Source organism: Corvus kubaryi, unplaced genomic scaffold, assembly GCF_017639235.1.
Source record: "Corvus kubaryi isolate FWS band 111438036 unplaced genomic scaffold, C.kubaryi_AGA036_p1.0 74, whole genome shotgun sequence".
In the NCBI taxonomy this organism is placed as follows: Eukaryota; Metazoa; Chordata; class Aves; order Passeriformes; family Corvidae; genus Corvus; species Corvus kubaryi.
In genome coordinates, this window is record NW_024582061.1 from 281,955 (window position 1) to 354,043 (window position 72,089).

The window sequence follows — 72,089 nt, forward strand, 5'->3', positions numbered from 1 at the left end:
GGAAAGGCCTGAGGTAAATAGGTACTTCAGAAGGAAGGTAAAGCCCCATTTCCTTTTAAGAGATTTTGGAAATACTTGGTCGGGATGAAGTCCATGAAGCTCAGATATAGTGAACATTGGCTTTGTTTGCTCTGAAAGTATGAATTCACAGGTCCTTGAAAACTTCTTCAAGTCCTTACATTCCTACAAAATGTAAACCTTTTGTTTAGGAACAAATGTGAGAAAATATTCAGATAAGATAGAAGAAGTCAGCTTTCCTTATTTTATCCTCATTTCCTTTTTTTGCAGCTTGGCTTCATAAACACATTTAAATTTTGTTCATTCACAGTAGTTATTTATGCATCGTTTATTCCTGACCATCACAGGTGCAGATAAGCAGATAATATACCAAGTACTTATGAGCAAGCCATCTCACTAAATAATCTACCATACCTGGTACAGATTAATTGCTAAAAAAAATACATTATCACATCAGTTACTAACTGTGAATCTTAGAAATATCTGAATATCAATATCTATCAATAATAAAGTACTAATTGGACTATCAATCACTATGCATTTTTAATAGTAATACAAATCTGACCCAGAAGTGCTCTTTTTTAAAAGAATATCAGTGCTCAGTGAGAAATGGGATAATGTTCTTTTTTGAACTTAATGGGACTTTCCCCTGTGTGTATGGACTTAATTAAATTGAGTTTCCTGTAAGTGGACCTAATTATTTTCAACAAGGAACAAGTAAGATTGTTACAAAATACCTGGTAAGTTTATGAAAATATTCTAAGTGGTAGAACCTGCAGCAAGCAGGCAAACTGTCTGGACTTTTTTTGGTCCAAAATAATTTCCCAGTTTGAGTGATTTGAAGGAGCAATACAAAATCTAATGTCTTGGCAGACATGCTTGTGTATGCCTTTTTTCAACCACCAGGCCATGAATTTGCCCATTTTGTTTTTATTTAACATGTTCAGATCATACCAAACTGATGTAAACCAAGGGGGTAAAAGAAATTCAAAGGAGAGGCCTAAAAGCTCAATTTCTTTCTCACCCCCACACCTGACTCTGGGTTTTTAATGTAAGGGAAGTACTAATTTGGAAGTACTCATTTTGCTTTTTGGAGCAGCTGCTTGGGGAAACAGATCCTCTAAATCCTGTTTTTTGGTCCTGATGATAATTTTGAGTGTGTTCCTTAGTATTCTGTTTGCTAAGCACAGATCTTTGACAAAAAGCAGTGATTACACACAGGAACTGTGGGGGTTTTTTATATGTTAGCGCTCTCTTGAAATTTTCATGAGCTCTTTCATGTGAAGTATGAGGTATATAAAACTTAGAATTGCTATAGAAAAGTGACCTGGTGTGAGGGTACGGAGTGTATATATCAACATCTACATCAAGAAAAAAAAAGTTTTAAGTTCTTTTCAGGAGTGAATTAGTCAGAAATTCTGATATTTGTCATTAATGTTGTGTAATACTTAAATACTTTGAGGAACAACCCCCCTGAAATAAAAAAAGGTCTGTTTGTTCGAACTCTTTGTTATTAATTCATAGCTTTTCTTTTTTTTAGATTGCAGTTTTACAATACTTTTATAACACTCTTGTAAGAAAATGGTAGCCAAATGTCAACAAGGTTTTTCCTGTACAACAACTGGGCAGTAGGATTTCTAGGGTGGGTTTTTTGTTTCTTTTGCTATTTGTGTAGCACATAAAATGTGCCACATTGTGATGATAGCTTCCTTTGTTTATTTTTGTAGGGCTACATGGCAGGGGGGATGAACCCCAACACTTTGGAACATCTCAAAGTCAGATTGGTTGTTTCTTTTGTATTTTTGAGCATACTCTCCACTTTTAATAACACAGCTCCCACTTCACATACTCACAGATGAGCATCTACTATTTCCTTTTCTCTTTTCCCTTTGGAACTTTCTTGCCTTAGGTGGTTACGGTGCCCAGATATGAACAGAAAAAAAAAAAAGCAAAACCCCTAATAAACAAAATAGTGCTTTACTTGTTCTGAGCTTTAACATGACTTAAATATTTTTACAAAGAAAAAATTGTGGAATTTACCTACTGCATTATGTTTGCATTATTATTCTTCCCAGCTTTTGGGGAAAAACCATTCAGTAAAGTCAAAGAATACTTTCTCAGTTAAGGTTAGTGTAGCTTTTTATGTATGATAAGCTTTTAAAAGGTAGAAAAATACACGTTTTGGAGATAATAGGAGTTTAAACATTTTTGTGTATATGAAGAGGACTCTAATGCTGTCTGTCTAAAGGCAGATTTTTTTTCCTGATTTATTTTCTGAGAAGGCTTTTATGTGAATTCAGACATAAAGAAATGTAAAAGTGGTACACATGTTGCTGAATCCTTTGTGTTTTGGAGAAGCCCAGCCACCAGTGGCATGTTTCATCCTTGTGAAATGCTTTTTTGGTACAAATAATGTTAAAAATGAGACAATAAAGCCTTCATGTGGCTGGTTGCAGGATAGAAAGATACTGAGAAACTGTGAGTGGAAAACATTCCAAAATATTTAATATGAGTTTTTCTCTAAAACTTACTAGCTGCTGGCACATAAATCTGTCTGAAATCATTATTTATTTTCTCTGCCCTAGTGTGCCCTGCATGTTGGTCAAGGAACATGAACTATGCAGATGATGAGAAGACAAAATGTTCTAGTACTTTTTAATGTGACACTAGTAATGTTATAGATCATACAATAATGGAATGCCAGGTTGGAAGGGGACCTTAGGAGTAATGTGGTCCAACTTCTCTTAGCAAAGGCACAGTTCAGACAAAATGGCTCAGCACCATGTCCAGCAGACTCTTCCAAGTGTCCAAATTGATAGATAAAAATGTTAGTTCTACCTTATTAAAACCTGCAAGATAAAAAGAGGTGGATGATGTACTGCAGGTGGTGCACCATAAACCGTTAGTTTTTCTCTTTATCTGTGTCTTCTCTTAAGCCACCAAGACACTTGTGTATTAGTTATTACTAATTACCCCAGATTCTGTTCATTTGGATATGTACTTAGTATGAGCTTTTTTTTTAATCTTACAACAGTTTGGAAAAAACTTGGGTGTGAAACAAAACCCCCAACAAACCCAGAAAGTCCTGGAACAAGATTAACACAGTGTTGCTCTTTTCAGTATTGAGTATATATTACTTCTAGTATCTAGTCCAGAATCTACTGAAGTTGGGAGAAGGCTGCCCATTTTACTGAGATTTTACTGGGCTTTTGAGCAGTAATTTACACCCTTACTTGGCCTCTAGCTGGAGTATATGCTGGATGGACACTTGGCTGCCTTGCTCATTCCAGGTTCAGATGGACACTTGGCTGCCTTGCCCATTCCAGGTTCAGAAGGTTAAAGCATTTCAAGGGTACAGTGGGTTTTGGGGAAGGTGAGATGGAGATTTGTTTGCAATTTGCTACCCTTATGTAAGCTGTGAATCTGCTCTGGAGAGTGTTCACATGAGGTGTTAATGTGGAGTAGCTGTCAATGGATATGGCAGCAGCTGCAAGTTCGGCTTCTCTGTTTGGGCAACCTTGAAATAAAATGCAGAAAGTTGTAGATGGATCCAGGCAGATTAAGGAAGTGTAAAAAATTATGAGACAACAACAGCAGTCATGAATAGCAAGGTCTCAGCATGCCAGCTGTCCAGTCATAGAGATTTTTGTGAGCATCACAGGAGATATTAATCTTAAGGAGTGTGTGAAGATAGATCTGGGGTATTGAAGAGTTTCTTTTCCCACACAAGAGAAAGTGTAAAGAACAAGAAGCTGACTTGTAACTGCAATGGATAGTGATAAAGACCTGTGGTTTTGTCAAACTGAGCTAAAATTCAACCCTTCAATGGTGTATCAGAGACAGAAGTTTTTCGCTGTTCATGAACACTTCTGTGTTCTCGCTTGCTCCTTTAGAACTGCAGAAAGATGAAATGGATGATACAGACTCAGAACAGGAAGAAACATTTCTGCCTTCACCACTTGAGAATCCTGAGCTAAATATCAATCACCCCTACTATGATGTTGCAAGACATGGCATCATCCAGTTGGCAGGTATGTTTGGAAAATCCTATGGTTTTACCTTACTACACACATTATCACATTTTCTTTACTGTACTCAAGGTCATACATAGGAATCATGTTGATGCTTTCAGCCTTCATCCTCAAGTGCACTCATCTGTAGATGAATTATGAGCCAAATATTTGAAATTAATCTTGCTTTAAAATATAACTACAGCAATATCTTATGATCTAAGGCCTAACTGTGACTGTGACACCTCTGTACTTCACTTGTGATAGGCTTTGTTTCCTAAATCACCTGAAGTGTTGTCATTTTTCTTGTTTGCCCTGGAAAGGCTGTGCAACAAAGAGATATCAGTTAGGTATATAAAAACTAACAAAAGGCAGAAAGGAAACAGTTGACATGAATTTTAACTGCATTTATTACCTAGATTTCTCTTGTGGCTTAGAGAGAAATTATGGATACATAGCATATTTCAATATCGGATCCTTTAATGTTTGCAGTTACTTATTTTTAAAATATTCTGGCAACATATAAGACATGCAGCCGTATTTATGATATAAAAGCACCTCTTTAAAGTGTGCATTGCCTATATTTTTTTTCTTTTGGCTTATTTTTGGTATAAATGTACTTGATAAAATAGCATTAATAATCACAATCCTAAACTAAAGAAATTAGTATAATAAGAAACTAATTGTGATATTTAATCTTCATCCTAATGACATCTAAGGTTGTGTTACATTGTATACACTTTTTGTATTTTATACTTTAGGTATATAAGCCTAGGAAAATGATGAACTCAGATTATAATACATAGATACCTTCCTGAATTTGAGCCATAAACAAGTAAACATCAAGTTTAGCAAAACCAGTGCTCTAGGGCAGTGAAATCTATGGTAATTTGACTTCTGACTGAAAATGGGAAGAGGAATTTACTCATAATAACTTCTCTCCTTGAAGCTAGTTATACACGTGGTAATAATCACCTTTTACCTTGTTTGAAACGAAGCCCCCAATGTAAGACTCAAAACCATAAGCAGGGGAATAACATATTTACATTCTTGTGATTCAAAATCTTGATAACTCATGAGGATGTTTCTCAAGTATGGGGAAAATACCAAGATATTTAAGTTGTTAATGAAATCAGTGAAATCAAACTGAGAAAGTGTGATAGGTGTGTTAACGCATGCTGGATGCACCAGAGCCACTGTAACTGTCCACCTAAGAACCTCTTCCTGCTCTATTAGGCAGTGCTACATGGTGACATATCAAAAGAGATCTTCAAGCCTTTTTTTATCCTGATAATATACTCAGCATCAAATTATGTTGGGCTATGCTACTGCTACTGCTACTGCTGCAACTTCAATTATGCGCAGCTATTTAGTAAATGTTTGTTGTTGCTCCTCATCCTTCATTTGCGTAAAGCTGGCCTGGAAGTTGTAAGCACTGGGTATCTGTCTGGTTTAGCTGGTGTTAATTCTAAAAGGTCCTTGTGGGAATCATTGTGACTACTGGTGATGAGCTGAACTCCCTGAGCCTCTGCTTAGACAAAGCTCCTTTTCTCCATCCCTCCAGACCAGGGGAAAGGGGAGAACTTGGCAGTCTTCCAACCTCGACTGACAAAGGAGACATTCCCTGCCTTTTCCTGAGCAGCCCTGCCTGGCTTCATTCTAAGCATGTGCCTTATTAAAGAATGGGAATATGCTCCAGTATAGTGTGGTGAAAGTGTTTTTTAAAGAGACCTACCTGTAGCTTCCATAGTTTCATTGTAGAACTTGCTTTGTATCAGTGTTTACTTGGAATAAAGTCCAAACCTTTGGTGTACTCCTGGTTTAATTTCACTGGTGCAAATTTTGCCTGAAATGTTGGATTACCTCTGATGGTTTTGTCCTTAGCACTGCAATCTTTTGTAGAGGGAAAAAATTCCCTGGCCATGTTTAAGCCCAGAAAAGAGTGACCTTACCTACAATTTCAGCCAGAAATACTTGGTGGGGGTTTGCAAGTCTGCTGGACAATTTAAATGCGAAGCACAAGCCAGTGCTGTGCTTCAGACTCCTATGCCTGCAGCCTCCAAAATAGCTCCAAGGTAGGATGCAAGAGGAGAAGGCAGAGGTGTGCAATGAGTGCAGAACACAGGAAAGGTGAGATCATACCCAAGGACATGCTTCACCTTCACAAAACAAGACCTCCCTATCCCAATGTTAATGGTATGGAGTCAGGTCTGAATATTTTCAGGATTAACATTCAAACAAGGAAAAGATTCCTTCCCTTCTTGGAAGATGCCAGTCCCTTTGGAAACAAATAGTTTTTAAACAATTTGTACCTAGTTTGTAATAGCTTTCATATTTTTGAGTAAGACAAAGTATGAGTTCAGTGTTTGAAATCATTGCTGTGTTTAAGCAATTCAGAAAGCTGTTAATTTTTTATTTGGTGATTGAAAGATGAGATGTATTGCTTGAAATGACTGAAGAAAAAGAAATATTTTAGGTGAAAATATTTGCAGTAATTTATCCATCTATTACAGTCATCTAGTTTCCAACAGTTATTTAAAAAATGACCAAACCCACACTAGAATTCCTTCTTGCTTTTCATAAACTAAAATTACTTATACCTGATTTCCATAACAAGAGTTTTGACTATATGCAAAGGAGATTTTTCGAGTTGTATTCATACAGTGTAAAAATATAATTTAAGAAAAAAAAGAACATTTTAAAAACATGTGAACTTAGTTAATTGTTTATTAATTACAGACTTAGTTATGTCACAAATCCCAATGTGCAGCTGACAATTCTAAGCATATGTAAATGGAACAATGCTGTTGTGCTGGTTCTTTTTATTTCTGTTTTGAAGGAGAAGTTTCAATCTGTTTGCCTGAAAGCAAACTCAGGATTATTTTTCTTTATGGCAAAAAGGAGGGGACATATAAGCATATCAGATTCATCAAACTTCCTTATTTTCTGTGGTTGGCTGCTATAATATGATTGGTGACAACTTTTTGCAGTACCTTGTTTTGAATATGTGCTTATTTTGTTGGACTCTGTTTCTGCTGCTTGTGCTTTTATAAACTGCCAGTTACATTCTTCTATGTATTAAACAGAAATTTTAATGGAATCCAAGTCCACCATTGTTTTAATCTTTATTTTCCTCCTGAGCCTTTTGTTGCTTTTCTATTTAAAGACTTCAGGTATCCAGGTCTTTGTAGAGACTGTCCATATTTTTTTTCAAGATCTAATTGATTTCATGCCCCTTGATTTTGAAACAGTGCATTAGAAACTGATTAGAATAGGATGTGGATCAGACTGTCAAAGGTAAAGTTGTAATTTAGTTTTTTCAACATGTAAGGAAAAATTGTAGTGAATTATCTAATAAGCCTAATGTAGCTGTAGAGATGGGTCACGACAAATATATACACTGACAACTCCAGGCAATGGCAAATGTGCCCTTTATTTCTATAAGGCCTCTTTTATGCAGTGGTTAGGCACTCGTGCTGTGTCTCTATTGGCTTCTACGTTAACACCACATAAAACTACTGGTTACTTGCAGCTAACACCCATTAGAAAACAATTCTAAGCGAATAACAGCCTCCCTAGCGCATCTGTACATTCTTCATCAGTTGTTTATGGTTTCTTGCTTCTTATTGATACTAGGCTTCTCACGGGTAAAATCAAGTTCTCAAGGGTATATAGGGATTGTGTCCAAGTCGATGTCTGTGAGACTTTCTGAACAGCTGTCAGCTTCCACAGCCTAAGGCACAAGTTCTAATAGTTTTCAATCATATCAGAGACAGCTTTGCTACTTCTTGCAATACCTTCAGGAGCAGGTCTGTGGTATGTAAATTGCAGTGCCACAGGAAAGAACTGTGTTCAAAGATTTTTTTTCCCTTTTCTTAAAAGATTTACTTTGTTCAATTTTTGAATTTCCGAAGTGTATTCCTGAAACCAGTATCTCTGACTTTCTTCCAGGAGTATCCCTTCGGGGAAAGCAACAAATCAATTGGAGATACCCAAGACCTGGGCAGATTTCACAAAGGAAGCTGAGGGCTCTGGTTCCTGACCTATTTGTAGCACAAGAGCAGATTTTAATGTGGGCTTTGTACTTTACAAAGCATGTCCAAACCATTTGGGTGTCGTCATGTTTTCCTCTTAGTAGCTAGAGAAGCTCCAAAATAAAGGCTACTATCTATGGAAAATATTTTCTGCTCTAGTGAAGAGGAAACTTGTCTGAGTGATTGAAACTTTGGATCAAATCTTTCAGGAAGAAGTTGAATTTGGATTTTCCAAGTTCTGCATGTGTTTTTCTCAGAATGTGAAAGGAAATAAATCCTTATTTACTGCATTTCTCTCTTTGAACATTCGACTATAAGTTATAGTGTCTTTTTTAAAGACAAAACTGAGTTAATGATATCAAAATATATGGACATACTTTCTTGATGAACTTGAAAAAATATAATGCATCTCCTTTAACCATAATTTCTTGAGCAACAGGCTTGCTAAAATAAATGATGACTTAAAGTGCCAAATTCAGATGAGAATGTCAACTCATTTTAGATTTGGATATCACAGGTCGTTCTACACCTGAATACACCTCATGTAAAAGAAAAGCCTAGTCTGCTTCCCCTTTGCTAAGTCAATTTAAATTATATTCTGTTTCTATTTGACTATTCTGTTGTTTATTTGCTTTCCTTAAATTTTGTTTTATGCTTTCTCTGAATTATCAAAATAGTTGGGTTTGCATCACTGAAAGTAGTTTTGATGTTCAGCGCCCTTTTTCAGACTAGTCCAGAGGGTCAGCCAGAGTTGTATGGACATTAGAGAGGCTGACTTTAGGAATTACTTTAACTCATCCTCATTTCAACTTACTTTACAGACCTTAAGAGGAGCACAGATGAAATGAAAATAATTAAGTACATCAGAAACCAAGCTGTCTCTTTGCTTTCATCTGATCCGAAAAAAAGGTCTTATGGCAAAGTATTTTCCTTATACAAATTTTAAGAGAAAAACTACTCATGGAGAAATCTTTGATGAAGAATCTTGGCTTTCTGAGGGGAATAAGGAGGTTCCTGATGTGGGAAGTCTCCTGAAAGTTTGCTTATAGTCATTCTTGTTTAGGAAGACACCTGAGCATGTACTTGATTTTAATTGCAGTTTTAGCACTTTCCAGAACTAGCCAGGTGCAGTACAGGTGCAATCCTCTCATAGGAAGTTGGTTTCTAAGTACACATGGACATGGGTAGAATCCAGAGGAATGAATGCAAAGAAGAAACTTTGTGAAATCAAAATGAGTTGACTCTTGGAATTTAGAGTTGGTGTAATTCTCTGTATTTCCATGGTGGTTCTGGTCTCTGTCCCAAAGAATAAACATTACAGTGGCTATTTTAATACTTCATCCTTAAGCTGCATAACATATGGTGCATTACATTTTCATATCATCAGCTGAGGTCACCAATGCCAGGGAAAGAGGTCTCATCTCTACACCCAAAGTTAGAAGCTTCTCCTGTTAATATTGAGACTCAGCTGTGTTACCTTGACTGTTTTTTCTTAACTGGCTAAGAAGTTTCCCATTGTGGATGGACAGAGAACCACAGTGGATTAGTTGTGGGTGTATTTACTGTCCATTACTCGGCCTAGGCAAAACACAGGTGTTTCACAATGACTTCTTAATGACTTTGTATTTCCATGAATTGTAGAGAGTAGGAAGCTTGAAAGCATAGTTTGTCTCACCATTTACCAGTGTGTAATTGAAGTTTAAGTTCATTTCCCTAGCTTAAATTCTATTAAAGAAACAAATATGAGAGCAAGTGTTTTCACTGGTGTGGCAAGTCCCCTGGATTTTGACCCTACTTCTTTTTCCATTGAAACCCATCAGAAAACTTCTGTTGACTTGAGGATCTTGTTTTGCTGTAAAGTGATCATAACAAGCTTCGGTAAATTAAAATAATTCACTTTTCAGTTGTAAAATAGTAATGTTTAACATCATCAGAACAAAATCTCTTGAAAAAGTAATGTTAAAATTACAGCAGTTGAAATATCTCATTTGTGAATTGGAATGAGCTCTTTCATTAGAAAAAAAATCCTTTTAATTTGCAAGAAGCAGTTAGGAAATGCTGTGCATCCAAATTCTTAATTAAAAAAAGGTACCATCTCCTTCACCTCTTGCCCTGCCCTGTGTCTTACTGTAACATTTTTTTCCTACTGCCAAGTTTGATATCAAAAGTGATGTATGATTCGTGTCTGTTTCAGTGAAATCCAGACAAATAAAACTGCAGTAAATAGGTTGTGTTATAATGTATGTAAATCTCTGTGTAGACAGCCCACTCTCCACACCTGTTTTTGTTCATCATGCACAGGGAGGAGGCTGTTTCTGTACTGTGTTTCTAGGAGTGGCTCCATGACCACACAGCTCATAATCCTGAGCCTACCCAGGAATGTGGCTGTGAGACAGCAAGTGCCTGATCCAAAGGCAGGAGCCTTCTACCCATGTGTGAGCAAAGTCTATCAGACCTTTCCTCTGCATGAGGGATGTTTAGAAAGGTGCAGGAGGAGTGTGAGTGCCCTCAATCTTTGGGAATGTGCCCTGAGTATTTGGAGCCCAAAACCAGTGCAGAGAGATCAAGGGAGGAACACATTTTCCATGGAGGGTAAAAGAAGTTTTGATCTGAAGATGTCTGGTGACATTAAACTGGGGAATAAAGTACGTGAACACAAAACTACACATTTGACCTGAAAGTGAAATATCAAGGAGCAAATCTGAAATTGCAGTTCTTTTTTCCTTTGTTCCCAGTAGAAGATGAGGCGTCTTTCAGTTCTAAGTTGTTGGGAAGTATGGGTTTCTGGTAGAAAAATACAATCTGTTCAGGTTTGAAATCATCATACTTCCAGTTACACTCTTCTTTGTGTTTGCCACTCCCCATTTTACTTTTCAAACTTTCATGTCTTTGGGTAAAAATTCTATGCGTAGAATGCAGACTGCATTGGACTGGAAAGCAAATGTTCTGGCACATGCAATAGGCATTTTCCAAGGTCACTGCCTTCCTGAGGGAGCTTTACTGTGCTCATATAAATTATTATTTCTAACAGATAAAATACCTGGAGTGCATTGTAACAGCAATTTTTTCACAAACAAGCCATGATTTAGAAAGAAATCATATTAATGTTTTAATTTTAATACATCATTCTTATTAATACATGTCACGTTATAATGCCTTTATAAGTACTCTGAGAATATAAAACAAGACACTTAACTTCAGGAAATAAATTATGGTCTGTTTAAGAGCAATATGTTGACATACCTGAGTACATATAATTGTGGTGTTGCATGCTCTTTAGTGGTGCTCAAGCACCTTATTTAACCCAGGAGTCAGAGTTCATTTTTAGTGTAGGAAGGGACATCAAACCTTGTGGTATGAAAAAAACCCCTTTGAGGAAGATAAAAAAAAATAAATAGCCAGCCAAAAAAAGAACAGGAGAAAAGAGTCAGCCAGTTTTGTCTAAAACTATAGGACTGAAGTGATAATTACCAAAATTCAAGCTGAAATAGACCTTTAGAGGTTGTTAAAGCAAATAGGGAAAGGTTCTTTGTTTTTTAAATTTAAAAAAAGAAAGAAGTAATCTTCTGTGAAGTAAGAGTGGGGTGGCTATCAGAGATAATCCAGCTGTAGCTGTGAAGCTAAATTATTACTTCATCATTTTTTCTCAGTAAAGACAATAATGTGAATATCATTAGGAAAGCTTTTTAAGTCCTCTGTGTGATGTTCATCTGAAATTTACCATATAACTCTTGTCACTTGGGAAAGACATGTTCAGGTTGGAGCAGAGTAGAGAACACCAATATCAGGGGAAAGATAGAAGGTGTGACCTGTTTACAAGCAGTAGAACATGGGCTGGGAGGGAATGTTGTTATTGCCCGGAGTCCTTTGGGATGATAAATAGTGCTGAATGAGAAGCACTGCTTCAGCTGAACGATGTTGTCACAAGAACAAATTTGTACAAATTGAAAATGACTTTCAGACTGGAATTGAGAAAATGGGTTGCTAGTTGTCAAATCAGTGAGCAGGAGAAGCATGAAACCGAAAAAACCTAACTGGATTTTAAGATAAGCTTGACAAATCAATGGAAGGATTATCTGGTACAGTTCCTTGTGATGACACAGGATTGGAATTGATAATGCAGAAGATGTCTCCCAGGCCATGCTCCTATGTGAAAAGTAATTGCTAATCTCATCGCTTCCCTCTCTTTTCTCCTTTGGCACCCAAAATGGAATGGGTTTAAATAGTTGCTGTCCTATTATGACTGTCGAACTGGACAAGGCAAATACAAGATTTTTTTTCTTAGTCATGTCATATGTCAGGTGGGGACAGCCACCTCTTCCTCAGTTGAATGAAGTATATGGTATCAGTGGTGGGTTTTCATGGAAAATGTGTGTTTGCAATGCTGGAAAGTGTTTTGTTTGTGCAGATGAAGTAGTTTGATCAATAATACAAATTAGCATGGTTTAAGGTGTCTGAAGCTGTTCTACCCAGTTGTCATAATAATGCTCATATGATTTTATGTATTCATAAAATTTTCTGATTCTGTTGCAGATTTAATTTCCCCCATTTTACTCTTTTTTGTTTATTCATTACAGCTACTTAATTGGGGGTGAAAGGGGAATAACAGAATTATAAATAATAACCCCTTGACTTTCTTGTACTCCTACTAATATCAAAGCCAAACTTTGGTGTTTTAGTGGAAATAGAAGCATAGGAAATAGAAGTGGAAATAGAAGAAGGATATTAAATATCCCTTAGCTGGAACATGGGAATTAGACCAAGAATGTATTAAATGTGATTAATTCAGTCTAACTGTTTCCTGGAATGTTTCTGTATTCCTTTAAAAGGAATGGTATCATTCATGTAGATACAAGTTAAAATCTTAACACTTCGCAGTCTTCAGTGCCGAATGACCTTTAGTATGAGCATGTGTCATGGGTTAGCATAGCTACGGAAGTGATTCTTTTGCAAAGAGGTGCTTACAGCTTCCTCGATTACCTAACAGAACCCTTCAACTGGCTAGTTTGAATACTGACAATTTTTTAAGCCACTTAAAAAGCTTGACACGCCTCTGTGGTCCACATTTAAGAATGAACAAACCCCAGGAAAGCTCTCTCTTGCTTCCGGCCTTGGGACAGGCAGCTGGGCAGGGCCTGTGAGGCCCAGCAGGGCCAGGCCGGGCCTTGCTCTGCCCGGGCCAGACTGGGACACAGACATCCTGGAGCCGTGTGGCCCTGTTCCATCCACGGCCCTCTCCCATCCCTGTTACGTGCAGACAGTGCAGACCGGCTCTACACACTCCCCCCTCCCCACTGCGGCTGAAGATACAACTGAAGCTGCCCCGCTGCGCGGCAAAGATCATGCGACCAACAGCGATAAGCGAACTCGAACTGTAAGGCCCAGGTGAGATTAACCCTTTTAGTGCTGTAAGTTTCCTCCAGAACAGATGAAGCCTGCAGACATTAAGTAAAGAAAGAAGAGCCGAAACCCTGAGGGAGGACAAAGAGGAGATGCTTAGAAGCTGAAATTCTGTTGTAAAGCTATGGTGGTGATAGACTATGATATATCAGAGTACCTGTTGTAATTTCATGAAAGCATGGGGGGGTTGGAGCGTTCAAACTGTATTTGTGAGCAAAAGTACCTGGAATGAAATAAGCAAATGCTGAAGCAGCTGTAATTGAAGTTTGAACAGGGAGAGATGGAAGTGATGAGGACTCTTGCTCCAAATCGGAAGGAGAAGACCTATGTTCCTAGAGATGCTCCCAAAGGTAGTCCTAGAGATGATGAGGACCCTTTTGCTCCCAGGGAAGGGGGTGGGCCTCTATTCTTAGAGATGAAGATGCTCCCAGAGATGGGTGAAGAGAACCTTTGTTTTTGAACAGATCAGCCTTAAAATGGTACCCCAGTAGCTCAAGATTGGACTCTTGAAAGCAGTTGTGGGAAAAGCTGCAAGTCGGGGGAAGGGACTCTCACATGTGAGCAGAGAACCAACCCAGCTGGCAGTCTCGTGATACTGAAGCCATGAGAGAATCTTCTTGTGCAGATGTCTCCATAGCATGAGCAAGAGAGACTCCTCTCCCTAAGTGAACTGAGGAAGGTTATTATGGAAGTGGCAAACAGACTGAACATCTCAAGGGTTGTTTTTTTACATTGTCAGTGGGAGAAGGGGGAAAGATGGGGGGAGGAGAAGTGTTCTGAAGGTTTAGTCTGATTTTTTTTTCTTTCTTTTAGGTCTGTTAATAAACTTCTTTATATTCTTTTAAGTTTTGTGCCTGCTTTGCTTTTCTCCTAATTCTTATCTCACAGAAGGTAAATAAGTAAGTAATGAGTATTTTAGACCAAACAACTACAGCATGATATAACCTCTGTTTGGCTTTCGGTGTGGGGTGTTTAACTTGGGTGTGGGGTGGGCATGGCACGAACACCAGCCTTGTCTGTACAGACAGTGTGGGTGAAGATGTCATGAGTCAAAGAGCAAATGAACTTGAATGCAGCAATACATGCTTTGTCAGAGGGACTAAGGGATGTATACCTACAGATCTTCAGGTTAGGCAAATCATTCTTGTATGCCTTGCCCCTTGCCTGTTGTGTTTTAATGTGAGGTTAGTGTAGCAGTGCTTCTGAAAGAGAGTATCTAAGAAAGCTTAAGTTGGTTAAAAACATCCAACTTAACATGTGTGACAAAGCAGATGCCAAAAGTGCTTGTGTTCTAATGAATTTCAGAAATAATGAATGAGGAGTTTGAAAACATGTTATTGCCAAGACTACTAAGGAAAGCAGGCCTGTTTTCTTCCACAGCTGAATGCTCCAGGAGGATCTAAGTGTTCCCTGTCTGGAGCTGAGCACCACCACCACTATTTGCATATGACTTCCTGAGCTTTGCCTTATTATTTGCCCAACTTTCTGCATGTAATATGTGACTGGGCAGTGAAATTTCATGGGCTGTTCTGGGTAATAACAGGAGATAGAGGTAGCCCCAATATCAGAAGATCCATGCCATCCTTTCAGATACCCAAGGTCCCATAAGTAAATGAGTATTGTCTTTACTAACTGTTTTGTTTGCCAGGTGATGACAGTTCTGGAAGGAAGGTGATAGCCTTCAGCTGCTGCCGCATTCCCCATCCCATCAACTCAATCACACAAGGTTGCTTGAGTAAGTTGCTTTTAATCTCCTGCATGGACTACTTTACACAAGAACTTCTATTAGCTTGCTGCTAGGGGGATGAGCTTTCAGGGAGGAGAAGCAATAGGCAAGGAGTGAAATAACAAAAGGATGTTAGACCTACTAGTGTTAATATTAAGTGAATGAGATGTAGATTAAACTGCCAGTTAACTCACCTGGAGTCTCTACTGGAAGAACCAATTCATAATTGCTGTCTTGATTTTATTGACAAATTCTTATTGTATTAAAAAAAAAAAAATCATGATGTGTGTAGTGGTTTGGTCCAAAATACTCATTACTGTTTATCTGCTGTGAGATAAGAATTAGGAGAAATGCAAAACAGGCACCAAACTTGAAAGAATATAAAGAAGTTTATTAACAGACCTAAAAGAAGAAAAAAAATTATACCACCTTCAGAACTCTCCTCCTCCCCCCACCTTCCTCCCTTCTCCCACTGACAATGTTCAAAGATAACCCTTAAGATGTTCAGTCTGTTTACCACTTCCATAATAACCTTGTTCAGTCCATTTAGAAAGAGAAGTCTCTTCTTGCTCATGTGATGAAAACATTATCACAATGAGACAGCCGCCCACTTCCAAATATTGTTCAGTCCATTTAGGAAGAGGAGTCTCTCTGCCTGCGTGTGAGTCCTTTCCCCCGACTTGCAGCTTTTCCCGCAACTGCTTTCGAGGGTCCACTCTTGAAGTTTTTTGGGGTACAATTTTAAGGTTGAGCCGTTCAGAAACAAAAACAGAGGCCCTTCTCCTCCCCTGGGAGCAAAGGGTCTTCATCATCTTCATCGTTACGACTATCTCTGGGAGCATCTCTAGGAACTGAGGTTTTCTCCTTTCCCATTTGGAGCAAAAGTCCTCATCTGGTTCATCTCTAGGGACTGAGGTTTTCTCCTTTCCCGTTTGGAGCAAAAGTCCTCATCTGGTTCATCTCTCCCTGTCCAAACTTCTCATGAAATTACAGCTGCGTCAGCATCTGCCTATCTCAGCGCAGGTGCTTTTGCTTACGAGTTGAACACTCCACCCCCCATATCTTCATGAAATTACAACGGGATACTCTGATATATCATAGCTTCACAACAGAATTTCAGCTTTAAGCATCTCCTCTCTCTCTTCCCTCAGGTTTTCAACTCTTCACAGCAATAAAAAGGGTTAATCTCACCTCGGCCTTGCAGCTTTGCAGCTGGAATGTTGAATTTTTCTTATCGCAGTGGAGAGGGGGGAGAGCCGAGCCGCTCCGGCTGCCCACGGCAAGGCAGTGGGGGGGGGTTCCACAGCTGGAACAGGTCCATGGCTCCCGGATGGCCGTGGCCCGGCCCGGCCTGGCCCAAGCAGGGCCTGGCCGGGCCCGCTGGCCCCCACACGGGGCCCGCAGCCACCTGTCCCAGCGCCGGAAACGAGAGAGAGCTTGGAGGGGGAGTTTGCCTATTCTTAAATGTGGATCACAGAGGTGATCACAACTTTAAGTGGCTTAGAGAATTGTCCATATTCAAACTGGCCAGCTGATAGGTTCTATCAGTTCCCAGAGGAAACTGTAAGCACCCCTTAGCAAGGACGTCCCTTCCGGGACTATGCTTGCTAACCTATGACAATGTGCATCAATGAAAGAGAAATTCTAGCAATTTAGTGCTGCATATATATATTCTCATGAATAGCTGTGTTTGCTTTAATTTGCTATACTTTATCTCCTAAATCACTCAGGAAGAGCATTGTTTAGTTATTTGCATCTTAGTGGGTTTTCTATTTTATAAAATTATCTGCATTATGTTCAGTACATTATGCTTAACATTTTTATATGTATGTAATTTTGGTTTCTTTATGTTAAAAGGGGTTGTGAATATGTAAATTAACAACATTCTTCCTTATAAACTTGCTGCAGCAAGGTACCAGGACATGTTTTTGCCTCGTAGTTTGTCACTGCAAGGAGACTTGTTTTGTCCTGAGAGTCCTGTCCTTATTAAGCATTTTAAACCTATTTGGAGCTCTTATGCAGCCTCCATTGCCAAAATTTTGAGTACCTTTTAACCCCCACCATTGGAAAGGACAGAAATGCTGTTGTTTCAACTTGTCAGAAGTGGAGAGGGATTAAAACACAGGTTACTTAAGAAATGATTTTGAGAGCATGTTGCTTCATTTTTTATGCTCTTCATAGCACATTTTCCTGTATCTGAGCCCACATCAAGTTCACTTGGAAAATCTGTCCGAAGAGAGAACTGAAGGCAAGTGTTGAATGTGAAGGTAGTAATATAGCTATCAAGGGATCTGGTTTTAGGTAATTAGACTCAGATGTTGAATTCTGAAAAAAAGCTGTAGGCAAGGAGTAGGCCCTGATTGCTAGATATTTTGTGATGAAGTCACTTAAAGAATTGATTTGGTAAAGCTTTTGTAATGTCCCTGCAATTCTGTTACAGTCTTGGAACAGGTAGACTGTAGAAAAATACTGGTTATTATATGCCCCCAAAATACTCTTGGTTATTTTTAAAAATAAATGTTTTCTGGATGCAACGTAACAAGGAATTTACATGCTGTAAAATAAAACACAAGGCACTCTGTAACAATATCTGTTTAGGTGTATTTTAATTTCACATTCTTAAAAAAAAAGTCTTGATTGACTCACTACTACTTTTTCCATTAAAATACCATTAAAATACCATTAATACTTAAGTCAGGGATCAAAACAGCATTATAATAATTGCAGCGGCAATCCTTTTCACAATATACTTGCAGTCTAAGATTTACAGTATGCTGAGGGAATAAGATAAATGAGGCTGTGGGAGTACAGGGTAAGAAGTGAAGGGCTTTTCTATGCAAAGGGAGATAGTCAAAGTGTTCTTCATATTTGCAGATAGTCACAGCCCAGTAAATGGCACATGGAACTATCTGCTTTATTGAATGAAAACCACTTACATGCAATTAAGAGCAGTAGCTGGGCCTGTTGCAGAATAAGAAGATAGCATTGAGAATAACATGAGAAATTCGAAATCTGACATAGCAAGGAATGAGGCTAGAGTGCACTGCTCCATCATTGCTTTATTTGAGTCATTGAGCTGTGTAATAGGCCATCCTGTGTTCTCAATTGTAGGAGAAAGGGAATGAGAATCATCTTAAACTATACTGTAAAAGAATGAACATACAGCAATCTGCTTATAAGACATGCAGTATTATTTCAAGATGGGATACATAGTGTAGTTCTTTAAATTAATTTTAAGGGATTTAAATTAAATTTAAGGGAAATGATGTAAGAACTCAGTCCCCACAATGCAAACAAGGGAAAGACAAATATATTCAAGAAGAGCAGTTTAATTAGGGGTAATGGATTTTTCAAGGATTTAGAAACTTTTAAATTGAGAGGAAAGCCCAAAATGTAATCTTATTGTTTTGAAAATACAAAAAGACACTGTTTGCTTGTCTAAAAGGAAGGACTTTACAAAGACTGAAAAAAGCAAGCTAAAAGTTGCTTTTAGTTAAAATGCATCTCTTAAAAAAATTTCTTGACAAACACAGTCCTATATTGTCTTCATTTTTAAGTGATTCATGAGCACCATAGTTTTTGTAACTAAGTATGTTCTTTAAAATTTCAGGCGTGGCAACAATGTGGAATTATTTGCTACTAGAGCAAGATGAACGTCTTAGATAAATACTTTGAAGCAAACATGAATTTCCAGTCACAACCATACTGTTCAAAAATAGCACATTTTCTTTCCCAGTTACTGCTTCAAAAATCGCATCCAGTAAACTATCTTAAAACCAAAGTGTTATCTTTCTCCTCAGGTACTTAAAGTATACTCTGGACCAGTATGTAGGAAATGATTATATGGTTGTCTACTTTCACTACGGCCTGAAGAGTCTGAATAAACCATCTCTGAAATGGTTACAAACAGCCTACAAGGAATTTGACAAGAAGTATGTCTCTAAAAGACTTAGTTTACTCTTCAGACTGTGTAATGTCTATAAATAACTTCCATGAAGGAAGTTAGGTGGATCTGTCCTGATCCACCCACAATTAACTGAGTTCACTTTGCCATCGCAAATTCTTAAATGATGTCAGTGCTGTTGGTTCTTTTGTTAAGTGTCTTCTGTGCAGTACTGAGGAATGGCCTGGGTGCTGCAGTGGTTATCCAAAGGTATAAAAAGCCGTCAGAACAAAATCAAGATCTGTGTTGGATGTACCTGAACTTTGGAGTACTGATGGCTGTGGTTCAGGACTTCATGGAGTAGTTGGTTATAGTATAGTTGAGGCCAAAGCTCTTGGATAAATTGCATTTTAATAGTGGAGACCAGAATAGTGATGTTTGTTCCCTGAAAGTGTGAAGTTACCAATGGAGCAGCCAGTCCCTATTGAAGTCAGTCTTTTACTTGTCTGCATATTGTAACTTGTTTGTAAGTTGGCCTCAGGAAGGCAACGTGACTGAATACGGGTTGTATGATGTATCTGTTCTTTCTAGGACTGGGTAAAGGAGAGGAAAGGCAAAGGTCTGTTGTATTTTGTCTTTGATGAGAGGTTTGGACTGCAGTACTGGGTTTTAACATGCACTGACAATTCCAGAACAAAACATCGCACTGCTCTCCTCTTGGGAAATTCTTAAGCTAAATTTAGAGTTGTGCTATGGGAAGAAGCAGTACATGGGCAGTGTCTTTTTATTGGCTTTTTTGTTGCCTACAAGTGCATGATGAGACTGATTTATTCCAAAAATCTGTCTCTATTCCCCCACCCTGATCCAGAAAACAGTAGAACAAAGGGAACGTGGAGGCTTAGGTCACCAAGCAGAACCCATCATTTTATTAACAGTTGGAACTTCTTGGCATACTGTCATTGACAACTCAAAGCAAAATTCCCAGCCCAACACATATGGGGTACTGTACTAGCCAGAGGGAAAAAAAACTCCGATACAAAAATAGCCCTTTTCAGATTTCTGGGGTCAAAGGGAAGGGAGGACAGATGAGAGTACAAAGGACAAGAGTAATTAACCAGCATCATGAAAACAAATGTTGAACAGGAGTAGTTTCAAAAGAACCGATCTTGCTTTGAAGGTTCACAGCAGAGGCTCAGTAAAGTCTTTTGGACATTGTAATCTAGGAAACTGAAGAACATCCACCATATGGCTGTTGCTTCAAGGTGCAAAACAAAGTTAAAATAGAAACATTAGTAAAGCAACTTGGGTGTTTTACTAGTTAGTTTTTATTGTGGACTTTGGGCTCTTAGACAAAAATCCCAAAAAGGAAAAACTCATGTAATTCTTGAGTTGGTCCCTTTTCCCCCTCTTAGTATAACCTGTTACAAGAAGATTTTCCTTTGGAGTTCATGATCATATTTTTCCCTTATCATTGTCTCTACTGGGAAGCAAACTTGGCAAAGTAATAAGCAAAAATATATATATAAAAGCAAGATATTCCAATATGCATGTCTCAATTAAATTTTGCAATACTATTGAATAAGAGTCTTTTTGTGCAGCCTAGTTTCCATTTCAGTTTCAGCCAACTAGAATCTATTGTTTAGATATCATGAAATGACACTGTAGAATCAAGCAAAGCAATAATGAAGGAAGATTTTGTTTCATACAAAAGGGGCAATGAAATATCAAACAACTAGCAGTTGGCTTCACCTTTAGTAATTACTAGCAAAGCAGGACAAAATTAGTGGTAAAATTAAAGAATTAGGTATAAATTCTGTATCTGAAAATGTAAAAATTTTTTCCAACATGGAAGTCCTGCAAGCAGAAAATAAAGGGATATGAAAAAAGTAATTTTTTAAATCAAAGATTTCTTTAGAGATCCTTCATTCTCCTATCAGTATTTTTTTCCAAATTACCTAATATCCCTTCTGTCTCCCTAATATTAAATCTGTGAGACACCAGGCACTGGTTAGGAACATAATAGTTAATTTGGGCTATTGTCAAAACTGACTACTTTTTAAAATTGGCTTTTTTTTTTCTTTTCTTAATTTTGCATTCAATTTTTTCTGAATTGGGTCTTTTTAATGTATTTGAAAAGAATACTGTGTAATATGCCTGTAATAATAACCTTCCATTCAGTTTTATCTATTCAGTTCTACCATATCTGGCATTTAACATTTTTCTAACGATTTCGTTTTCTTTTCCTAGGTATAAGAAAAACCTTAAAGCACTGTATGTTGTCCATCCAACCAACTTCATAAAAATTTTGTGGAATATCTTTAAACCTCTTATAAGGTACTTGGCAGTTCATTGAACACATTATTCCCATTTAGTTCAAGGATGGTTTGTTCTCTAATAAGTTGCTTTTTAAAAGGCTTGAGGTAAAATATGTCAAGTAACAGCACAATACCCATTTAAACTGTCTTGAACTAAAGAGTAAGGTGAGTTTAAGCTTGGGAATGAATAATAGGGTAGAGTTCTTTTTTTTCTAAGAAAAGGGAGTCTCTGTTCCTAGTAGTTTTACTGGTATGTTAAAGTAAATATTGCTTTTAAAATGTGGTTATTCTGTGAATGACTTTTTTGTTGTGTTTGACAGCACAACATTCATAACGATGAATGACTTTTTTGTTGTGTTTGACAGCACTTAGGAAAATGGAACTGGGTGTGTGACTGGAGTTACTGGGTGGTACAGTAAGGTGGACGATGAATGGTTAACCTTTGGGCTGATCTGAAGTGTTGGGATGAATAGGAATGACACTGCTTATGTTCTCAAAGTCAATGGATAATCTCTGAAGTGCCCACAGGAATTTGAATAGAAGGATATAATGGTGAAGGTGATGTATTTTACTGGGTGTTCTTTTCCTTTGCATGGTAAAAATTTGTGCTGTCTCCAAGGAACCACCAGCAATGGGCAAACACTGCTAAGTGCAAGAATGGTAGAGCTTGCTGAGCTTCTGCTTCTGAACTTCTGTCACTTTCAAAGAAATTCTGACATTTTGCAGATCATATGATGAATATTCTTGGGGCTGCAGGATGGAAACAGCTAATCTTGAGAAGCCATAATGAACCAACCAAAAATTTCCACTACAGTAACTTGCAATCAATTCAGTTTCTGAGTGCTAGAAAGCTAATTAATTAGAAAAGGGAAATTTAAGTTGTAGACAGATTAGGACCACTAAGGTGCATGTGAAAATTTTTTAAGAAGTAATTATAGCTAAAAATCATTCTAGAATATGCTGTTCTTGAAACAAGAAGACTAACTCTAGATCTTTATTTTAACTGGCAGTAGAATAAATGTCACTGATCCAGGACACAGAGCAGTGGTGGGAAAAGTGTGACAGAAGCAGGATGTCCAGTACCTGATGGTGTCTCAGGAATGGAGTTGGATTTACTTCTGTTGTTGGTTTGTTTGTTTCTCATTTGCTTTGGGATGGGTATGGGAACTTTCTAGAAAAAACACAAACAAACAAACAAAACAATAAACAAAACCCAACAATAAACCCAAAAATTCTTAATGGAACTACAATACTCTGCTGAAACCATCTTCTTTCTCAGAGTTAGCTGAGAGCTCCTTGGGAACAGCTCCAAGCAAATGGCTTTGGGACACCAGTGATTTTCAGCCTGTGCATGTTAATGCCCTCAGTGGAGCCACAGGTGGACAACAGCGGTACTACTTGACTTAGAGCAATAATTGCCTACTAATTCTTAAAAAATACGAGTTTACAGGTACCCATTGCAAATAATAATTTTCCCTGGATCTTACTATGTCTAAGTATTTTTTTTCTGGGAAAGTGTGGCACACTGGCAATTGAAAAATGGGTGATCCTGATAAACTTAAGCATTCATACCTAGCATAAATAATTCATAATTCATAAATAATTCAAACCAATGACTGTCATCTTAGATGCATCCTCATCTTGACCTTGTGATCACCCTGTTTTCATCACAATTGGTTGTTTCTGTTTGTACTTGGCTTTTACCACTGTGTGTCTAGATACTTGTTTTGAGTGTAATTTAGTAAGACTCTGCTGTCTTTTATAAATCTGTGGCCAAGAACAGCAAAGCTGTGTGTACACTGGGACTGACAAAATAATTGAAAGTATGAGTAAACTCTGAAAAGGTTCACAAGCCAGAAATCAGGAATCAGCTGAAGCTAGGGAAAAACCCTCTTTATTTCTTAAAGTGGTTTAATAGCTGACAATGCCTTTTGCTTTTCAGGTTGACTGTAGTTTGGGTTTGTCAAAAACGTTTGGCTTACTAAGTGTGAAAGGGCCCATGTACAATTTGGCTAAATTATACTTCCATCAAAGACTAAAACTTATTAATATTGTTAATTTACTAGAGTAGTACAATTTAAACATTTTTCAAAGTACCTTCTCCTTCCAGTTTAGACTAATCTCAGAAAATTATGCTGTTCATTTAAGTGTCAATATTAATCCAGTTCACAAAAATAAGGGAGAAAAATCCTCTGGACTTTCTGTTTCCTAGCTTTGCTGAATTATAGCCCAGACTCATTTGTAGATAATGTTGCTGATAAAAATAGCAGATGTAAAATAGATTTCATTATTAAGAGGCATGTCTGTTAGTACATTTGGTACCTGTTAGCACATGGCCTATGTACTTTTACATATTGATTGTATTTGCTAACAACTGGACAAATAGAGTTATTAGAGTGAAGGACAAAATTATTAAAATTATTTTAGCATACTTTTATTTGATAGTATTTAAGAAAATGTAAATACTTGAAATTTTTCAAGTTCCTGAAGTTAATTGATCTTCTTTCCAGTCCCAAAAGAAACAAGCAAGAAGGCAATGTGTTAAGTCAAGAGTATTTACTCCAAAGTGAAAGATAACTGTAGGAAGGCCATATTTCTATGTCTAACCTAACAGAACCTGTTATGAACATAATATACATTTAGATGGCAGTGGTGATGCAGCATTTTTAAGGAGCAGCACTAATTCCTAATTGCCCATGACTGTTTTACATATTGTGGGTTCTGTGACATGTCCTCTATTACCAGAGCTGATTAGTTATAGAGCTTTGTGCTCACCTGTGGCTTAGAGAAGATGTTGGAAGTTCTGGCTCTTTTGGATAAAAGACACTCCGGGGAGCTCTGAAACTGTGCATGCACAGAATGATATTCCTCATGTGTCCCAAAATTCCTGTTAGCAAAATTCAGGGAACTGACTGTTTGTTCCATGTACCGCTAGAGGGAGCATGTGCATATGGATTGGACAATCCAGGGATAAACTCATCCATGCCGGAGATTTTCCCCAATTGTACTATGCAGGTAAGTTGCAGCAAAGTATACTTTACATCATCAGCACCGACTGTTTTTCTTGCCACTTCATTACAGTCCAGATATTTCGTGTTGTGGAAAAATAAGACATCATTTCAGATCATATGTATAAACACGTCCCTGACCCTTGTTTGAATATCTCGGCCCATATAGTTGTGTATTCTGGCTAAAACTCAAGACCTAGTGAATGATACTTGGGGCTTCAAATTCAGAAGTCTGTTTTGTACAACTTGTAGAAAAAAAAATATTATTTCTGATGTTTCTTTGAAGCTATCCAGCCCTTTTCAAAAGGGGTAAAGCTGATGGCCCAGCACTTCAAGAGTATACACTATCAATGCTTTGAAAATTTCACCTGTTGCTTAACTACTCTGTAGTTTATTTCTACAGCCCCATTATTTTGTCTTTTTGCAGAGTGAAATACCTGCATAATACAAACATGTTGTTCTGTTGGCTGGGTAACATTCTCTCCAAGGTTAACAGTTCTTTTAGTGAGCTTTCTAAAGCTGTGTGAAACCTAGTTTTCAATGCCTTTTAATGCAATGTTTTTCATATCTATGCAAATCACGAAACATTCAGATGGAAGTCAGTTATTTTTATTCAAATCAGACTGTCAGGCATGGACTGTATATGTTTGATCATATGAAATGAAATACATCTGATGTCTCCTGCTGCTTCAATTACAGTCTAATTTTGAGTTGCACCAGCACTTATATTTTTGTAGAATTAGAAACGAAACCCTTTATAAGTATTCCTCCCGAGCTAATTTTTATACTACTTTGTGATTTTTAAAAAAAAATTTTTAGCCACAAGTTTGGGAAAAAGATCACCTACTTGGACTATTTAAGTGACTTCGGAGAAAATCTCAAATATGACCAGTTAAATATCCCTCAAGAAGTCATCTGGTATGTGGCAAATTTAAAATACGTTGTCTCACTTTTTTCTCAGGTAGAGTTGCATCCTGATTACTGTATTCCAAGAAGAATCTATTTCTTCAGTGATTAAAAGTGTGATTTACCTGTTTGTGCTTGGTTGGATTAATTCTGAAAGCTGCATTGCCACCAGAGACATGCTGAAGTGCATCAGGTGTTTAGTTTTCTATAGATTTGGAAAAACTCCATCTCTGTCATGGACCGTTTTCTTAATATGATTGCTACTTCTGTGTGAGTGTTAGCAAAACCAATCTATATGTCATTGCTGCTTATGAGTATCATGCAATTATCTTGGGCAAAACTGTAATCTTGACCTCTTTCCTTACGTATTGCAATAGATTGACTTCCTTTCATGAAGAGCATTCCCCGTCAGCAAAGAGTTGATTGCTTTTAAACTTTACGGATGTATCTGTTGTTAGTGGATCAATTATGTTTATGTGGCGTGTGTTTGTGTGTTAGGGAGAAGCATTGGAGAGTGGATGGGAGATGAAAAGTACTGCACAGCACGGGGATAGTCAAGTGCCAGTATTAGTATCAATAACAGTCTTTTTAACATGGTACTTTACATGGAAATGCTTTGATGTACTGACAGATTTTGTCACTGCTGGATGGAAGTAACTGGAAGCTTTGATTATGACTGTTACTGATGCCTGCTGGCTTTTTACACACCTTTTGTGTAAATATGGGATAACAGAAAATACCTTAAAGCTCTGAGGTTATAAATTGGATTGCATGGTTGCCAAAGAAAAGGGAGTTGTATTTTGAGAAGCAAATAGGTTTGAATTTTGCTGTTAAATTATAGTGTGATTCTATTTCTTGGACACATTTATTACTATGCTCCACTGGCTGAAGCAAAAAGTCTCTTCTATGTCTTGCTTAAGTATTCCACCACAAATACTACTTGAAGATTTCCTCATGCTGAAATGAAGAGTCTGTAAGACCTGCAGCATTTACACTATTGTCAGGAGATCAGCATCATGAGCAATACTTGCAGCTGTTCACATATACAGTCTGTCATCTGTGGTGCACAGAATATCACAGAAATCTTGATTTTTTTGCAGACATGATGAAAATCTTTGGAGGAAACAGAAGGGAAAAATCCCACCTGTGTTTAAGATTCCTCCACCACGGCCACCTCTGCCTACCCAGCAATTTGGAGTCAGCCTGCAATAGTAAGCCATAAGATTTGTAAAATATGAGATTTCTATACCCAGCAGCTTTCTGTAATGTGCATATTCACCAGACAGACTGGCTGCAAATAGTTTTCTGGTTATATGTTAGTTTCTTCTTTCTTTGAAAGTCACTAAACTATAAGGCCAGACAATAGGTTTTATGAATTCAGGACATATCTCACAGTCCCAGTGACCTGCCTGGTTTTCATGTTACAGTAACTTTAGGGTAGCCAATGCTATCATGGTTACACAACTTTTCCTGGTAGACAAAAGTTTGCCTGTATGTGCCAGAGCTCCGAGCTGATAGGTTGCTGGTGGATGCTGGCAGTCTGAAAGTGTTTTGGAGATGTTTAGATTATGGGTAGCCAAGCCAAAACAGAGCTTCAGTCTCTACAGTGGCTGCATAAAGCTACAATAGATGCTTGAGCCTTTATACATTGCTCTTTTGTTGCTCACGCATTGTTCTGATGTTTTATGAAATGAATAAAATCATGTCCTTCCAGAAATGCCCTGACAGCTGTTTGCATAGATTGCAGCACTGTATGTAGTATAAAAAATTGCTTTCTTTACATGAGGAATGGGATGGCATTAGGACTTGCAAGATTCAATTTTAGTAAACATCAACAACAACAAAAAGACCACAAAACTTTCTAGTTTCCTACTCACAGTAATTTCTGTCATCTTTCTATTCTTCTCAAAAACAGCTAAAGAATATTGTTCACATTCAGCAAAGGCAATTTAGGCTGTCTGGTACATGGACTTCTGTCAAACCTCCTTCTATCCCCAGTCTACTTTTCTGGTTCTAATGATTCAGTTGAAAATGAGGTACAAAATAGAATTTTTCTCTGGTTCAATGTTAAGCATTAGTCCTTTCTAGAAGGCATGAAATTAGTACAATCAATATCTATTGTGTAAGAGCTACTATGAGAATAACTTTTATGTTTATGAGCTCTTTAGAGTTCAGCCTAATACTTGAAACATGGCTAAATCACTTCCCTAATTCAGAGAATATCTTTTAGGGGGCGCTACTAGGCCATTAAGAAGGACCATGTTTTATGCCATATTTTATTCGCTTTTGCAGAAGAGATGGTGTGGCATCACTACTTAAAATTACAAATAAACAAATACCCTTTAACTCTAAATCAGAAATAAATTAACTAATTTAGACTGTTTGTGAAGAAAGGTGAAAGTGGAGGAGAGGGAATAATGTGTGTTGGAAGCTTCTAAAATCTGAAGCAAAAATAGGTATCAACTTTCATCTTGAGGAATGAATTGCTTCTGTTTATTCCCTTTCCTTTTATGATCTCTTTAGACTATGAGGGCAAAACAGCAGTGATCTCCCACCTGTCTGGCAAAGGGGCAGGTTTGAAAGCTTCTACTGGTTGAGAGGCTCTTCTCTTTCCCTGAAGAGATCTACAGGAGGGCTGATTTTATTTTTATATTAGCTTATGGGAATATGTGGACTGTGTATTTCATTACAGTTAGTAAAAATTGCACTATCAGGGAAGGTGCCCAAATAAAGCTACTGTCATTAAATGACTGTTTCTCTGTGGAGTCTTTCTTTAGTTTAAGAATAGAAATTATAAGGCACATAGGCCTGAGATACCATATTCAGTACTTCTGGGATGATTTTTAATCTGTCAGTGAAAGCTTCATCCAAAGCCTTCCTCAGTGGCCTAATTTTGCTGAGATGTTTGATAATGGGATCACAGTGATGTCTGGCTATGGAAGGTGGTAAAACTATCCCCTTTACAACATGCCTCCCTAGAAGCAGCAGGCAATGCTCTCTCTGGCAATACTCCCTCTTGTAACTTTTTTATCAGCTTATATTGGTTAATGCATTTGCCTTCAAGACCTGTAATTAAAAACTAGAAGAGCAGAAAGTGCCTAAACATTGGTTCAAAATATCTCACTTTTGTCCTACACATGGGAGGGAAAAATCCTGTTGTAGTGGTTTGGTCCAAAATACTCATTACTATCTACCTTCTGTGAGATAAGAATTAGGAGAAAAGCAAAGCAGGCACAAAACTTAAAAGAATATAAAGAAGTTTATTAACAGACCTAAAAGAAGGAAAGGAAAAAAAAAATAAAATCATACCACACCTTCAGAACTCTTCTCCTCCCCCCACCTTTCCCCCTTCTCCCACTGTAAAAAGACAACCCTTGAGATGTTCAGTCTGTTTGCCACTTCCATAATAACCTTCTTCAGTTCACTTAGGGAGAGGAGTCTCTCTTGCTCATGCTATGGAGACATCTGCACAAGAGATTCTCTCATGGCTTCAGTATCACGAGACTGCCAGCTGGGTTGGTTCTCTGCTCACATGTGAGAGTCCCTTCCCCCGACTTGCAGCTTTTCCCACAACTGCTTTCAAGGGTCCAATCTTGAGCTACTGGGTGGGGTACCATTTTAAAGTTGAGCTGTTCAAAACCAAAGGTTCTCTTCACCCATCTCTGGGAGCATCTTCATCTCTAAGAATAGAGGCCCTCCCCCTTCCCTGACGGCAAAAGGGTCCCCATCATCTTCATCTCTAAGACTATCTCTGGGAGCATCTCTAGGAACATAGGTCTTCTCCTTCCGATTGGAGCAAGAGTCTTCATCACTTCCATCTCTCCTGTTCAAACTTCTCATCAAATTACAGCTGCTTCAGCATGCTTATTTCAGCACAGGTGGTTTTGCTCACAAGTACAAGTTGAACGCTCCAACCCCCCACGCTTCATGAAATTACAACAGGTACTCTGATATATCATAGTCTATCACCACCATAGCTTTACAACAGAATTTCAGCTTTAAGCATCTCTTCTTTCTCCTCCGTCAGGTTTTCAGCTTTTCACAGCACTAAAAGGGTTAATCTCACCCCGGCCTTGCAGCTGGAATTTTGCTTGTTGCTGTTGGTCACATGATCTGTGCCAGACAGTGGGGCAGCTTCAGCTGAATCTTTGGCCACACTGGAGAGGGGGAAGCTGGGCTGCGCCATCTGCACGTAGCAGGGCCGTGCGGGGGGGGGTCACGGGTGGAACAGGGCCGCACGGCTCCAGGATGGCTGTGCCCCGGCCCGAGCAGGTCCTGGCCCTGCCCAGTTACCTGTCCCCCAGCCGGAAGCAAGAGAGAGCACTTCCCAGGGTTTGTCCATTCTTAAATGTGGACCACAGAGGCAGTCAAAATTTTAAGTGGCTTAAAAATTTGTCAATATTCAAACTAGCCAGTTGATAGGTTCTGTCGGATCATAGAGGAAGCTGTAAGCACCTCTTTGCAAGAAAATCACTTCTGGGACTATGCTTGCTAACCCATAACACTTGTTTTGTTAGGACAGCAAAATGAAGCTGAAGGACGTTTCCATTTAGACAGTGATAAATCAATGTGTTTCCAAGATCAGTACCTTGCCTCAGAGGAATCTTTTAACTCACAGTGACATTTTTAACCTTGTAGAGTTGGATTTTCAAAATGATGTAAGGCAACTGGGCATTTAAAAATCAAGGAGGGTCTGTGAAAAGTGGGAGTATAATTCTTGGAAGTGTAATCTATACAGAGTTTGGTTTAATTTATGAGTAAACAGAAGGGCTTATTATCAGGTCAATTCAAAACTTTTCTTTCCTATGTTACCTGCATCCACCCAGGATGCAAAATCTAAATTTAAAATGGCTGCATTTGCTCTCTTTAAATGCTCAGTGTCACCCTAAGCTCTTTGTGGAGAGGACAAAACAAACAAACACACAAGTTGATTTCATATTATGTGTCTATCCAGCTTTACTTACATTTGCTTGTCTAGGACTTAAACATGTACTTTATATTAGGCACAGACGTGAAGTGGAAAACCTTCCTCATTGTGAGCTCCTGTGAGGACTCAATAATTTGGTCACAGCAGCTTGAACTTGAATGTGGTAACAAGTTGTCCTGAAGTTTCTACTGAAGCTACACTAATTCCAACAATATAAGTGAGCTTAGTAGAGGCATTTAAATCATCCAAAGTTGCCTTATAGGACGTCCTCAAAATAAAGTGTGGGGAACCAAAACAGGTTATCTGTTACCCTATTTTAATTCTTTGTGCCTACAGGTATAGACCAGATTTTCCCAATTTGCTGAATAACAGTCTTTCTATAGCATTTCTGAGTGGCTTGCCTGGTTGCCAAATTTTACCTTTGAAGGTTTGCTCGCATGTTAAAAACAGGGGAATTTCCTTGAAAATATAAATATAAATATAAAATAAGACAACTGAAATTTATGTTCATGGGAATATCTGAGAAAACAATTCTCCTGAGGAGGTTTTGTCCACACTTAATTTTTCGGTTAGAGTGTAACGGGAATTCATGCTCAGCATTGATATGCGCTGATGAATGTGTCGCACAGAGTGGGTGGGATGGCTTTGCGCATTTGCTGTTTATTGTGTCCTGCTCTAACTGGCTAATTCAAGCTTCTTATGTGCAGACAGTGAGGAGAGCAGCAACCACAGTGAGGTAGCTGAAAGGTTAATCAAGCCTCACCTCAAGTATTCAGCAGAGGGAAATAGCAGGGAACAACACTGAAACAGGGCAGGCACAGAGGGATTTCTCCTTGGCTGTAAGTTCCAGCTTGTAGTGATCAGAGACTTCCAGAGCAGAGTACTACAGTACTATGGAAATGACTTTCTGTTACTCACCAGTAGCTACTGCTTTCATAAACCCAGACATTTCAATGTTCATGCATTGTGTTGCTACAGCAAGGCTAGTTTCCTGTTCTTTCAACAGTGTTGACTTCACACAAACTTTGTAGAGCAGGAGGAATTAGCTATTCTGAATGTATCTACTTTAGTTTGCTCTGCATGTCAGGGTGAAAAATAGGATTTTTCTTCTAAAAGACATTAGTAAAGATTTTATGTTTAAAAAGGCAAGGAAAAGTATAGGGGACCCTCTGCTTTTGTTGATCAGGTAAGTGCACTTAAAATGCATTAATTAACAGTCCTAAATTCCAACAAAGAAATTAATAATTGACTCTATGGGCCAAGCAGCACCACTGTCCTGTGCTGTATGTTCAGCAAGCTCTGATAAACCCCTGTTGCTGCACCTGATTGCCTCTATCATCAAGGAAGGTCACAGCTTGAGCTCCAACACAGCACACAGAGTTGACCTTGACTAGCTATTGACAATTGTTCTATCTGATTGGTTTTAAAATCTAAAATTAAATATCTTTTGTGAGAAGACAGGAAATGTTTTCTTTTTTCTATCTAATGCCATAGATGGGGAAAGGGGACAGAGAAAATGTTCAGAATTGCTACAACTGTACAACTTTTGCTTGTTAAATTATCATAGTCATTTCAGAGTGCGTTCCTTTTGGTCTTTCTGCTTGTCTGTGCTGTGTATGCGTGACCAGGGAGGAGAAATGCGTTCTAAACCAAATCTCCATGTGCCTCAGCAGGGAGAAAATGAAAGGGAGAGGAAAAGCAAAGAGAGAGAAAGATTATCAGCGAAGAATACTTAATGACATTTCAGTACAATGTGTGAAGGCCTTACGTGGGAAATTGTCTGCTGTCTAGAAATGAGTCACTGGGTGTGTAACGGGTTGCAGTAACTGATCGTGTATCCTACAGTGAGAAGTTCTTCTCCCTGGCACTATGTTTACCAGAATAGATCTCTCTGGAATCTGACATTGCTGCGATATGACTGAGATCTGTGAATCATTTTCAGAAGCTGTACTGAGCACTGTAGAAATGCTCTGTCCTGCTCATCACTTAAGCAGAGAGAGTAAGAAAATATCTCCTTTCAAATTGCCTGTTGTTGCTGTGACCCAGCCCACTGCTGGGCTGGGACAGGAGAATGTCAATCAATTCAGGGCACTCCCTTGGGTAGAATTTCCTCCCCCAGGACAGTGACAATGAGGGTGGGTTGATGGACAGCACAGAGACCTAAGCCACATCCCTCTGGGTGGCACCCAGGTCCAAACCGCCTCCCTCTGTTTGGGAAAATTCTCTGTTACTCGGTTGTTCACTGGTTCTTTGTTGTAACTCCCGCCTCCTGGTTTCCCGCAGTGGTTCTTGTTGAATTGTATCTTCCCCCTGGCTTGTATCTCATTGGTTGCCTTCCCTCCCCACATGGTTTTCAAACCCCCTATAAAACTGAGGGAAAAGCCTCTCGGCACCATTATTATTATTAGCCTGGTTATCTCTGACAGCAAACTTGTTGGAAACCAGACCAGAAGCTCCTCTCTTTTCCGTTGCCTCCAGAGTAACGTGAGCCCAGACTGATTTACCAAAATATGAATATCGATCTAATATCGATATCCAACTGAGACGGACAAAAACTCTCTAACAGTTTAGAATTAGAAAGCGTATGTTTTATTTGGCACCAGGCACTGCGTGGGATAGCTCCCTAAGACGCAGGGCCCCGATACAAGCGAACACGACACTTTTTATTTCCAAATATTATGAATATCCAAAATACAAATGCATATTCATAACATTAATACCTCCCATTCTCCACTTCGTATAGAAATGAGCTTAAATGTCATTAAGAATGCACAGTGTGTCCCCTGAATTGAGTCGGTGGTCTTGAATTGGGTCAGTGGTCCCAATAAAGATGAAGTAACTCATCTTCCTCATTTTGACCTTTTTGCCTTTTTGAACTTTAACAATCCTAATTTAGTGACCTCTAAGTTTCCTCTTGCGTGACTTTTGAAGGGGTTCCCACAAAGGGAGGAAATTGGTAATTGTCCTTGTTCCCTACACCAACTTATCAATGTTTCTATTCTTCGTTTTAAGCATAGCTAAACAAACATACAGATCATCAGTTATTTGGTAATCAGTTACTAACATCTTAAAACCCATTTCAGGTCCAACTCTCTAAACTATTTTAATTAACTCTAGCTGGGCCCGAATTCCTTCTTACTCTAACTTATTTCAATACAGCTAGCCTCTACCTAAAATGTGCCTCAGCAGGGAGAAAATGAAGTTTCTTCTAAATCTATGTTTCAAGAACACCGGGTCCCTGAAGTGCCTCCTTTGTGGAGGAGCCAGCACACACGCCCAGCCAGCGCTTTTCTGCTAAGCCAGTCCAGAAAGACGTCACAGAAATAACACTGCATCTCCTCTGACTGAGGACACTCCAGAGGTTGTGGAAATGAGTCAGGGACAGCGTTAGCCTGTAGCACTGCCTGAGTGATAGTTTGCGTTATCTATCGCAGCTCATACCACCATCCTGGACCAGGCAGGAGAAACATGGATTGCTTGGCAGGATCCAAAGAGAGAGGACAGAGGTGTCATTTTATTGACCTTTGAGCTGGTCTGATTTACATTAGCTGAGGTAATGTCCCGATCATTTTATCTCACTTTAGGTCCAGTAAAGTGAAAGCTGTGTCCCACAATGTGAAATGCTCTGAAAATACACATTCCAGCTCACCCCAGTGCTGCAGACACAGAGCAATCCTTTGCATGACTGTAGGGGAATATCCTACTCTATTTTAAAATACCATTTTTCTTGAGAACCTTGTTCATTTTACTGAGAACAGAACCTTTCCTTCAAAGGAAACTGGAATCCCGTAGAAAATGTTAGAAGTGCAGAAACTGTGCAACTGTACCTTTTTTCCCTAGAAAAAGGAAATGTAATGTGTAGGGTTTATTATTACAAATTATAGCCTGGTTATTTGTTTCACTTCTCTGACAGATATACTAGTTCTCAACAGGAGCAAGTGCTGTAAATAATCTGTTTGCTATTTATACACTGAAATAGGAAACACATTTATGGGTAACAACAATAATTAGAGAGCATTTGAAAAAAGCCACTAGGTTGCTATTTGGTGCCTCTGGAGTGAGCAGCTGTAAAAAAGCAAATGCAATCAGTGCAACTTTAGAGAGGCTGAGAATGGGTTCCATGAGCTTAAATTGTCAATAATAAAGATGTAACAGCTTCCAAGCACATTAAAGTCTTGATGATGTTCCCATTTAAGTGAGTTAGGCTTTTTGACAAATTTTAATAAAAGCTGCCCTAAGTGTTTAGGCTACTGATTTAAATACATGAAGTAAAATCCTTTGACACACAAGGAGTATGTTAGAACTATTAGAAAAGCTAAAATTAATGTGCGTTTTTTTCCCCTTGCCTTGATTTGCTGCAGGCTATTCCTCACTGGCATCTGGACCGTTGGCCTCAGTACTGACCTCATCTTCCACCCCCTTTTTTTCTTCAGTCCCTTACTGGGAGATACAATTTCACTGAGGATTTCAACTTTGCTTGCTGTACAAAGTGCCCCTAGAACTTCCTTCCTGGTTTTGTTTATTAGCAAGACTAGCTTATTAATGGGGCTGCACAGTCACTGTGTGTTTTGTTTTATGTTGCTGCTCTGAGGACTATGTCATGAACTTGGTCCTGGTGGCAGGAGCTTCTCTCATTAGTGAGGTTTTTTTTGTGGAGCACTCATAGCCTCTGGGTTAGCTCTCAGAGGTCTGTGATAATGGGGAACATTTAGGTGGGACTTGGTCTTGCAAGTCAGGTCATAGATATTTCTTCTGGCCATTATCATGTCATTATGATGCTGCAGAGAATCATTGCTCCAACAGATCCAGTACTGTTTTGTATTGAAATTCATGGTGCCTTGCCAATGTGTAAGAACAAGAAGTTGGATAGTTTCATCTAAAGATTATACTTGCAAGCAGCAGCAAATAATGAGAATTTCTAATGTATAAAAGACCATACTTTAGGATTATCTGAATTAAATTCATTCCTTGCTGTTAGTCTTCTCTTCCCTGTGAGTGTGCTACATACATTGTAGAATTTATTTGGTCAAATGTCTGAGATTGTCGCATTGTGAACATGGTTTGTTAAATTTGGCTGTATTTTTAAAGCAAAATTTCTGTGGTTTTTTACAGCAAGGAAAATTCCCCTTTCCTAAATAGTTCATGTTACATACAGCGGTGTCCACAAAGTGGTATTAACCCATACATAGATCATCATTGAATTTTTTACACTTTAGATTCTGGTATGGGTATTTTATTGAAAAAGAACAGTCAGTGGAGTGATTTTTAGTAAGGCTTACAGAAGAGCTTTGGGCTTATGTCATCCAAATTTGACAGAGGAGTAGAGCTCTCTGAAATACTGCAAACTTCTGAAAATCATTTCTTGAAAGAATAGAAACTGTAGCAGGAATTCAGTTTTCTCTTGCGTTTGGTATGTTGGTGCATCAGTTAGCATTTAGATGGTGATTAGTTATGAGCTACTCCTTACCTTATGAGGAAAGTGGTGAGGGGAAGATATGAGAATACTCTGTAAGTGAAGTGAGGTTGTAGATGATATAAGGAAATAATCTTGGATTACCAAGATGTGGAAAGAGGTAGGACAAAGGATAGAAATTCATAGCAACAAAGAACAATTTCATTAGTTCTGCAGCTTCCTTTAAAACAGCAGATTGGTCTAGTATTTAAAATAGTAGAGAGAGCTCTGGGAGGTATATCAACGTGTTTATTACAATGACATAGCAACTTGCAGTGTTTTCTATAGTGCATGGGGAAGTGATGTACAAACTGTAGTATGGGAGAATCTGGATAACATAATAGAGACACAGACTTTAGTGCCTGGGAAGAGGTTGGATGGTGAAAACAGGAAAGAAGTAGACTAGGACTGGGTGGGCAATGCAACTGTAACTGGGAGAGACTGTACTGATCAAGGACAGACAGCATTGTGTCCCTGGAGTGATGAATGGAGTCAAAATGTTTGATGGCTGAATAACCAAATAGCATGAAGTTAATTCCCATGTCAGTTTATGAGTAAGAGAGGCAAAACCACAGGGTGATTCAGTATCTAAATCATGATCCTGCTCTGAGTCTCCTGTTGGAGGATCCCCCCACTGCCTCTGTATGCAAAGCTGAGAGTGACCAACTTCCTGAGCATGGAGACCCAAAGTTAACCAATCTACTTACCATCTTCTAACTCCATTGACAAGCATAGGGAAAACAAATATGGGGGAGAGAGATTTGACAATTTCCCCATCCTTCCATGCTGACTTATATTGCTGTAACATTCCTTTTGAACTAGTTTTTATGTGTAGTGTAAACACAAAATGTAATACTAGACTGCTCTTTCCATGCAATGATGTTACAGAAGTTGTATCAAATACAATTACAGTTATTATCAGTTAGTTTATACTGATAAAGTAATTAGTAAACCTAGACAGAAAGAGAAGAAATCACAGTACTTGGAAAAGAAAAAGGCCTTAAGAATCATTCTCTTCTGCAGGTGCAACTTCAGCTGGTAGTACTAAGTCTACTTTAAAATCTGAGGCTGGTCTGTTATTTTGTTGTGGATTACTGTAAAGAGTAGCAGAATGCTCAGCAGATACTGACCATCTCTTTTGCCAAACTGCCGAAATATTTTTTTTTTTTAAATAAGGAAGATAATTACAGAATTTTCTGTTTTGTCTAGATCAAAAAAATGTTTGATTTTTTTGCCTCAACTGTTCACTCATGAAAGAAAAAGAAATCTAATTTCATGGAAGTAATTCAAAGCATTAATAATCTCACTGCATTGCTTTGCCTTCAAAATAAATACTACAATATCCTTTTAATTATACACACATTGTGGCTTAAAAAGAAACAAATGACAAAGAAAAATCTGCATGATAAAAGTCTCCTAAACTTGCAGCATCCCTTGATCAAGACTTAATGTGAAGCATTTGCTGTGAACTCCTTCCTTGCCTGCTTTTAATCTGCCTGGAAACCCTGTTCCACCAACAGTGTCCAAACAAACCAATCGGAGTTGCCACCATCAGCCTGTTGTGGTTAAACACAGCTCAGCAGGGACATGCCAGTGGAGGGGAACTAAACTAAAGGAAAACTAGTCTCAAGTAGGGAGAAGGTTAGCTTGGAACATAATTCTGATGTTCTGTCTTTGCTTCCCTTTCAGCCCAGCAAATAGCACTTATTTATTTCTGGGCACTGGGGCAGTTATACAGCTTTCCTAGCAAGAAATAAGTGTTTAGGAATAGCTCTTTGAATAGAAACCCAAGTTATTTGTTTCTATTTTTCATTCAGTGCCTGTTAGAGTTCTAAAGGTACAGGTGCCTTCATTTGTGAAGTTTAATGTATCTGTGCTCTCAGATTTCTCTCAGGTTTTTGCTCAGACTGTTCTGTCTTACTTTTGAGTCTTTGTCTATAAATGTCATTATAAGGATGTTACTTTTTTCCCCCCTCCCTGACAGTATCGAGGACAAAAACAAAGACGAACTAATTCCCCAGTAATGAAGGAAATTTTATCCTATCTAAAAAGTAAAGGTGAGTTCTGTGTCAAAAGAGGATGGGTTTTTCTGAACAAGAACAATAGTATGAAACTATTTAACACTCAGTGCCTGATACAGCGAAGATTACAACTACACAGGATATGTTTATATCCTGAGAACTGGAGTGGCAATTGGGTGCTGCCATGAGAGGATGGAAAATAATTATTGTTGGATTACTGTCTGATAAAAATATTGTCTGATACTGTCTTACTAAAAAAAAAAAAAAAAAAAACCACAATTTTTTTCTCTTAGGATTGGTTAGGAAACAGCAAATCTGAGCAGTGTCTTGAAATATGCATTGTAAACCCATATAATAGCGTTTGAATTAAGTACAATGTCCAATAAAAATCAATGTATTCTAGTTTTTGCTTTCAGTATTCAAACAATGTGTGTCTTCGTATGGGTTCATTTTAACTATTTCCACCAAGGTTTGGCCTGAGTTTGAGTTTATTTAAACCCTAAATGATAAATTACAAACGTTTTTTAAAACTTGTGCTGAGTAGGCTTCTCAATTGTCAAGACAAAAGGAGGCAGGCAAGAAAAACATTGCTTCTCAACTCTATTGCTGATTTTCAAGAGAAAGCCTGACTTCCATTAGGTCAGTGCAAAACAGTACATATTTAACTGAGGACAGACAACACTGATATTTGCCCTCATTGCTAGGCTATGCTCCTTTGTATTTTAGTTTATCTCACGGTAAATAAGAACATTAAAAAACTCACCACTATTTTTTGTTGTATTTTTCGTATTTTTGTTGTATATTTCATATTTTTTCATACCTTAAATGTACCTGATTAATGATGGGTGTGGGAGAATAAGAGAGATATCCACTGCACCTTAGAGTGTACAAGTAGTGGAGCATCTGTAGGGATGCTTGTGTGCAAAACAGCTGGCTCCTTGCCCCTAAAAATTGCTGATTTAACTTCAAAATACCTGCAGTAGCCAATGCCGAGTGCTGCAGTGGGGCCAGTTCTGCTATTAAAGGTGAAGAGTGCTGTAGTAGGTGAAGAGTTCCTAACAGACCTTTTTGAACACCTCACGGTCCAAATTCAGGATTTGCACTCAGACCCGTAAAGGTCTTTGGATGTGCTGTTTCCAGAGTGGTGGTGATTATGAAAACTTTGCAGGTGTAGCTTGTACCAAATATTATGGTTGAATACAGGGAATGTAAATAGTTCACTACTAAGAATGTTGAATGCAAGTGAGTGGCATTCCTGTGATAATCGTAAGTGGATAATTAGAGCTTGTGGCATATATCAGTGCATGCCCCATCTGCAGATGAAAGCCAGATTTTTTTTGTGCTCTAAATTGTTATGAAACAATCATCCTTCCATATACTTAGCTTATCTTAATAGGCAAATACCTCTTCCTCACTAATCGCATAAGTCAAGAGAGCTATAATGAGGGTGACTGTGGCACTAACATTATTATCTGTTACAGCTGTTAATACTTAGAAATTGAGTGAGAATAAAGCCACTAAAATGCTAATTAAATTAAACTTTTGCCTGTGCATATGAGGAAGGCTTTGCATTCTGGTACTTTCTTGGGCCCATTTAAATATTTTAAAGGCACAGAAGGCCATCATTATGTTGTGTTAGTGGCCAATAAGTAATTATTCTTGCATTGATCTGACACAAACCCTCTATGTCTTGCTTTTGTTTTTTCTGGGTGTTTTGTCTCATCACTGCTGCACCAGTTTCATACTATTCTCCCTCAACAATTGCTGAGTCAGCTCAGATATGCACAGTTTTCTGAAGCACCAACACCAATGTGCCGTAGAGGAAAAAAAAGCAAGTTATGATGGTTATGGTTAAAAAAACCCTAGGGTTGGCTCATCTTCATCACTGCATAATTTCTCCTTGATGAAATGTTTGTCATTCTGAAAGCAGTAATCATCCTTGAGTTTTCTCCAAACCTTGTCCACTTTTGGCTAAAATTTCATCTATTCAGTGCAGTAACAGCACAGCTCATAAGGGATGGACTCCTACATGATGAGACTTCTTGTCCTACTTTATGCATCTTCAGAAGTCAGTGGTGGTGTAGTGCTGGCCACTGATACATAGTCCCGTCAAAACACTTCTTAGCTGAACTATATAATTTTTCCCCAGCTCTCAATCCCCCTGTGTCCTCAGGAAGGAAGATCCAGGGCTCTGTCAACATTGTTATTTTCCAGCCAAGCCCAGGTTTGCTCAGAGATGTCATATTCCCTATCATAAAGAGATTTCCACAAACCAGATTTCTAAAGAGAGATGCCTTATCAGGTAGAGTGTTTTTTGACATTCTCAGCCAACTGATGCTTGAAAGCAAGTACCTGCCATGCCAAGGCAAGTAGTAGGTGATAGACATACATTTTTTTACACTTGATTGTAGGTGTGCAGGTATCTGTTGTACCTGCTGTCTGCTGTGATTTTAACTCTCTCTATAAATCTGGAATATCTCAGTTGTGCTGTCTCCAGCAAGTGCTGGCCCTGTGGGTTGCTGACAGCCCTGGGAGGGTGACTGCTAGTGTTCTTTGCACTCCAGACATGGCCATAAGCACAATAAAAGCTTTGTCTTCTGGAAGTGACAAAAATTCACTGTCACTGCCCTGTTTCATTTGATTTTGGCATAGTTTTCAGCCTTGCAGAGTTAACAGAGTTTGGTTTTCACCCAAAGTGCAGTAGTTCCACTCTGTCTTCCATTGCTACATTTTCACATCTATGTACTTGAAATCAATTTTGAGTAGGATCACAGAAGCTTCTGCAAAATCCTGTTTCATCAACAGAGTAGGATTTCTTGAAATATCAGTGATCCTGTGGCATCCTTTAAGTCCATTCTGCACTGCTCAGATTCTTATTTCTTGAGCAGCTCTGCTGCAGGAGCTGTGCTGCTATTCAGACTAGGCACCTGCAGCAGTGTGTCCAGGCTAAGGAAGCTCTTAGTCCCTAAAGTTCACCTGACCTTTTTCACCTTACTGATTCCAGTCCCTTTGACAGATTTCATGGGGTCATGGTCTTCCTCCTTGACGTTTAAATTTTGTGCCTCAGTTCCAGACACCTCTATTTGCAGCAGCTCCTCCCAGTGTGGAGGCACTGTCACCTGTACAAATGAGCCAAAATTTCCCTTCTTGGATCCAGTTTACATTTATCAGACATTTACATCCATCTGACTGCATAGTTAGATAGCTCTTTGTGAGCAAGATGGCTCTCACTGGATCCAGGTAGTAAGTCCCTCAGTACTTTTACAGAGACTAAAGAATTTGCTGTTTGCAGAGATTCATCTACATCTATTTGTATTTTAGAAACAAGAACTATTATAGCTCACGCCTCAGACAGTATTACAATAAATACAATAAGCTGAAGTTTCTTAATATCTGTAATTATCAGGTTGTTTTTTTCAAGAAGGGAATAAAATGTAGCCATTTCACCACTTTCATTCCAGTTCCACTTTAGAGTGAAAAACGTTTTTAATACTGAATTTTAAAATTCCTGATTTTGGTTTTTGTAACCTTCACAGAGAAGAATTGGTTTCCTAAAATGAGTTTGGAGTACCTGAAAGAATCATCAGCTCATTAAGACTAAACCTCAGAGCATCTTCTGGACCAAACCAGAGACACGCTCTTAATTTCAGAAAGAAGGGTGTGGTATCATCCCGAACCCACGTGATAATTTAGTCAGGCCAAACACACTTAACAGCACATTTCTAACTTGATCTTCATAGTAACCAGCTGTCTCGGTTTTGAAAGACAGGTGTCTGCTAAGGAAGGCAGAAGCCCCCCTTGAAGTGGCACATATAACCCCTTTTCCCTCTGAGTTATTATATTTTGAAATCAAGGGCCTTTAGGCAAAGATGTGGGAAATAGGAATAACAGTTCATTACTATATATATATATATATATATATATATATAACCAGTCAAACAAAACAACAATGACTATGGCAGTAACAGCAAACACAAACCCAGTGCCAGCCTTCTCGGCTATCAGGCCCTTTCCCCTCGGGTGCAGTTCCGCTCGCAGCCGGCAGGGGCGCTGGCGGCTCCCGGTGAGCAGGGCAGGTGCGATGGTTCCCCCGCGGCTGCAGGGGGCGCTCTGGAGCGAGCTCGGGGAGCACGCGGCACCGGTGCCCTGGGATCCCGGGGAGGGATGGAACAAAGGCTTCACAAACCCCTGGGCAGCCGATCCCGGGCTCTTGGGAACAGCAGGCTGGGACGGCAGGCTGGATCGGCAGGCACAAACACAAATCCCGGGTGGCAGACGAGATGTATCCAAAAGGGGAATCCCCTGGAGGTCCACGCAGGCAGGGAGAGCACAGCCTACAACGCAGTGAAAGCTCGAAGCAGCAGCGGGGCAGGGCGGCCACAGCCTGGCCTCCAGCAGGGCAGGGAAAGCGGCTTTTGGGGTCCCGGCATTGTTTCCAGCAGAAAGAAAGAACGGCCGAAAAAAAAAAAAGCAGCAGCTCCTTTCTTTGCAGCTTCTCTCTCCCGACGCTGAGAGCGAACTGACCCCACACCCAGGTGTAGACAAAGGAGTAGCCAGGCCCGCCCCACTCCCCTTTTTGTCTTTCTTAAGTACAGCTATTTGTCCCCTAGCAACATGCATATGGGAGAAAATTCCTTTAACAGGAAACAACTAAAACTAAACTAAAACCCCAACACCAGCAAATAGAGGACATTTTTTTTTCTATGCACAGCCTCAAAACTCTCTGGTTTATAAATGCAAGGCTTGACTTGCACTAAATAAAGCTTTTTTGTGTGTGTACCACCTATGCCCTGAGAAATTACATTGCTTAATTTAATAACCACTCTCTTGTCAGAACAGTTTCTAAGTGTTTCTGGGGCGATCCTGATGCTTCACTCACAGGGCCTTTTCTCCAAGGAGCCAAACTTAGCCACAGGGTGGTCATTTTCATTCTCTGGTTAATATGTCCTCACAATCTCTTCTGTGCCAAAGTGAGATTGTAAAAGGACTGCCCTTTATGACCGTTTTGGTAACCAGTGATATGAGTAATGCCATGCTATGGAGGATAAAACTGCATGACAAAATCCATATTTTGTTTGCAAACCCCCCAACATCTGGAGGTCAGGCATCAGCTTTTGAGGGAATTTTTATTTGATTCAATACGTTTATAAACTGCACTGTTCAGACCTGCTTGAAGATGTCAAATAGGTTACAAAGGGCAGGGGTGTCACTCAAGCGTGTTTGAAACATTAGTACACTGTCATTTGTGCTTGTTTTATGCAAAATACAACTTTGAAATATATAGGTAGGATTATTATTATTAATGTATTTTATGTTTTAGAGAGTATCCTCAAAGGTATAAACAACATGCTTATTCATGCTTTAAAAGATTTAAAACCAAAGTAACCTGCTGTGATTATTGCTAAAATTTCCAAAATTTGATAACATTTGTGTTCTATAGAGTGGCCATATAAGGAAACATCTACAGGTAAATTGCATAGAGAACTGATTACTAACAAGTTCATGTGAGATCAACAGCAGCTCAGAAATGATGGAACAATGAACTCACAGTGAAAGAATTGCACTGGGGAATTGTAAAGCAGAAAAGAAAACTGGTCCCTATAGGAAAATTATCTCACTGTAGCTCCCATGGCTGAGTCTTTTTTACCCCACCTATATTTTTGACTGGAAGTGCTTTGCAGCATAAAGTTTTTGTTCTCTGTTGTCTTGTGGTACCACAGGAGAGTCCTGGGTGATGGCTCAAATGGCTAAATGAAATGGTAATAACCATGTAATAGAAGTTTAATGATAAAGTAATACATGTCCTATTGTATGATTATAGTGACAAGGAAAGCTGTCCTTTATCTGTTCAGTAGAAGAAGCAGTGGCAAACAATGATTAATCTTTCCTCCTCCTCCGTTCCATGAATCACAACAAATCTTGCTGATGGAGAAAGGTCTGGTTCCATTTTTTTAATGGTGGTGGTAGTCAGAATGGGTAGAGATGGATGGTTATGCATTCTGAATATGTTTGGATTGCTGCAACTTTGCATCCTGGCCTCCACTTCTTGTGAATACCTTTTAAAAATGCAACACCGGGAAAACTTCTCATTGGCCACTTGAATATTCCAAGTTCTTGGCTCTTTTCATATGAATGTTTTTACATAGGGTTCATGGAGATTAAATAAATTCCAAGACTGGTTCATGTGCCATCAAGTAAAAATGAACTTTGTAATAAGCAGTTTGTATTTTTGGTGCTCAAGCATTACAAGTAAATTATTCTCAGATATGCCAAGTGTAAACTGAGAATATTCATTCACACATGCAAAGGCTATAGACTGCAATTCAAAACTGCAAGGACACAAACACACTTTGGATTCTGCTGCTGCTCAGCTTTTCAGTAGGGCTGGGACTGTCTCTTCTCTTGCCCTCTGCTCTTGCTCTGCTGTGCACTTTCTTGCAGTGCAAATCACCTTTACGGGCTGCAGACATCCCACTCGCTTGCTCTGTATTCATTGTGCAGAATGTAAGTGTTGGAATTGTAAAAGGACGAGAGCCCGAGGATCCCGACAGGGGGAGGAATGCAGTCCAAAACCAATGTGGTTGATAAGTGCAAACTCTGGTTTATTAGCAATCCAAAACCACTTATATAGTATACCAGCTTGTTAACTCCTAAGTGGCCTAAAGCTTACCACAGCACATTTCTATTTCTATATAATTGGACTTACATTGGCAAGCCTCCATAGTCATGTTATGATTAAAAGAATTTGGTGTTTACCCCTCCTGTTCCCTGTTTAGCACCTTATCAGGACAGCTGCATCGTTTCAAACTCCCTCTTTATTCCCAGGCTTGTTACTCACACCAGTGCTTTCTCATGCAGGCAGTTTCTCACACACAGGCCTTTTGCTTCTAGGCCTATTGCTTGTACAATTTTTCTATAGATCCCATAATTCTATCAATGATCCATGCCCCTGATCCTTTAATAATTGCAACATGTAAGGAAAAGGAAGGATATGCAATCTCCTCCTCAAACTTGCACTGTTATCCTAGCTTAAAAAAAAAAAATCTCAAGTCTGTCTTAAACAGGAAAGTTAGTGCCACTTTGGGCATTTAAGAAATTACAGTGACAATTAAATATGCTATAAACTCAGCAGTCCTTGTATTAGAATAAATTAGTTCTGATTTTAAAAAAAATAGATCTTACTAGAATTAGGAAATCTGAAAGAAGATTTCTTGGTTTAGACATGTATTAGTGGGAATGAAAACCACTTCCAAATCAGGATGGACATTTTGTAAGACTTGGCAGGATCCCAGTTGTAAGAAACATTTCCAAACTCAGTTTGGGACAGAAGGAATTCAGATGCTCACTCTTTGCCATTTCTCTTCTGAAAGCAGATAAATTAACAAAGGTTTTTGATGCCAGCAACCCTCAAATCCAGGATGATTGAAAGAAAAAGAATGTAATTTTCTCATCTTTCTTTGACAAGTTTCCAGCAATGTGACAGCATGTGTTGCTTTAATTTATCAGTTTTGATTTTCTGTGTCTTTCCTGTGGGACAACTAATGGGGGCAAGTAGGAGGGGAGCTAAGCATTTTTAGCAACAGTAAATAAATGTGGAATGTGACACAGTTGTGTCATGGCACTGTGAAATTTTGTCTACTCTGGTGAAAGCCATCTTATTTCAATGTGGAATGAAGTGCCTGCCTGTTTTTTTATGATTACTGACACTTCAATAATTACTCAGTTGCATTCTCAATTGCAGTATCACTTTTTATTTAATATAGATGGCTTCTTTGCTAGTCATATACTACATTTTTCTGTATAGCACTTAATATTTAGAATAAAATTTCACTCTTTTTGATCTGAGGAGTTTAGTGCAGGGGAGGAAAAGTCCATTGATCTCTATATCTATTTTTCTGGTGAAGGGTAGGGAGCAGTTTATGCTGAATTACCTCATCACATGCTCTGCTCATCCCCTCGCAGTTCTCTGGCACTGCTACTCCAGGGTGGATATTCCGTATGGACTGTGCTATTCATGCTATTCATGGCAAAACAGCTCAACTTGTACACACAGAAAAAGAAGTCTTTTTACAGAGACAGCTGAAAGGGGTCATGCTGTAAACAGGATTTGATCGAAGAACACTGCTAACAAAAATTAAATAGACTGCTTCAAAATTATTTCTTGGTAGGACAAAAATGAATGCTTTGAGCTGTAATGATCAGGATTACCTTCAGTCAGTTTTGTTTTCTCATCCTATGACTCAGGTGGCTTTGGCATGCATTTTGTCTGCAAAAAGGAAGACCCAGAGATTAGTTTTATTTTGGTGTGTGTAACCTGTGTTGACTTAATTATGGTTCTAAGATCTGGGTTGTTTTTTGCCCAGTGTCTGAAAAGGAAGAGTCAGGGTTGGAGAAGGTATTTCCAGGCTTATAAACCTGTGTACTTACCCATCACAGTAGAATATCCAATGGGAGCCATCAGGTCCCTTTCTTCCTTCCCATCACTTGGTATGAGACCCTTGTAGGGGGCATATGCTAATGCTGTTCAGGTTGTGTGACATGGGAAATGCCACCTCTCAAATCATGGATTTAGGTGGCTTTCCCCTGACCAGCTTAAATACAGAAAGCCCTGAGAGCAATTAATAGATTTACAAACTTCTAAAGCAAAATGTCCTTTTCAGTTCATGTATATCCCAGTTCATCAATGTACCCAGGCTCATTGTTTTCACCATCAAGAGCATAATTGCTGTTGACTCATGTTTCTATTTAACAGAGAATGAAGTTAGAACCCTAGATTGATTTAAGAATTACTCTAATTTCTTATTTTCTGGTCTGAGCATCTTATATGCAAAAAATAAAAAAAAAAGATGTGACTTGCTGTTGCGGTTCATTTACTATAGAAGAGCATGACTTTTTCTTTTCCCTAAGAATTGCACTAACCTGCACTTAACTATGTGTCCTGTCATTTGGCTGGGTTGCCTACAGTTGTAAAAAGCACTGGGTATATTTACTTTGGTAGTTGGCTTGTCGCCACCTGTGATCAAACAAATTGCAGTGTATTGATTCAGTTTCACCTGGCCTGGTAAGTGAGTTCTGGAAGAAGCACAGATATTGCCTGCATCCCAGCTTTTTGCAGATGAAGATAAAAGTTGCTTTTTCCTCTCCAAAAACATAACCAGCAAGAGCTTAGTGTTACATGCCATTATAGTAACATTAATGGGATGCAGGGCCAGACAAGTACAGCTATTGTCTGTGCTACACATAAATGTCTTTAATAAGACTCTTGAAAGCTTAGCCAATAAAGGCATAAACCTGTTAATAATTGATATTTATTACATTGTAGTCCTTACAGCAAGATTCACATCAGATAAAAACATTAATTATTAACCCAGCAAACCAAATTGGAAGTGTTTCTGGATATCCGTTTTCTGAAAGAGTTGTTTGTACAGAACACCTCTAGTCCACTGACAGCCAGCGTAAAATTTCACAAATTCTCTGGAAACGATTGCTGAGGACAGTGCCTTCATGAGCTAGCAGTTCCCAGCTGCCACTTCCAAAACCATGTCTTTCGACAGGTTGTAATATAAATCAAATGGAACAGTTTTACTACAGTGATGTTATTTGCTGTAACTTTATTTAAGTGAAACACAAACTGATGGAGAGTAAAGCCAGGAGTCAAATATATCATAGTTACTTAGTTCCTTTAGTAACCACGCATGTTAAGAAGCTTAGATATGGTAGTTTAAGATGTCATACTCCTTCCAGAACTGAGTGCATGGGCTAAAATTTTACTATTCAATTCAACAGGCAAGGGCATATATTCCTGGGAAGTAACTAGGAGCTGTATTCAGCTGAACTCCAGCCAAACCTCTAAATCTAGTCAGTGGAGCACTTTCAAGTAGAACTTGAGGTCCTTGCCAAAAGTCCCTGAAACTTGTCTATGAAAATGTACTTCAGTGGTAGTTATCAGTTCTTTTAGTATACTGACCTAAATTCATGTGAACAATACTAGATGGTGAGTTCAATAGGAATTCATTACTATTTACTGATTTTTTGTGTATGAAATACATCTGCAACCTGGGTGAATTTGCAAGAATGATTGAGTATCCTTCCTTAATGTATGACTCAATTTTTCTAGAACACAGTAGAGATTCTTGATCATGGAAACAAACCCACATGTACTTTAGTTGAAATACTCAAATGTTTCAGTCTGGCTACTTACCTGCATGAAAAAATAAGAAAGTCAATCTGGTCTTCCTCACTCATATAGAAACATACAGTAGTGCCTCCAAGGCCATGGTTAGTCTGCCAACCTCTCAAAACTGCAATTTTATGTTTTGTCACACCAGCACAAGCTAATATTTTAATTACTCTGCTTCCAGCAGGAAGCAGACAACATGTGAGTGAAATTACATTATGTGCTGGATGTGAGGAACAGCACAAACTGGAAAGAAGGAAAGAGAGAGGGAAATGAGAGTTTTACCAAACTCAAAAAGCAAGAAGTACCACAAGTCTCAAGAAAAGCAGTAGTTCTTGCCCCCACCCTGTTTTGCATAATAATTCAGATAACTAACTTACCTTGAAAGCTGAAGTCCAAGTCAGATCCTTTGTCAACACTTTTCTTCTCTAGATGAAGTCAGATTTCAGTTAGTCCCCAATGTTAGATAGACATCTTTCAGGAGGTTAATGATAAATAATTCAGAACTGCCTCAAGACTAGAATCAGGTATTTCAAAATACCACTGACAGGCAAGAGTGTTGAGTCCCAATAACTTCCAGAGAAGTAGAAGGAGTAATGGTCGGCACAAAAATGCCTTAAAACAGTTGGGGTTTTTAAATTTGTTTTATAGTTGTTTAATTTAAAAATTATTTTTCAGGACTACAAGTAGACCTCTTCAGGAGGTCAGCCAGCATCCAGACTATCAAAGATGTGCAGAAACTCTACAATCTGGGTAAGCGGTCATAATTTCATTGCCAGTAGTAATGTGAAGGCTTTGTTCATCCTGGTTTTGTTAGTGAAGCAGAAATGCAATTTCTTGCAACTAAGTAATCAAAGCCATTTGTAACATAAAATAATAAGTGCACTAGTACAGAAAACTGAGAGACAGCAACAGGCACTTAATGCTTACTGAATAGCAAGTCATCTCTTGATGTCACACCAGAGCTGTAAAAAATCTGTAACAGCTAATGAAGTTTGAGTCCAAAATTGTATATTTTTTCATAAAAATTTGTCGCAATAGAGGGGAAACCCAGACGCTCAATATGAGTGATCAGCAGGAATCCGATTTACTGATTGTACCAGAACTCCTTATATACTAACAATAATAGGCTTTATGCATATTCATAACGGCACATTCTAAGTGGTTCACGTCGACTAAGCTGATCCTAAACCCCTCCTTAGTTCCCCTTTTGTGGTCAGCAGTTCTGCTTTTTTCCCTGGCCTTCTAACCACAGATGTCTATTGTTATACTGCCAAAACCTAACCTTGCTGGCTCTGCAAATAAACCCATAGTTCAGCAGTAAGACTCAATGGTGGTTCAGTTACTGAGCAAGATACATGTAATATTCTGTAACTTCAGTTGTTACACAGGATGTGTGGTGCATTGTCTTATGAGATCTTGCTCAGCTAGCTGCAAGGGTCTATGTGCCCGTTCTCACGTAGTCAGCCTCTCAGATCAGTAAGCTGCAAAGAATCTGTATATCCCGAATCTATATGTCCCTTTTCACGTAACCAATCCCTCACAAAAATTTGTATTGAGTTTATGCACTTTACTGTAGTTAAAAAGTCCCTATGTCATCTTGCCTCTGGTTATGGCAAAGAAATATAATTTTACCTAATAATTTATGAAATGTAGTGAAGTAATTTTGAAAGTCACTGACTTCCCTGTGAAGTCATTTTTGAACTGCCTTTATGGGGAGAACCTCTTTTATCAAAATTCATAATGCTCTATGCAAATGATAAATGAAAAAATAAAATATCAGGAGTTACCAGCAGCAGAAAGCCAAGTGATTTTCTGTTCAAAATGTTGTGAGAAACAGTTTTCAGGGAGTAGGTTAAAGAAAAACATATCATTGAACACCCTTTTTGCTTCTTCTTCTCCTTTTAGGCAAGTCTGTGAATTTTGATAATTATCATGATATCCATATTCCTGCAGTTATCCTGAAGACTTTCCTCAGGGAGCTGCCTCAGCCATTGCTAACATTTGACTGTTACGATCATGTCCTTGGAATCACTAGTGAGTATATATATGTTTGGAAAAATTTATACAGCAGGTTGAACCGGACCTGGCTAATTCAAAATCATAGCTGTTTGTTTGCTAAGCAAGGGGCAGTTGTGGATTTACAATATTATTAATACTTTGCTGCAGCCATGGATGGACAGCCTCATCCTTATCATCTGTACCAGAGCATTGTAGTCAGGGTTGCCAAGGCCCTCTTTGCTTTTTACAAAGTTCACTGGTTTATTATATATTCTACTGTATTGTTAACAATTGGATCAGACCTCTCATGGTCAGGGCTCCATTTGTATGATATGGCCCACCAATGAGTGAGTCTCAGTGATACAAGTTGCATCAAAGCAGCTTTAGTTTCAGCAGAAGAATTGTCGAAACAAAAGTTAGATGGTTATATGATATTTATATGGTTATAGATATTTATATGTTTCTTGGGATTTGTTTTTAGGGGGTTTTCTTGGGGTGGTGGGTTTTTTGTTTTTTGTTTTTTTGTTTTTTTTTTTTTTTTTTGGTTGTTGTTATTTCTGTTTTGTTTTTGTTTTGGGGTTTTTTTTTGGTGGTTTTTTTTTTTTTTATTTGTTTGGGTTAGTTTGATTTTTTCATTGCAACTATTCCATAGGAAAACATCCTGGGGAATAAAGGATCTAAATCTATGAATTATAAAACTTTAATTATGTAGCCTTTGTCAGGGAGTAGGAATTTATAATGCCCTTTAATGCCTGGGGCTGGAACACCTGAGATCCCAGAATATCTGGGAGTTAGCACCTACATACGGAGAATGAGATTTTGCCATCCAGGCTATAGCCAAGCTAGCAGGGAACCCAGGGGGCCTCCAGTCACGAGCATGCATTTTCCAAATGAAGGATTCATCTGTTCACACAATATCTCAGGGCATTCTGAAGAATAGGTCTGTTCACAGGAAGGTGGTAGAAATTGAGGGACTAAGAATAGTCGTTCAGAACTAGAAAGAATAGGGGAAATTTGGAAAATGAATGTATAAATGCTAATTTTTACTGAATTAATCTTGTCCTGACTTTCTGAGTGTGATATTTTTACTTTGTGAGAGAGTAAAAAATGTGCACAAGTCTGAAAATAATCTGAGGGCAGTGCATTGTCTAGGAACAGTGGAAGGTTTTGCTTGGCAAAGTGCCTGTGACACATTCATCCCATGTTACTGTTGTTTACTTGTGTTTTCAATTTTGACAAAATATTTTGGAAAGTAGAGTTTAAAAGGATTACTCCTTGGGCTTTCTTGTGTGCATGCAGTGTGATGTCTGCTGTCTTTTACTGATGCTGTGGTGATATTCCAGTTTTCAAAGATCTTAAGCTTGAAAGCCAAGCTGGACCACAGCAAAGGTACCTTCTCTGTGAATAAAGTGCAGAAGGAAGATTTGAAGAGGTGTAATCACAGACAGCTGTCTTGGGATGATTTGAAAATTCTCGTTCTGTCTTCTGGAAGAGTGTGTGTGTGTGTGTGTGTGTGTGTGTGTTATGCATCTATTACATATCTTAACCTGAAAACCCAGAAATACAGTACTTCTTCTGCTTTACAGCAGTCTGAAATGATAGTGAAACTTTTCTATTTACTGTCTTACTTGAATTTTTTTAAGTGTTATTGGTGGGAGCTGTGAAATAAATGAGCTGAGTGACAGACTTAAAAATTAATAAAACCTTGAAGTTTATAAAAAGATTATAAGTTTAAGTATAGAAATATTTAAGTATATATATATAGAGTATGTATAAATATATAAGCATAAAATATTATAAGCTCATAAACTTATAAATAAAATAACGTTATAAATGTGATAAATATAATAAACTTACTAAATGTTTATAAACTTACATTAAAAGCTTATAAACATAAAAAATTTATAAAAGTTTCATGACCTTTGGTCATGAAAACTGCAAGCAAGATTTCTCTTACCCAGGATTGCTACACTTCCTGCGTTATTTATTCCGCAGAAGGCTGACCAAAAAACTTCTTGGGACACAGACTAGTGTGTTTTATAACTGATAGTTTTGCAGTGGGAAAAATGTCACCACAGTTTATCGCAGTAAAGCTTCATGCATTTAGTTCAGTGCTTTAAGAACAGTTAACATGCTGAAATTTTGCACATACACACACATCCATGTGCAGAACTCCCAGGGAGAGAGAGAGAAATGCAACAGATGCAGAAAAAGTGGGCTGCTTTAGGTTTGGCATGATTAGCATCATCAGATCTTCCTCCAATTTGGTGTTAAATTTACAGTACTAAAATAATTACAGTATCCCGGGGGGAAAAAAAAAAGAGTCACTTGATACAGTATTTGAAATATGAATGTCAGTGTAATTCTCACCTGGACTGTCTAGATGATGCAAGAAATTTGGGGTCCAGATCTGGTTTTGCCTATCTGTAGAAATGAACCTGCTTAGGTTCATCTCTAGAAAATTCTCAGCCACTCAGATGGCCATCTCATAAATTCTTTGCCATGACAAAAGAATTTCCTGCAGAGTGACAAAAGTGTTTCTTTTTCAGTTAGTAGATTACCAAAATAGCACTTTGAGCAGGACTATGTCTCAGCAAGAATAAAACCAGACAATAAAAAGTAGATGTCTCAATTCAGTGCATGGAGAGATAATGAGATTCAAATCAAGACCTTTGAAAGTCTTCTGGTGAAAAAAAATATTTTGGCTGTTTTGCTGCATTGAGAAAATACTCTAGACATTAGTCTTAGCCAGATACATAATAATACAAAATGTGACAGAGGCATTCAAAGGAATAACCCTCACTGTCACTGTGGTCGTGGTTAGTAGAGCTGAATTTTGTGGTCAGTCTTTCAGATGGATATAAAGTAATTCCAGCAGATATAAATAAGGTGTTATTTCTTGGTAATATTGTGGTGCTTCAGAGTTAAGAATGACTTTGACATTGCAGGTGTGGAGAGCTGTTTACGAGCCACCAGATGCAAACAAATCATTCAAGGACTTCCTGAACACAATAATGTTGTTCTGAAATACCTGCTATGCTTTCTCCATATGGTGAGTATGGGCAAAATTCTCAAAATAATTTTATTTCTAAATCTGCTCCTGTAAATTCAAACTTTAACATCTCCATAGAAGGGAAAACTGAATAGTTTAAATTGTCTGGTGAGGTGGTTGTACAGTACTTGTTAGTAGACTGAACTTGGGGTACAGAACCCTCCAGCTTTGATACGAGTCAGTGATAAGCCATAGTCTGGCCATAGTCTGGCCACCATGAAATTCTTTAGATGTCATGAAAACTACTGTGCACATTTAAATGAACTGTGCTGGCACTGGTATATTTACAAGTCCTGTTCCTTCACTCCACATTCACAATGTATGTTGTTTTTTATTTAGTTTTGTGGGTTTTTTTCCCTATTTTGGTGTGAAAAAAGCATGAAAATAGTGGTTGTGTAATTTTAGGTGCTGGAGAAAACATAGGTGAAATCACCTGTTTTCCCTGAAGTATAGATCTTGGGCAACTAGAACACCAAATAAATTAGTGTTATTTTAGAAAATTATATAAATATTAATAAGCTTTAGAACAACCATCAGAAAAATATTTTGTATTAAATCTTTAAAATAGCATTTTCCTGTTTAAAATAGCCATTCATTACTAGTGTTAAATGAAAAACTTAGAATGCAAGGATTTTGCAAGGATTTTTTAATGTTTCAGGATAAATTTAATCACATGTCTTCTGTCCTACTTTTTGATTTGCTGATCTCTTTTAACCCATTTCTGGAAAACCCACGAGTCTGAGGGTTTTGGGAACATCAGCTGTTGAATAGTTCTACATTCAGCCTTGTGGCATAGTTTGGCTGTGCAGAAAAAGACAGTCACAGGGCTTCACATTTCCCTTCCTTCTACCTTATGCAATGCATCGCCTTTTTCAGACTGCAGTTTTCAAACGTAGGTGCCTGAAATGAAGGGTCGTGGTGTAGGTGACACCTAAAGCAAATGGTCTGGCCTTCAAAAGCCCTAAGAGCCCACCGCAGCAATCATGTCTAGGGAATGATACTGATTTTCACCAGTGAGGTAATTGGCCCTCAGTAGCTCTTCTTGAGCTACAGTCATGTTTGTCATATTCTAGCCAACAGTGTATTTCAGAAACAAGTGTATTTAATCCCTTTTTCCATCAAAATACTAGCAAAAAGCAAGATTATTGGATAAACACATCACTATAACCAGCAGTTGCTGTAACACTCACGTTTTCATTTACTGTTGTCTAGCTGAACTCTAAAGCTATTAAGGAAGTCCTCATGTCATTTGCTATTATTTTAGCAACTGATATAGCTCCTCAGTGTTATGAATCGCGTAAGTTATGAATCTACTACTTTGTTCCAGTAGTAGATGCATCATCTTAATGCACTTCTTCAGAGCTGAGCTCTTGATATGTTAAGGAGGTGTGCAAAAGTACCACACAATATTTTCTGTAATTGGGCGATAGAATATAGCATTATTTTTAAGTAGGCCTTGTTATGTCAAGCACAGCATCAAGTGATACTAGTGCTCAGATCTGCAATTTTTGCTGATCTATGGGTTTTCTTCCTTAATGTCTCAGGGTATATTTGCATTTGGAAGGGTCAGGGGGACATGAAACTTTCTCAGAGCTAGAGATTTCTATTCACTGCAGACTGGTGTGCTCCACAAGCTTCCACAATTCATACTTTAACAATAATCCCAGTTTTTATCTGCAAGCACAACCTTCTGCCTTACATGTAAGGGGCAATTTAATTCTTCCATGAGCTGAGTCTTGGGTGGTGCAAAAGGTACTTGTAGCAATTTCATAAAGTGGGATGAAATATAATCACTAGATACAGGTTTTGAACACTCCAAGTTTGATACAGGCTTGTGAAAGAAGAAAAAAATATCCCTATTTTCTCTGCAGTCTCAACCCTCTTGCTTAATGAAACAGTGTAATCCAAGAGTGCTACAGCAAGACAGGACAACTTGTACAGAAGTAACAGACTTGAATTTAAAAAATAGGTCCAAGTTCTTTAACTTTAGATTAGTAGTGATTTTGCCAGTAATGAGCCCAGTGGTGAAAGGTATAAACCATCCCATCTCTACTTTGCAGTCCACCTGGCTGCTAGAGAAGGATTTGCAGGGTCTTCTTGAAGCTGCAGTGGACTGAGGTCCATTGGCAGAAATGGGCAACCAGGAGCAAGAGGGCAAAGACAGACCAGTTTTCACAAGCTAGTCCCTGAATAATGCCTGTGAAACATGTCTGTGCTTGCTCAGCTGATTGCAGGAGAGATGAGTGTGCACTAGTGCTTGTGTTGCACAGGCCCTGCATTGCACTGGCAGTGGAGTGGATTTATGAATGCACATGCAAACTTAAAGGGCTCAGAGAAGTCTCCTTGCAAAGAAGAATTCTTGGCAAAGCGCTCTGAGGGCTACAGATACCCAGTTCTGAAGCCAGAAACCGTTTAGAAGAATGCTGTAATTGTATTTTTCCATGACAGTCTCAGGCTAAAGAAGCAGGAGAGTCTGTAGAGTCTTACATTTTTCCTACCTGCTGCTGACTTCTGTCCCTGCAGTCATGCCTCATGTGGGGGAAGAGTGGATGACTTTCCTGAAAGAACCATTGCAAAAACTCGCCAAATTCAAATTGTCAAACCTGGACCAACTAGAAAATGGACAAGGTTTGGGACCCATGAGCTGTGCTTCAGATCTGCAACCAGAGGAGCAAATTTAAAACCAAGTTCAAGCTGGAAAAAATTGCTCTGAATTAATGTTTTGTCTCAACCACTTGTCCAACTGAAAAGTGTAATTACCTTCAATAAAGCTTGAGGGTGGCTGGAGATGATGGGGCATGTTGGGAAGGATTAGATGACTCATGGAGCAGATAGAAGCAGTTGGCACATCTGCAAAGTAGCTGACAGTGGGTGGTAGAAACTTAAATTTCAGTCAGTTTGTGGGGGTGTTTTAATATCTAGTAATTTTCTGTTGAAAGTGTTTTGCAGAGTTCCTTTGAGCATTGTAATTGAGCAACCAAAGAGATGGTGATGTTGTTATATTTTTAAAACCTAATAGGGCTGTTTCTACCCTCTGTATTTCACAGTTTAAGTTCATTAGGTAGTGTAATGACTGCTTTACTCCTGTGGTATCCATGAATCATGGGATCATCAAGGTTGGAAGAGACCTTCAGGATCGAGTCCCACCATCAACACAGCATCACCATAATCACCCCTAAACCATGTCCCAAGTGCCACATCCAGACACCTCTGGAACGCTTTCAGATATGGTGACTCCACCACCCCCCTGGGCAACTTATCCCAGTGTCTGACCACTGTCACTCTTTCAGTGAAAAATTATTTTCTAACTGGCACAAATTGAGGCCACTTCTTCTAGTCCTTTTGCTTGAGACATGGCAGAAGAAGCAAACCCCCAGCTGGCTACACCTTCCTGTCAGGGAGTTGTAGAGAGTGAGAAGGGCCCCCTTGAGCCTCCTTTTCTCCAGACTGAGCCCCTGCAGCTCCCTCAACTGCTTCTGGTACTCCAGGGCCTTCCCCAGCACCATTCTCTTCTCTGGACACCCTCCAGCCACTCAATGTCTTTCTTGTCATGAGGGCCCAGAACTGCCCTTGGGACTCAAGGTGTGGCCTCAGCAATGCAAGCACAGGGGGACAGTTACTTCCTGGTCCTGTGGCCACACCATGGCTAGGACAGCCCAGGTGCCATTGGCCTCTTGCCCACCTGGGCATACCTGGACTCATATCCAGCTACCTCCTTTTCCCAGATTTCCAGCCCCTCTTCCCCAGCCTGGAGCTGCAGGGGGTTGGTCTGATGCAAGGGCAGGGCCCAGCACTTGGTCTTGTTGAACCTCAGACCACTGTCCTCAGCCCATCCCTCTGCAGAGCTTTCCTGCCCTGCAGCAGATCAACATTCCTGCCCAGTTCAGTGTCTTCTGTAAACTGACTGGGTGTGCATTTAACCCCCTCATCCAGATCATCAGTAAAGATATTAAACAGGACCTTCCTCAATACTGAGCCCTGAGGACACCACTTGTGTCCAGCCACCAAATGAATCCATGAGTGTGCTAGGATGAAAGTATGTGGTATCAAAAATCATCATAATTTTCTAGGAGGAGCTGGATATTATTCTGGGATAGTGAACATACATGTTTTGCATTTGGTGATGTGGAACCAAAACTTCAGTGTTTGTTCCCAATGATGATTTTTGCAATATACAAGTTTTATCTCTATAAATTACTTCCTTACAATATAGGCTGTCATTACTTAATAGTTTTTCTATATATGTTTCAGTGAAAGGGGGAAAAAACCTAACAAAGTGAAGCTGTGTGATTCTTTGTAGTGATCCTTTCCTATGATGTTCAGATGATTGCTTCAAGGATATGATCTAGGTCTCTGGAAAATTCAGCTCATCAAATTGACAGAGCATGTATTTTCAATTGAAACAGAGATGATGGTTACTAACTTTGTGATGGAATCAAAGAAGGAGTCAAGGGAGTTAATTCCAAATGCTGAATGTGCCTTTTGTATTTCTTAGGTAGAATGTAGCTTTGGGTTGCAGTTATTCAGAGGGGTAGCCCATGAAGAGGTTGGCTAGCTGCATGCTATCCTTACAGGATCTAGTGCTGGAAGAACACATCAGCTGCTTGTGGTGGTGTAGATGGAGTCGATATGTTCATAACCTTTGAGAAAGAAATCTGGCACTGAGAGTAGTGAGGGGGTTGAAACGGTAGGAAGCCTGATTTCTTTGGAAAGAGGTAAAGTCAGTACCAGTAGTGTGGCAAGGTTTCCCTGCTTGCAGCTTTTGGTGAGCCGGTGAAGATTATTGTGTAGAGTTCAGTTGCACACTTTTTCTTGCGTCTACTAAGGAAGGGATTGCTATGTATTTTGGAATGAAGCAACATTGCCATGTCTCTCTTGAGCTCCTATGTCATCCCCATTAATGACTCACAGATAAGGCTTAGTGAAGCTCTGCCTCAGTTGATAAAATCACTGTTTCATTTTATCTTCAGGATTTTCTCTAAGAGGACATGTTGTGGGTATTTTTGTTGATCATTTCAATGTTGACTGTCTCCTTGAAATGTTTATAGAGTGGTTGCAGGTGGGGAGACATGGTATAATCTTGGAGTTGGGAAAATTCTTTGAAATAGTTAACGTGACGAGAAAAAATTAAATCTAGCTCTATAGCAAGTCACAGTGGTACTGCTTTGAGCTGAAATATAGGCCTTCCAAAGCAACATCTGGATTAAGATGTGTGTATTTCAAGTAGTGCTTGAAGAAGCTCCTGTATACAACTTGTGGGTGGAAGGTGTCAGGAGCCCCAAAAACTAGGTGAATACAACTGCAGCAGGTTTGGCTCCTTCCAGCCTCCACTGTCCTCCAGTACTATACCACATGCTCTTTGTGCCATTCCAGACTACCTGCCCTATGTACACTTAAGGTACTGTCTTGGGATGACTTTATGATGTGTATCCCATACTGCTGTTCTATGCCCAGAAATTAATTTTGTGCCTTTCTATGCCTTTAAACTGAGCCTGAGAAGAGAAAAAACCCGACCAAAACTTTCAAAGCAGTTTTGCAGTTTGTTTTCATGTTCCAAGGACACAGAGATACAGATTCCTCTTGCTGCTAACAGCAGCGGAGGCAGTGGGGGGAAGCACCCTGGCTTGCTTTCTTTCCAGCCAGCTTTTGGCCAGGTTTTCAGCTCCTTTTCCTCCAGAAAGTTGAACTTTGTTTTCCTGGGGCTCCGATTTTTCCCTTCTTCTCTGCTGGATGGTTTCAACATCAGAATACATTGGGAGGACTTTCCACCAAGGCCTTGGCCCTGGAGGTGGGCCCACCACCCCGTCCCAGTGACAAGGAGGGGGAGAGAGAGACTACAGAAGGACTCTGAAATTTTCCCAGGTTTCTCTCAGCAGAGAGAGAGATTTTATTATTTAGCATCATTATCCTTTTCCTGTGTGTTTGTTAAATAAATAGTTTTTATCTCTTTCACTTTCCTTTGAGGAAAATTTATTTTTTTCCTGAACCTGGTGGGGGGTGGGGTGGTTGTAACCTGCTTTCTATCAGAGGATATTTTCCTCCAAATTTGCCCGAACCGGCACAGGTACCTTTCTTAGGGTATAGCTCTTCCTCGTGCTATAGAAAATACAGTGTGATGGGCTGTAGCTCTCATGATATTTTAGAGACTTTCCACTGAAAGAACCACCAAAACATAATTTGTCCATGATCCCCAGTGTACAATATTACAGAGTAAATGCAGCCTGTATAAGCCACCAAGGGCCAGAAAGCAGCCCCCAGCCTTGTCATATTTCTTAGTAAACAAACACCATTTCATTGTCCAGCTACCTTCAGGGTAATACCTAGTTCTGTGTCTCCTTGTTAACAGAGTGCTCCTTGTTCTTATCATTTTCCCTCATCAGTTATTTTGGCACTAGCTTAGTTTTTGCTACATTGCTATGGTATGAAGTCCTCTTGTTTGAGCTGATGTCATCTGAAGCAGATTAAATTCCTTTATGCTGTTTTTCCCCACCCCAGCAGAGATAACAATAGATTCTATGATAGAAAGATTGAAAACAATTAATTTTCTAGCACAAGGAAAAAATTCAGCCTTTTTGCTTGACCTTGTGTTATACTCAAAGGACACAGCCTCCAGTGCCCTCATTGCTCTGGGCTGCCTTGTCAGCCCTGAGGGTAAGAAACCAATGATGTACGCATGGCCAGGGTCTGCTCCTCTTTTTGGTTCCTCTTCCATATAGGATCATGTTTTGTCTCTTGTCTCCTGTCTGCATATACCTATTCATGTTTATGTTTTGCCAGGTTTCACAGGAGAGCATCCATAACAGAATGACAGCATCCAGCCTGGCCTGTGTCTTTGGTTTGAATTTGATCTGGCCATTGAAAGGAACCACCTCCCTGAGCGCTCTCGTACCCGTGAATCTCTTCACTGAACTGCTGATAGGTTTCTACATGAATATATTCAATTCCCGAACAGTGCCTGGTGAGATCTTGCCTTAATGCTCTCAGAAGGGAAAATGGAATAAGGCTGCCTGAGGGAAAGGTCTCTTGGATGAGACCTCTGTATTTAGGGCTCTCCTGTGCAAAAAAATTTCAACATGGAGTAAAGTTTCTGTATCTTTCCAAATACCAAAGATATTGGGAGAAGACCGGTGTTACATATATTCCCATCACATGGGGAGAATATCAACGTGAACATTCAAAGACAAATAGATCAAAGTGAATCCACTTGCTAAACTTCAGCAGCTGACAAAAATTGATATGTTAAAAAACCCTGTAGATACAAAAATGCTGCTAGCAAGGATTTTCTTGCTATTTTCTAAGTCCGTGAGAGACTTTTCTCTCACGCAGAAGAGGTAGCAGAGTATGTAAACAACCAAGCCACCTGCAACCTTGGAAAGTCTTGTTTATGGTATAGTAGAAAAATATTTTGACAATGGATGTTTTAGGATTTTAGCTAATCACCCCCAAGGGGTGGCTGATCCTTTGTCCAATTAGGCTATGAAGAAAAAAGTCTATAAAAGAGTTTGTAAAATAATTAAATCAATCAATCTTGCTGCACAATTCCTGCCTGTTGGATCATCTCTCCTCCTCCTCCTCCCTATGGCTGCGGGACACGGTGATATACCCTAGTGCCCAGGCCTGTGGTAGTATTTGGTGCTGCCCGACGTGATCTGCACTCTCTGACATGTCCTGCACGCTGCGAGCCAAGCCGAATTTCTCTAGAGGTACGCTGTTCCCCTTCCCACCCGGGACCGGGAATTGCGACAGGACTGAGAAATGGCAAACAGCGGCTCACAGACTGACGCTGTGGTACTGGTCTGGAAAGGTGTGTTTAGTATAATGCACACCTCCATTCCTGAAAACTCAGTTCGGGATTATTAGACTGGGCTACCTTAAAAGGGATTTCCATGGACAGAGATACCGCCCTGGACTTTGCCTTATGGCAGGAACTTGGCTGTGCTGTCCAACACGAGCTCCTGACTGGGGACCCAGCAGCGTTAGAATTATACAAAACCTGGCGTTCGTTATTTATTCTGCTGACAGACCTTGACTGTGGCAGCAGGGCTGGCTCGCTTATTTCGGTGATGAGTGACGGAGGAATGTCGGGGGGGACCCCGCTGACTGGGCTTCGGGGGAAAATGATGGTGGATTCAGAAAAACCTCCCTGGCTCCACAGGCAGAGCCTGCGTTGCCTCACCCTGCACAATCGCAGGACTCCGTGGCCCCCAGAGACCCCACGCCGCCAGAGGCGGGGGGGTCAGGGCAGCGAGAGGGTGCACAGCCTGCCTTGCCGCTCAGCTTGGCGGCGGCCATGGCTTATCCAGGGCCGCAAATTAGCGGCTTAGCAAACTGGACCCCCAGAGCGGCTCCTAGCTCCGTTGCGTATGCACCTGGATCTAACTTCTTAGCCAGTGTAGCGCCGGGCGTGAGTGTGCCGACACTTCCTGGGTGTGGTCCGCTGCCCTCCTTGGCGCTGGACTGTTCTGCGCAGTCGCAGAACCGAGCCATTGACCTTTTAATACAGCATCTGCCTTTTCTGACAGAGTTACTGAACATATCCCGAAGGGTGGAGGACCTGTTCAGCTTGCTAGAGCGGCTGCTGTGGATGCCAGAGCCACCCTGCTGTGCGGGGAGCGCCGGGCCCGCACCGCCAGCACCGCCCGCGCTGCCCGCAGGAGCCGTGGCTCCAAACCAGGAAGCAGGGCGGCCAGCAGCGAACCCAGAAGTAGCGCTGCTGCGGGAAAACGCAGAAGCGGCGGCGGCTGCGGAGCGGCGGCCGGGGAGCGTGGCGCCGAGCGCGGCCGGGGAGCGAGAAATAGGAGCAGTGACGAGTGCGGCGCCGAGCGCGGCTGCGGTGCAAGAGACGAGCGCGGCGCCAGGTGCGGTTGAAAGCCTAGAGATGGCGGCAGCGGCTCCAGTACAGGCTCGGTCAGGACCAGCCGAGACAGCATCCCGTGAAGAAGCCGTTGTTCAAACTGCAGCGCAGCCAGCTGTAGTCTGTGCTGTCTGTTCTGGCTCTAGCGAACTTAGCCATAGTGCCCCTCTCCGTCCATCTCTGTTCACTCCCAGCGTCTCTGAGTTGCCTTTGCCTGATGACTCGTCATCGGGAAGTGAGGCAGATGAGGTTCTGGCCCCAGGTCGTCAGGCGACTGTACCCGGGCGGCGAAGAAAAAGGCTGCGCTGGTCTCGCCCCTGGACCTTTCAGGACTGCATGGTAACAGTGCGTCCGACCCACTACAGTCTCTTCTTAGAGTCAGTTAAGATGCGAGCGTTGGAGGAGGGTGACTGGAGGTTATTGGAAACACTTGGAATGCCAAATAGATTTGAGGATTCTGGGCGTAACCAGGAAGCTGTTAAACTTCATCCACAGGCTGTGCCAGAAGTTCAGGATGGTAGTGACTCCCCAAAAGGGGAGACCCAAGCTTTCCCAGTGTATAAGGCTCTCCCAGATTCAGGAGAGCATGACAAGCATGAGGTAATTGCTTGGTAAGTTGCCCAGGGCCTGCAATCCAAGGTGGCACAATATGGGCTAGGTTCTGCTGAGGTTATGCAGATAATAAGGGTGATAAATACAGATTTGCTTTCTCCATTTGATGTCAGACACTTAGGTCAAATACTATTTCAACCTGTACAATTTACAGTTTTTGAGAAAACCTGGAGAAAGCTGGCTGACAAGGCTGCATTAGGGAATATGCAGCTCCCTGCTGCCGATCCTAGACGGACAGCAGGAATGGATGCTTTGATGGGGACTGGTCCCTTCTCTGATCCCAGTCTACAGGGTAACTTGTCTTCTAGCGTCCTGCAGCAAGCTCAACAGGTCGGCATGGCTGCCCTGTTGACAACCATAGAGTTGTCTGCGCCCAGAAAGTGATATACTGAAATAGTTCAAGGGAAATCAGTCATTCCTCTCCTTTGTAGAGAAAGTCGCTGCTTCTCTCTAGAAGCAGGTTGAGGATGACGGGTTAAGACAGATGTTGTTAAGGCAGTTAGTGAGAGATAATGCAAACGAGGAATGCAGAAAAATCATAGATGCCTTACCAGGGGATCCTGAGGTAACAGACATGGTCGAAGCCTGCGCTAAGGTGGGATCTGGGAATCAGAAAAGGTCTGTATTGGCTGCATTCCTGCAGCCTGTTCACACATCTTCTGGTCGTGAACCAAAGCAACCAAAACAGGCGAAAAAAGGGAAGCGGCCTAAGCCAAACCAAAAAGAGAACACACCGATCCCCCAGTGCAAAAGGTGTGGCAGGCCAGGGCATTGCTCGGACTATTGTAGATCCCTGACTCATGCCAATGGTCAGCTGTTGTTGAGATACTTCCGCCAGGGTGAAAGGAGGGGGAATTGCTCTCCAATGCAGTCTCTCCCCCAGAGAGTGGCACAGGTACAGGCACAGGCCTACCCAGCTACCCTAGAGATGGCACCCAGGGATCAGACGGCACCCAGGGATCAGACGGGTTTGACGTCCACACCGCAGCCGCAGTCGTCTTAGACTCTAGAGGTATTTGTAAGGTTCCCTTGGATGCATATGGACCCTTAGCCCAGGGATCCAGTGCGATGCTGGTGGGAAAACCTGACGTTGCCCATCAAGGAATCTTAGTGCACTCAGGAGTTATTGACGCTGACTTGATTTGCGCTATGGTCTCCACGCAAAAACCCCCTGTAACTATTCCTAAGAAGACCTGCCTTGCTAAAATAGTGCCTTTTAAGTCTTGTGTCCCCAGGATAGAACAACAAACTCACAAAGATAACGGCAGTGGATCTACGGGACTTGCGCAGGCCTTCTGGACTGCAGACATCTCTGACCAAAGGCCACAGATGACATGTACCCTGATCCTGCCGAACGCCCGTTCGGCTGAATGGGGATTCAGCTTCGAGGTTTGATTGATACAGGTGCTGATGTAACTATCATCTCCTTCTCTGCATGGCCTCCCTCATGGCCTTTAGCCCTGGTGGGATCGGCCATCGCAGGACTAGGAGGAACCACACAGAGCTATTTAAGTGAACGGCCTGTGGTGGTGAAGGACTCAGAGGGGCACACAGCTACAATTAGGCCTTATGTTGCTACCACTTCCCTTAACCTTTGGGGACGGGATGTGTTGGCAGCTTGGGGCGTACGGATTGGGACAAATTTATAGCAGGGGTCACTGTACACAAGGGTGCACAGTATCCTACACTGCCTTTGTGGTGGTTGATTAACACACCAATCCGAGTCAGACTCTGCTTAGTTAGTTGAACTAAGGGCTGTTATCATGGCTTTTCAATGATTCTCACAGGAACCTTTGAATTTGGTTACTGAAGCCGACTAGCCTTACAGTACCACAAAATTCAAATAATCCTGTTATTCCGAATCATTTTCTCTCATTGCAGTCTGCAGGCGAGACACAACTGCCCCGGGCAAAAGTCTGGGTACGGAATTTACTCACTAACCAGTGGGAAGGCCCGCATGAGCTTATTTTGGGGGTTTGGGGTCGTGAGTATGCTTGCGTTTCCACAGATACTGGGGTACGGTGGCTACCTTCAAAATGTGTTCGCCCTGACCTACGGCACCAGAGGCAGAACAGGCAACCTCCAAATGATGACCAGAACGCCAGCCATCCAAATGGCGACCAGAATGTAGATCATCAGCTTAATGAGTCTTCTGATGATGACCAGGATGTCAACCATCAGGCAGATGGTCCTTCTACAAGCAGAGACTGGGATGGTCCTTCCACAAGCAGAGACTGAACTTTAAATTTCTTGTTATGGAGTCAGATAGTTAAAGCCTTAAGGACATATTTAGAATTAATAACTGATGTAGATTTCTATTTAGGATTAATAGTATAGTTGTTATCTTATAAAACAAAAAGGGGGAATTGTAGGTACAAAAATGCTGCTAGCAAGGATTTTCTTGCTATTTTCTAAGTCTATGAGACTTTTCTCTCATGCAGAAGAGGTAGCAGAGTATGTAAACAACCAAGCCACCTGCAACCTTGGAAAGTCTTGTTTATGGTATAGTAGAAAAATATTTTGACAATGGATGTTTTAGGATTTTAGCTAATCACCCCCAAGGGGCGACTGATCCTTTGTCCAATTAGACTATGAAGAAAAAAGTCTATAAAAGAGTTTGTAAAATAATTAAATCAATCAATCTTGCTGCACAATTCCTGCCTGCTGGATCTTCTCTCCTCCTCCTCCCTATGGCTGCGGGATACGGTGATATACCCTAGTGCCCAGGCCTGTGGTAATAAAACCCCATGACACTGCATGCCAGTCTGTCATTTCTTTGGGGATCTGGAGACCTTATTATGTGACAATATTTTCTGCATGGCCAGAGGTAATTTCTGGACCACTTCTCAATGTACATCTTCCTTTTATTTTTTTTTTCTTTTCTACTTTTTATTTGAATACAAGTTTATTCAGAATTACCCTATTAAGTTAATAAAGGTGGAATCAATTTTTAAGATATTAACATTTTTGAACTATTTTTCCATATACTTAAGCATCTTCTTTTACACAAAGAGGGTGGGCACTTGTGGCACATCAGGTTGACAAGTACCACAAAGAATAAAATGCTTCCTGTGAAATTTGAATTGTGCAGATGGGTAACTAGTTATGCTTCCAAATATCTAATATATGCAGTTAATCACTGTGGCTGCACATGCAAAGTGTGTCAAAGTTTTTTCTTGTAAGTTCAAATGAGGAGTAACAATCCTCTAAATTCTTGGAGTTTTCCTCTAAATTCTTGGAATTTTAATGAGTGGAGTTATATTAGTGAATGCATAATACAGAATATAGACTAACTTTGAGTACCCCCAATTGCTTTTGCAGATTGAATTGATAGAAATTTCGAATTAGTTTCTTTAGAAAGCAGTAAGAACAACTTAGATAATATACCAGATAGATAATATCATTTTTACACATTAAACGTCTGCTATTAGTCCCAATGTGAATAATTAGCCAACATAAAGGGAGAATTTTCAGTGTTTTCTTTCTAACTATACCATTAATATTGCTTGTGTTTAATGAACACCCTACTGTTTCATTGCTTAACACTGATTGGCAATGGCATATTTTAAACAAGTTGTGATCGTAGTTGCCTGTAGAGCAAAAGAAAATTAACCAGTGTTAAAAAAGGTAAGTGGTGTTTTCTCTAATGCTCTGGTCTTCCTGCTTCTGTACAGAGCTAATGAAACAGATGGAATATTTAGATTTCAGTAATAGTCTCAGGAGGACCTTCTCCTCTGCAAACACAGCCACTTTTTATCCCATGGGTTTTAGTGAGTTGAGGACTTGGGCTTCTGTCCTTCGTCTTGTCAGTTGGAAATTGCCAGCCTGTGTGAAGAATGCAACAAAATCTTATCACAGAGGGTGAAGAGGATTTGTTCTTGTCTCAGAAAACCAAATATTCAGGAGGCTGTGGAATGCTGAATGCGCAACCTTCATTTGCCCAGTAGGTGTCATCTACAGCATTAGGCAGTGATTACAATTTGAAAAATACAGGCTTTGGAACAAGATAGGTTAGGGTCAACTTCTGATGACACAGCTGTGTGTTTTCTCCAGTTCTTCAAATGTCTTAAAGACAATGTGTGGCTTTTGAATATCTGTAAGTAATAACCACCGATGACTCCGATTTAAATATAAAATCTGGCAGAATACAAAGAGAATAATTAACAAGAATTCAGGGCTGTTGCAGTTCAGCAAAATGAGAGTGCCAAGGACAAAACTATCATAGGTTTGTATTGCAACTCATCAGTTTTACATCTGAGTAAGAGCCTCCTAGCCTTGTGTTGAAACCCAAACATAGTTATGTTCAGTACTACTCAGCAACTTGGTTCTGTACATCAGCACCCTGTTTTGATAGGGGAGGAATTTGGCCTCTGGGAATTAACAAAACCACAGTATTTTGCCACCCTCTGACCTTGGTCAAAATACATACGCATTAGTTTCACTGTCTGTAAAAAAAATAAAGGGGCACCTGGCATTAGAAAAGTTCCTTGGGATTAAATACTGGTAAGTCCTATAAAATGGTTGTTTTCCATTTCCTCATATCCTTTTTTAAAAATCTGGCAACACCATATGGCCTTTGGTTTGCAGGCTGTGTTGCATAATGGGAATGAGAGTCCTGGGAAGTAACAGACCAGAATCCTGTAGTTTGAAATCCTGAGTTCATTGAAATTAGCTTTGCTCAAAATGTCCCCAGAGGTAGATAGGGGGCTCCCACATAGATTTAGTTCCTAGGTTAGGAGACAACAGGAATTTGCCAGCTGCAGTTGTCAGAAGACAGCTGTCTCCAACCCCTTTACTTTTACAAAGAAAAAATACAAGCCACAAGCATCCCTTCAGCTGGTTTGCCTGCCTGTGGACACCCAAGATGATAGTTAAAACCAGACTCCTTCTTTCAGTACTGGTCACGTGCTAAATGCCAGGTCTTCCTTTTAGAGCTTTGTAAACTACCATTTCCCATCGACTTATAGCTCCTCTCATTTAGTGAATGAAGAACAAAATGGTGCTCTCTCATGTCAGGGTGCTTTCTTTCTTTAAAGAACAGATAACATCTGTTATCCCAGTGTGGGTCATTTGATGCTGCTTTAGAAAACCAGAAGCTCTGCTTCTGATTGCCATTATCTCTGCTGGGGGCAGAGTGATGGGGGACCGGGGCTCCTGCTCCCCTTTGCCTTCCTGCCTCCCCAGCAGGCAGTCTGGGCAAAAACAGGAAGGGACTCACCTCCACCCCAGCCTTTCCCTACAAGGCTGCCGATCACGGGGAATGGACGCTACCCAACTAAAGGCACCTGGGTACAAATCCCTAGTGATGAGACCCCAGCTCTGTCCCCCAGTCCTAGAGGATCTGATGAAATCCTCCATCTGTGGCAAAACCCCCCGATCTCTGTCCCGAGTGCCAGACTTAACTATAGCATTAAATCAGCTTACATGAATTATTCAGAAGGGTTCATGTTAGAGAAATATATGTTTCAAATTTCCTGACTCTAAGAGGAGTCCTGGAGGTGTCCCCTGCAGTTACTTTGATAACAGTTTCTCTTTACAAATGATAATTGCCCGATTCAAGTTTTTGTACAGCGTGGCCTTGTGAACTCTTCTCTCGTATCAAAGAACAATTTTCAGATCATTTCCATAGCAAAAAGAAAGTGATTATGGAGATAATCTGTTGAAAACACACATGCTGGATTCCAGTTTAAAACAACAAAATGCAGTAATGAAAGGAGAAATCAAGTGTTACCTAGCTGACAATATATAGAGAATAAATTGCCTAAGCATTTTAGTTTACTGAGCTGTTAGGAGTTGAAAATTGGTCCCAAGCTTAGTCTGATTATCAGGACACCTCTATCAACAAGCACCAAAGGGGAAAGGGAATACTTTTCTACCCTGAATCTATGAAGAAACGTAAGAAGATTGAACAATGCCATGAACCGAGGAGGGCATTTGCAGTTCTTACAAAAAAAACTTCCATAAATGAATATCACTTACATGTGTGCAGATGATCATCTGGGTGTGCTGCAATCCTTGAATGGCATCCGTCACAGAATCTCTCAGAGCCATATAAACTTTAATATATTCATCCACCCATGAGGAAACTAATAATAGAAAAGCTCCCGATATTTTATTTGCGTGATCAATGTGTACTTAGGTAGCAAGTTGAACATTTAATGGGATTGATTGTACAATCACACATCCCCCCTTTCATTTTCTGACTGGTTTGTATTCCCAGTTGTGGAAAATGTAGGTTTGGCAACACTCTCACTTTTTGAGAGGCCATGGGGGTGTTGGGATGTGGGGGAAGAAGGTGAAGGAGAGTTACTGCCAGCACCTAGAATTTTTGAAGTGAGAACTCATGTTCAGTCAAAGCTTTACTGGCCTGTAGTGTTCCTGTTCATACCCTCTTCATTTTAACAGGTTTTCAATTACCAAGACAAGTCAGAAGCAAACATACCCTGTTTTGAGCAGGAACATCTCCATTGAAGTCAAAGGTATGACTATGAGAAGTGGTAAATCCTATATTCAATACACATGGCTGGGGCGTAAAAGGTGTTCTGCCTTTCCTGATGGAGCAATGCTCATTTGCACAATCTGAAGAGTTTAATTTTTGTCTTTATCTATGCACATCCTGGAAAGCCATTTCGGTGTGTGGAATGTTGCAAAGGATTCCAGTGTCCTCCAGCATCATCTGAGAGCGATGGAAGATTGTAGTGAGGTGCTACAAATGCTCTCTTTGGTCTTGCTTGAGAAAAGACTGCCTTGAGGGTTGGTGATTTGTACGGTGAACTGGGCTGGAGACAACCAGGAAAAAAGCCCTTTTCCCCAGTGGGTTGATTGGCACCTGAGAGCTGTCGCCAAAAATGTCACTCTGAGGGAAAAGTGTTTTGATTTGGTACATGAGTTCTCATGTTTCTTCCTAAGTGGTGTCTTTGGTGCTAGGAAAGCTGTGCTAATTGTACACAATAGGACCATAGACCTATTAGCCTGGCTGCTCCTCTCTAGAATGGTTGCCAAATGAAAAAAAATTAGCTTACCGAAAAAATTATTTCTGCTGGAACATGATAACAAAAAAATACAAGTGCCTTCTTAAAAGTCTAGTTTTGTTGCAGTTCTTCCAGAAATTGTGATGTTCTTCTAGAAAGCTGCCTGTGTCCCTCTGAGCCACAGAATTCCAGACTCATCAAGGGTCCAGCTCTGGCTCTGGCAGCCTCTGCAGTGCTCCAGAGCCAGGGAAACAAGCATTGCTGCTTCCCATTCATGGACCTCTGAGATGGCGTAACCTTTCCACACATGGTGTTGCAATTATTTCCAGGGATAAGGAGGGAATTCTACTGGAACCGGGGGAACTGACTGATCATTAACACTGACTTTTTTTTGCTTGGCCCTGGTTTCTCCATGGTGCACTCTTGGTGTGGTAACTTCTCTCCTGCCTTGTCTCTCTAGTCCCCAGAGCACCAGCTCATCACTCACAGGTTAGAGCTTGTGCCTCTTGTTGGGAGTGGCTGAACCTGATCCCTGACCCAAATATTTGGTGAGGCAAAACTGCAGCATGGAAATGTGCTTCTCTGAAACACAGCTTGCTCTGCTGCCTGCTTTCTTTTCTTTTGCTTCAGTCCTTAAAACGAGACTAATTTAAGCTACTGCCAGGCCAGATACTAATGCCAAGATCCTCAAGCCTGATATAAAATCAGGATTTATATTTTTTTTTCTTCATTACATGGATTGTATTCCCCAATACTGAGTTGTACTCTCAAGTTATTTCTGAAGTTATTTCTGCACTTCAACCTTTAATTGCCCACAAAAGCAGTTTATAGCCTCTTACTCATCTGTCATGAAAATTGTCCCCTTAATTAGTGGGACAATAAAAAAGCAACTGTAAAATGCACCAAACTGCATCATCTTTAATGTCTGAACTAGATTCCTGCATCAAGTCATGGAAGAGTCTTTGGATGGGTGGATATCTGATACTTCACCCACTTTCTTGATCCAAAGATCTAAAAATAATAATGGCTATAGTAAGGAATTTAGCTTTTCTATTTCAAAAGCATCCAAAGAAACGTGTTCTTCCCCATTTCACCTGCCAGTGTCATCTTATTTCTTTTCCCACATATTTCCCACCCCTTCAAAGCTGTGTCCTCTGTCTATTGCCAGTTGCATCCTTCTTCATCTGCAGCCTGTCAGCAGCCTGTGCACACAATCCCACTGGGATTTTGTGGGTATAGGAATGATCCAAGGCTCTCAGGGCTGTTCTGCAGCTGAATAAACTGACCTGAAACTGCAGGAGGTTTGGAGTTGCAGGTAAGTTTCAAATTAAAGCATCTGAGTGAGTGGAATTCCCTAGACTGGGTTTCCCCCACCTCTGAAGCAGAAAGATGATTATGCTTCTCATAACTAGATTGAGTGTTTATATCTTTATAACACAACACTTGTGATGAAGGGGAAAAGAAGTTAGGATGATCTTTTTCTTTCCACATCTCCCAGTGCAGCTCCAGCTGATGTCTAGTAATGCTAATGTTGTATTTAATAGCTCTGCTGAGAATAGACACAGTATCACATCAGGCTGCATTGCTCTCCACTCTGAGCACATGCACAGAGCTGAGCAAGGCACAGGCCGCTGTCTGTGGCTGCCTTGTTCTACGTTAGGGGCTGTAGAGGGGTCTTGCTTCCCTTCCCCCCTTCCCTCCCAGTACAGGAACTCCTTCATTCTTACTGAGCTACCAAACAACAGCAGCCATGGGCCACCAAATGCTCTCAGTCTCATCTGCATGGAGTAATTAATGCTGCTGCAGAACAACAAACAAGATGTTGAACTATCACAAATGGCTTCCATGCTTTAAGAAGGATTAGCAGGCCTACATCCTATTCTTATTCTCACATTCTATTCAGACGCTTGATTAAATTTTTATTTTCCTGTCTTTGGCTTTTGGCTGATCTCTCAGGCAGTGCTGCAGCAAAAGCCTTCCGGGGTGCAGAGTGCATGCTGCCAGCCCTGATGGGTAAGTGGCTACAGCGCAAGGACAAAACAAACTTATTCCATTACAAAATAACTTAAAATTCAGTAAGATAATATCAGTGCCCTACACACCAAAAGAGCTTTTACGAAATAATATAAATGGGAGGATGAAAATGATGAGAGGCTTTGTAGAGCTCTCTCACAAGCCCTGACAGCCAGCTGGATAAACACCCCATTCTCCCCATGTCACAATACCACAACTTCTCCATATAATTTCCACTTGAAAGTTAACAGGACTCTACTCCCATCATGACGGCTGTATTTTCTATAGTCACCGCATGTCCTGCATCCATGGTTATCATTGCAGACTTGGCTGTGGAAGCACCATCTTGTAAGACAATTTTTTTGAGGCTGCATTAGAAATCAAGTGATTTCCTTATAGGAAACCCTGTTGTACCATGGCACTGAAGATGATGGATAGTGCAGAGATGGAGAGGTGGTTCTTCCTCCCTGCAGGAGTTGTGAAGGACAACACTAGTGAAGTGCAGGAAAGGATGATTCAGCTAAGGAAACTGAAGGTCCGATTAGCATAGAATCACACAATTGTTTAGCTTGGAAAAGACCTCCAGCTGCTCCACCAGCACTGCCAAGGCACCACTAACCCATGTCCCCAAGTGCCACATCTGCACATCTTTGAAATACCTCAAAGCGGACTCTACCCCTGCCCTGAACAGCCATCACTTGGGGGCAGT

The 72,089-nt window shown here is 40.0% G+C and overlaps 1 protein-coding gene across 1 annotated transcript; it reads left to right on the top strand.

Annotated features, from left to right (window-relative positions):
• The first annotated feature begins 2,629 nt into the window (after positions 1–2,629).
• On the top strand, positions 2,630–60,241 carry ARHGAP8 (Rho GTPase activating protein 8). Its single transcript, XM_042051136.1, is given in 14 exon segments — positions 2,630–2,666; positions 3,912–4,049; positions 15,111–15,158; positions 15,161–15,197; positions 18,989–19,120; positions 21,319–21,405; positions 25,214–25,312; positions 26,401–26,511; positions 37,664–37,692; positions 37,695–37,736; positions 48,556–48,630; positions 49,786–49,914; positions 52,827–52,930; positions 59,708–60,241. Coding segments are annotated over 14 exon segments (1,266 nt in total). The 3' UTR covers positions 59,906–60,241.
• Positions 60,242–72,089: the final 11,848 nt, after the last annotated feature.